The 72,089-nt window shown below is 46.5% G+C and overlaps 1 protein-coding gene and 1 pseudogene across 1 annotated transcript; one reads left to right on the top strand and one right to left on the bottom strand.

Moving 5' to 3' along the window:
- Positions 1 to 34,977: 34,977 nt before the first annotated feature.
- LOC117851946 (tyrosine N-monooxygenase) lies at positions 34,978 to 36,807 on the bottom strand. Its single transcript, XM_034733856.2, has one exon. The coding sequence runs from the start codon at positions 36,670 to 36,672 to the stop codon at positions 35,035 to 35,037; it is 1,638 nt and encodes a 545-aa protein (XP_034589747.1). The 5' UTR covers positions 36,673 to 36,807; the 3' UTR covers positions 34,978 to 35,034.
- A 2,150-nt stretch (positions 36,808 to 38,957) lies between these two features.
- Positions 38,958 to 62,553, top strand: LOC140222664 (uncharacterized; annotated as a pseudogene).
- The last annotated feature ends 9,536 nt before the right edge of the window (positions 62,554 to 72,089 follow it).

Here is a 72,089-nt window from a genome sequence, read left to right as displayed (position 1 = left end):
GATCAGGATTCGGCTGCCGATGTTAACATGGTATTCATCTTGCCAATGGAATTCATGGCTCCCGCTGACCGTGATAACACGACAGAGGCAGAGGAGCGGATGGCGCAATTAGCTTTGGAGCCAATGACCACCACTTTTGAAAAACCCGAGGATGAAAAATGTCAGCATCTCAAAGCTCTGTTCCTCAAGGGGAAAGTCGACGGAAGACCAGTCACCAAGCTGTTGGTAGATTGAGTCGCAGCTGTGAACATCATGCCATATGCCATGTTCCAAAAACGTGGCAAAGGTGAAGAAGATCTGATGAAGATAGACATGATGCTCAAGGACTTCGAAGGCAACATATCTCCAGCCCGGGGAGGCACTATGCGTCGACCTCACCATTGGCAGTAAGACCCTTCCCACCACCTTCTTTGTCATTAACGGTAAAGGGTCCTACAATATGCTGCTCGGACGAGACTGGTGTTGGGGTCTCTCCTTGGGAGAAGTTGAACCACAACACGGAACGAACAACAACCTTCCTTAGCTTCGGACTGAGAGAGGGAGAACCGGGTGAGACAAGCTACCGAATAAGCAAATGGCCAAAAATCCTTCCTCACACCCCTTGGGTTCCTTTTATAGGGTGGAGGAGGAAGAGGCTGTTTACATTTATTCCATTGGTGGGGCTTAATACTACAACGGGGTCCCTAGACTGTTACAACGAGGTCCTTGGACACCACAAATGAGTCCCTAATCCTTACAATCAGGCCCTTAGCCCCATTTTTGGACCTCTTCTACGCACAATGGGGGTCTTTAGCCTTAATCCACCTAAGGCGCATCCCCAACAGTAGCCCCTCAACTATTCGGTCTTGGCCGGCACAACAAGACCTAGTAGTTGCTCCTGGTAGAAGAGGCCCAATTACAACTCAGACTCTAGCTACAAGGAATGCCCTTTGCGGACAACCTGTGTGCGCCTCGCTAAAAACTCCACCCCAAAAACCCAATGGGAAAAAAGGGCATAGAGAAAAAAGAGTGCGTACACTCTCGGGTCCCATTTGCCAACTCCGGATACTACGCGTCCATGCGCCTGGAATGATGAGCTTTGATCTGCATAGGGCTTTTCGCCTAAGCCTCGATCATCAGTACTTGTTTCAAAAGCCGATGTAGTCGAAGTAGTCACCACCGACGGTGATTGCAACACCTTCAGACTTTCTCTCGTGGGCTCCATAAGTAATTGTTGTTGATGGCAGTTGCAGCAGCTTCGAAGCTTCTCTCGCAGGCACCCGGCAACTGGGATGGACTGGTCTTCCAGTACACCCCCAGCCCCTCTTGGCTGTTGTTCGCGAGAGAAACTCCGCATGTAGAGGAAGTGGTCAATGAAGTAGCGGTGGCCGAGGTTGGGTTGTAGGTGTAGTCGGTGATGACCTCGATGCTAACGGTGAAGTCGATGTAGCAGGGCCGAAGCCAAGGGTGACCCAAGGTTGAGCCCCTCGAGCTGATGTAGCGGTGAGGTGCGAAGTCACGGATGTTGTTGAGGTTGAGCCCCTCGGGCGATGTAGCAGAAAACGCGAAGTCGGGGATGATGGGCCGTCGCTGTTGGTAGCTTTAAGTTGCCGCTGTGCTGGGAACTTTCTCAACCTCGCGACGAGTGCTTGAAAAGATTAGCCTTGCCATCCTTAGGCTTAAACCTTCGAGGTACCTGTCCAACACGTGTGGTAAGATATCTAGGGATATAGAAAAATATATACATAATAAGGTAGCACGTCTGAGGTTTATCATGACCAACGACGTAGCGCATTAATGGTAAGTCTTCAAAGCTGTTGTTAGCTAAAGGATATGAATTCATGTCCCAAGTTATAGAGATTAATGGTCCTGTGACGTCTTTCGGTGCTTGATTAATAACTCTCGCTTGTTGGTGGTAGCCCTGCCCTGGTGCATGCACGCGGGAGGGCCGCTTGTTCTGCGGGAGCTAGAATGCATTAACTTGTGAGGTTCCGAGCACAGCTTAACTGGCGAGGTTCCGTAGCTTCGGCTATGGGGCATGATAGGAACCAGCGAGGTTCCGGGCATTCCAGTGAAGGGCCGCGCTAGCTTCCGAAAGTGCCGAGGGTAACTTGGCTTAAAGGATAAGAAAATAACTGCTTCTTTTGACGATTGAAAGCTGCGCAGCTTCGTGCTGCAAGGAACAGCTTCGGTCTCAGAGGCCTAGCTGTGCGTGCGAGGTCTTGTGCATGCATGCGAAGATAGTGCATGCGTGCATGCTGCCCGCTCATGCACATTTAGTACATGCATGCGGTGACTAGTTGGCTAGTTGCATGCAGGCTTTACGTAAACGCGCGGGACCGAAGTTTGACTAGCAGCCATGTACTCGTAGGTAACTAGCTAGCTTTGCCACTTATGATCGCTAGGACATACCCGGGGATTTTTGGCATTTTTGAAGTTTGAAGTTCGTGAAGAAGAGAGGGAAACATTTTTACAAATATGTTGCTCCTGCGATCTTGGCCGAGGCTGGGCTCCGTCGCGCGAAGAGGTGGGTTGACTTTGTACCTTTTCAAAAATGTCACCCCCCTCCTGCCGCTTCGCACGACAAGATGTCTAGTCCGAAGATTGCTTCGCGCTAGATGCCATATCGGGTCGTCGTGTCTGACTCCTTTTGTAAACAAGAAAAATGGATGCAAAAAATGTGCATTCGTGTGCGTATAGCGCGCTTTGGTCTGTAGTATAGTATATATTATGATTGTTAGACTCGCCCGGAGCTGCTATCTTTCTTCCGCGTGAGAATGTGAGGCTATGCAACTTGTTGTTGCACTAGATCTTTGACGGAGTCACACTTTTCTCCTCCGCATAAAAAGCGCAAGGCTTCGCAACTTGTTGTTGCACTGAATCATGGAAAATCATATTCTCCTTTGCGTACTGACGCAAGGTTACGCAACTTGTTGTTGCACTTGATCATGGAAAATCATACTCTCCTCCGCGTACTGACGCGAGGTTGCGCAACTTGTTGTTGCACTTGATCTTGAAAAATCATACTCTCCTCCGCGTACTGACGCGAGGTTACGCAACTTGTTGTTGCACTTAATCATGGAAAATCATACTCTCCTCCGCGTACTGACGCGAGGTTACGCAACTTGTTGTTGATGCGATTCATGCATAAAAGTACTGCATCCATGCATTGTGATGATTCGATGCATGCTTTGATGTATATGAATGAAATATTTGTATGTGCGAGGGTATAAGTCATAGGTATACATGGGTTATCTTAAACGGGACGAACTACTTACAATAGTGAGAATCTGCATGTTAGGGAAAGGAAATATCAATATATGAGTTGTAACCTGCATGACTAAGGTCCGTGAGATAGTTATAATACAAGTAAGCAGATAAGTCCACAAAAGTTTGCTTGTGTTCAAGCTTTTGTGGGCTTACTTCAAGCGTCAAGCTCTAGTCGATATCGCAACTTGCTTCGACTATCAATTTGAACTTAGTCTCAAGGGGGACAAGATTTTGCATTGAAAATGAGCTCCGAAGCCGCCGCCGAAGCGTTCATTTTGAGCATGTGTTATCATTTTTCACGTACCAGCTTCGATCACTTGACTGAAAAAATCGCCACCAAGAGGTGGACAAAACCGTCAACAGGATTGACCAGCTTAGATCTCTAGCTTCGCTTTGCTCGTTGCATGGATTCTTGCCGCAAGGGTAAAGCTTTTGCTGCGAAGGTAGAGCTTGCTGTGATGTAGAGCCTTCTGTGAGGTAAGGTTCTTGAAGACCTGCTTGTTGCGAGGTTAGCTGTAGAGCTTGCTGCGAGGGTAACCCTCTTGTTGCATTTCTGCGAGGTTAACGCGAGACGGCGAGGATTGAGCTTGCCGGGGATTCCATACTCCAGACTCCAGAGCTTCGGCGACTCCATACTCCAGACTCCGGAGCTTCGGGGACTCCATACTCCAGAGTCCAGAGCTTCGGGGATTCCATACTCCAGAGCTTCGGGGACGGAAGATGGTGAGACCCGTTGCTTCAGTGCTTGCATGCATGTGCTTGAAGCTCTTGGCTTCGGCTGCCTTCACGTGCATGTGCTTGCAACTCTTGGCTTCGGCTGCCTTCACGTGCATGTGCTTGCATGCGTGCCTGGCCTCGCAGCTTGTCGGTAGCTTCGATGCCTGCCCAGGCATCTTCCGGTTGCGTGCGCTTGTAAGCTAGATTATTAGCTGTTTTCCTAAATAATAGCTTTGCTCGGCCGGCAGCTGCGAGGTTAGCTTGACTGGCGAGGGTAAGTTAATTTTGATGCTTCGATGACTGAAAGAGCACTCTAGAGGAGTGTCGCGCTTGCATGCGAGGGTTCCGGAGCTTGGAGTCTGGTAACCTTGCAGTGCTGCCGTAATGGCTTCGCTCGGCTAGCAACTTCGATAGAGTTAGCAACTTCGGTCGATGGCTTAGAACTCGAGGTTAACAACTTCGGGAAAGCTGACAGTGTCAGGCACTTCACGGGAGCTTACAACTTCGGGCACTTCGGGCACTTCGGGAGAGGTTACAGCTTCGATCGCTCGGGCACTTCGGGAGAGCGTGCTGGGTCGGGAGAGCTTGCTGGGTAGTAGCTTCGCTATCGACTTGAGTTGCTCAGCACCTTCGATGTTACTCTGAGAAGGCACGCGATGCTCTTGAAGTCGAATTGCCCAAGTCAAACAGGAGGCGCTGCTTTTCTTTGTGTGCTTGGCCCGCGAGGTTAATTGGCTTTCGTTGGTAGCAGCTTCGCTGATTGCTTGGTGGCTCTGCCGATTTTGTTTGTTTATTATTATTTTTTTTTGTCCCCCTCACGGAGTTGGTGTTTGATTTGGTAGCTCCGATTTTTTTCCTGTCCGCGAGGTTAACCGAGTTGTTTGCCTTCGAGGTTAGCTGAGTTTTCGAGCATGACTTGATTTGTGATTTTGCGGTGCTAACTGTGCCGGCAAGGGGCGGAGGTGGAGTGAATGGAAGAATTTAGCCGCTGGCTTTAGTCGCATGGCCGTGCACAGGTGATACAAAAATGACATGTAGCTTCGGCTGTAGCTTCGGTCGTGCCGACAAGGGTGACATGATGATGACGACGATATCTACAACTTCGCCTGGATCGGAGTCTATGTTGTTGCCGTTGGGCTTGCGCGGTCAGGTGCATTCGTGCGTGATAGACGATGACATGACATGCTGCGGAGCCTGTCCGGCATGTGGTCGTGCATTTGCTAGAGCCTCGTAACTCCGCATAAAAAGACTCTCTAATCTTCGGATGCTGACTGAGGCGATTTAGGGCACCACTCTTGTATTATCAGTAGGCTGCTTATATTAGTGCTCCTAATGAGGACACGAAACTCCTCTGGCACAGCTGTCTGATACTATACTTTGGCGACCTCTCCAAAATAATTGCTTCGTAGTTTATGACATGGATAGCTGCACTTTTATATGAATTCCTGGCAAACCAATGTTTCATTGCATAGAAGTTCTGAGCATCAGCTAGGATGTGAAAAGCAAAGATGCTTGTCTCCTTACAACCGCTCTCAGTTGAGTTGATCACTACAGAAGCCCCAAGAACATTCCTATACAGTATAACATAGTGCAGATATTTTGGACTATTGATCTTGCCAGAAGGAGAATCATCCCAATCCAGCGAAGACGATTTGAAGTATTCTAACGTCAGCCTCATAGAAAGGCAATGATGACTTTTCGGCAATGTCTGAGGACCAAGATTGTAGGGGAATGCTGTCTGCTTCATATGAAAATGAGCTTCATCGTGACTCGTATCAAGTATCTGGCGAAGCTTCTTGTCAACATTTTTACAATCCACTGTGCAAGATTAGGGTCTCGCTATTGTTCGTTCCACCTGCTTCATCGTGTTGTTGATAAAGGGTAGTAGATCAGTAGTATCAAATGTTGATACACCAAGAACCCTCTCATGGTCTTGTATGTTCTGCTTCAATTCCTGAGTGAGAGCTTCCTGTCCTTGAAGATTTGCAATGCTTGGGTAGTATGAGCGTGCTCAAGGATTGCTGCGCGAGGCTCCCGGCAACTTCGGGTGCTGCCGCTGCGCGAGGTTCCACCGTATATATGGTGCACTTGCCGAGTACTTGACTGTTGCTGGCATGGACCGAGGGTAGCCAGCGCTTGTTGCTGCGAGGGGAGGTTCTTCACAACCTGCTCGCTGCGAGGTTAACCATAGATCTTGTTGCGAGGGTACAGCTTGCTGCTGGCGACGAGGGTGACGAAGTTGCCGATGACCTGAAGCTTCCAGTGATGCTGCAAGAATAGATATTAGCTTAGAGAGGTTCCGTAGCTTCGATTCCGTGGCGGTCGTCGCTCGTAGCTTCGATTATGCACTTGACTGAAAAATTGCCGCGCTCGGCAAACTCGTTGCTAGGAGACGGACAAAATCGTCGACGGTGCTGACCAGCCTAGATTTTTAGTTTCGCTCTGGTGGTTGCATGAACTCACGCCAGGTTTGCTTGCTTCACCAACCATTATTCTAGCTGAAAAAATGTCATGCAGTTTGCGAAGTGACAAGTCTTCCTGAATTGTCTCATCTCCCTTCCGTGCTAGGTCTCGCTTCCTTTTCGATCTCATATGAAGACATGAAAAAAATCTTTCACTGCCATGGCTCTTCAAGCAGTGGCGATGCATTCTCAGTCTACAAAACCTATCAGAAGTCCACTGTCCTGAAGATTAGCGTGTTACAGAGACTACAGGAAAGTGATCCGCACCATGAGAATCTATAATTTTCTCTCAGCTTGTACCCTTGTGATTTTTGCAGCTCCCGCAGAAATCTCGGATATTTTTTAGTGTTAGCAAGCCTATTACAGATGAATTACTCTCAGTTGCCATAACAAAGGGCTGCTTCTCTACAACCATAAGATCTAGTGCCTCAACTAACGGCGACGAAGGGAGTTTTCACGTTCACATAATTCTTAAGATGGGTCAGCTTCGGGGATGCACATGCATGGTTGCAGTACGGTGCGTTTGTCGCATGCCCATTGCATGCACCTGTGGTCTGCTGTTGCATGCGAGGGTAGGGCCGGTGCGGTGTTTGCAGATGGTCTGGTGACATGCGGTTGCATGCGGTGATGCATGTGGCCTCGGGAGTGGAAGTTTTTTTTATTTTTAACCCTTTTTTTTCTTTATTTTTAAAAATAACCTCAGCGGTGTTTTATTTGCGCCACATAACCCTTTTGGCCGCGCCAGACCGCCTGGCGCAGCAGGAACATGCTGCCGCGCCACATGCACTGGCGCGGCAGCCCCCTGCCACGCTGGCGCGGTGAGTCGCGGCGCCAGGTGGGCGCTGACGTGGGCGTGCGTTCGCCGCGCCAGCCCGCCTGGCGCGGCAGGGCCAACACTAACCCCACGCGCCGGCTCCCTTCCTCCTCCCTCCCTCCTTTCTTCCTCCTCCAGACACACCACACAGCAGCACCTTGCAGTGCCGGCCCCCGCCACCCCACCCCCAAATCCACCAAAAATCCGGCGTTTTTGGTGGGGGAAAGTAGTGGGAATCGATCCCTGCTTCGTGTGGAAGGTATTCCCCTACTTATTCTCGTGTTTTACCGTTGCATTTGGTAGATCGGAGGATGTTTAGGTGACTTAGGGTTAGGTTAGTGATTTGAAATTTCAATAAAATGCAATGGTGTTTTGTGTTAGATGATACGTAGTTCATACGCAATTGAGTCTCTGCCCGCGATATTGACGTGTAGAACTTGTTGAATGCTTCGATTTAGGTATATATTCATCCAATTGTGTGGTTTACATGACATGTATTTTTTTTATATGTTCAATTAATTAGTCTCATTTTTGTTTCAGTGTTTGTATTTTGTAGATCGAGTGTTTACATTTTATCAAAATGATGTATATAGCTAGTATGGATTACGTGTGTAAAGTTTATTTGTGTATTAAATTTGTTGCACTTGATTTACAGGTGAGATGGCGTCGTTTGGTTGTGAATACAAACGGTGTAGGTGGTATGTGCGTTATGTGGGCGAGTCCAATGTTGCTGGTCCCGTACCTCCTGCTCTTCCGGTACCACTTTGTAGATGTGGCGCGCAAGCAGAGGTGAAACAATCAAGGCATCCAAAGACAGCCGGAAGAGCCTTCTATGTATGCAAATGGACTTTTGATCCATTGCCTGCCGCACCTTGCGATTTCTTTCAGTGGATCGATGGACCCGACAAATATGATCCTAGGATCCGCCTATTCCCATATCATAGCACAGAGCTTAAACCATACCATCAGTTTAGGCGTTGGGTTCCTCCTCCACCAAACCCACCTAGGATGACCGATGAGGAGAAGCAGGAGGCTGCTTGTAGGCGTGTGAGGGATCCTCCCATGTGCAAGTGTGGTGTTCCTGCTAAGCTTATGCGTCCTAACTTAGGGGATCCACCTAAGTTTACTCCATTCTTTCGATGCTCCCTAAAGACTCATGTAAGTATATTACGAGAATATTAGTATGTCGTTTAGCTAGCAGTTATAATTTTGCAGTATATTGTTCATACTTTAACTTGATGTTATTGCTTGGAAGTTGGAGCAGCGTTTTGTAGTTACTTTACATATGAGTAATTCACGTCATGGGTTTTTTGCAGGATGGGTGGCCGTTGTGTGATTTCAATGAGTATATATACGGCCCAATGGCAATGTGGCCAACAGAGGAGGAAGTGCGGGAGTTTGAAAGTGAAAATGCACCGTGGCCATGTGTGTCCTCTCCTAGTGATAGATGCAAGTGTGGTATATTGGCAACAGAAGGTGTGGTGCCTTCTGAATTTGGATATGGTTCGTTCTGTGGAAATGCACATGGCGATTACTGGGTTAGTAACTACTCGTCTCTTATGTTTTATGAAGGTTGTAACTTGATTCAAATTTGTAAGAATATTTAATTGTTGTTGCAGGAGGGAAGGACATGTGATTGGGAAGATTTTTGTGGTCGATATGATTTGTTATTAAAGTTGGGAAATACATCGGAACCATGGAAGTTAAGGAAACAACAAGAAATTAAAGAAAAGATTAGGAAGAAGTATGATGTGCCTATTCCTGACGACGACTTGCTTTGGGGAAAAATATATCAAGATATGGTGCATGAGACTGGAGTGAAACCTAAAGGACTTTATGCAAGGGAAACTAGTATTAAGTATTGGAGGCAAAATAGATCCAAGTATCCACGACCTCTAACTGAAAATGAGAAGAGAGAAAATAGGAGGAAGTTGCAGGAGGAGAGGGAGTTGGAGAAACAAAGGTTGATGGAGGAAAGAGATCGTTTAGGTTATGTGGTTGATCCGAATGTGAAATACCCTGAGGGTTCATGGGAACAATATTTGCAGCAAGTTAGGGCAAGAAAAAGAAGGCTTGAAATGGAAGAGTTACAACAAAAAGCGGAAGAGGCACAGATGGAGACGATGAAGGCTCTTGTTGCTGATTTACCTGTTGGTAAGGTTAATATCGATAAGAAAGGCAAGGGAGTTGTTGTTGCCGGAGATGATGATGATGATGATGATGACGACGAGTTACTATATGAAGGTGACTCAGACTAGATGAACGTGTTGATGTAGCTGGATCATGTTTCTCTGTAGCTGTGAAAACTATGTAGAACATTATGTATATGTTTATTCTGGGAACTACAATTAGTTGTCAAAAACTATTTTCATTTCCGAGAGAACTATGTTCAAACGCATCAAAGTTTGCCGTGACATGACTGGCTTCTTGTGGTTTTGGCGTGCTGTTTTCCTAACCTCCTGTCCACGGATCACCGTAGTCAATCTCCATGCATCTTCCCGACCCGGAAGTAATAAGGTAGACCTGAATGGAAACAAAGGCAAACCGACGAAACATCCCGACTAGACGACGACGTCGTGAACTATGCGAGAGAGGCCAGGCCGTGCACAGGCCGTGCACAGACCAGCGTCCAATTTCCACGCGTTTCCTTGGGTCGCTTGCAGGAAACCGGATGGTAGATTCCTTGGTTCCTTTTTAATTACTTTTGCTTAAAGATGTAAGGAATTTCTAAGGTTTTATTTAATTTCTTGGGCATTTAAATCTTTTCTAAAATGAATCATAGGAGTTAATCAGGCGCATTGATTTTGGTCGTTTGAATTCAAATTAGTATTTGAATTGATGTTTGAATCCTTTTCAACCAATAGGAAAATCCTTAGGTTTCGAGGGGGGGTTTGGCCTTGCCGCGCCACGCCGCCTGGCGCGGCAGGAGGCAGCTGCCGCGCCAATTGCAATAGACTTTCAGTAGGTTTCGCCCGGGGGGTGGTCGGTCTTGCCGCGCCAGGCGGCCTGGCGCGGCCGGGCTGAGCTGCCGCGCCAAATGCAACCTACTTTCAGTAGGTTTCGCCCGCCGGGGGCGGTGGCCGGTCTTGCCGCGCCAGGCGGCCTGGCGCGGCAGGGGTGAGCTGCCGCGCCAATTGCAACCTACTTTCAGTAGGTTTTGCCGGGGGCGGTGACCGGTCTTGCCGCGCCAGGCGGCCTGGCGCGGCAGGGGTGAGCTGCCGCGCCAAATGCAACCTACTTTCAGTAGGTTTCGCCGGGGGGCGGTGGCCGGTCTTGCCGCGCCAAGCAGCCTGGCGCGGCAGGGGTGAGCTGCCGCGCCAAATGCAACCCACTTTCAGTAGGTTTCGCCGGGGGGGTGGTGGCGGCAGGGGTGCGCTGCCGCGCCAGTTTTAGTAAACTTTCAGTAGGTTTCGGCCCAGGGGGGTGGGGCGTCAGGAGCGCGCTGCACAATCCGAAACGTATTTTTGTGCTGAACATTTACGAAAAAATACACGAACTACAAGTACATCATGGAGCAAACATATAACATTGTACGGACATAAAAAAACGTAACAACCAACTTAGTCTTTTACAAACGTGACATGAATAAACCTAACAACCAACTTATGGAATAATTGGGCACATGCTAGGTTCAGTGGCGTGACCGCCGCTCATCCGGAGGGCTAAAAGGATCTCTTGGGCAACGCTCCCTCCTTGGATGCGTGGGCAGCACATTGGCGCTGCCAACGTCGGTGTGGTCCTGGGAACGACGACGCCGGCGTGGCAACCGGGTATGAGTTGCAGGTTCCTATTGAATAATTGGGCACAAATCATAAAATTTGTATGACACTTCGGGAGCGAACATTAAAATGTATAATTGAATTTGGAGGAACTTCTGAATATACCTGGCTGGACTCTCCCTGCGTCTGAGTCACAGGTGGAGCATCGTGAGAAATCTCGAGTTCCTCACCATACGTAGGGTCATCATCCTCAGACTGCTCACCTTCCGAGTCCTCGCTTTCCTGAGGGGATGCGGGTTCCTTACCTCGCAATCTCCTGCTAGGACCTGCCGCAGTGGACGGTGTTGCAGCCCTGGGGGTACTCACCAATGTAGTCCGACGTGATCCTGAAGAAGTACCCTGGACATTGCCCCCGTCGTACGCATCTGAGGATGTCATGCAGTTCATCCTCTGCGCCATTCGCCTGCAACTTTTACGAACCCTCTGCCATATATTCACGACTATGTTATTGATGGTTACAAAGATAGTACGAGTATAAGTGAAAATGTGTTTGGGCTTCTACCTCTGCAAAAGCACAAAGCAGACTATCACCTTCCCCAACAGCGTGCTCCATAATCACGCCCGCCTCGTTAGAGAGCCTTGCAAGCTGCTGTCCCTGCACGCAGGAGTTTTCATTCCATAAGTGATCAATGTGACGATAATATAATTACAAACCGAAAGCTTACCATGTAGTCGTGGAGAGGTGCACGCTCAGGCTGTGTCCCATGGCGTGTCATGGTGTCGTACGCGTCAGCTATGTCAGCGTCATCATCAGACGGTGCATCCTCAATGGGCACATTAGTCCAAGATGGTTTCACTTTGGTTCTCGTCGAAGTACAGTACCATCTTATGTACTCATTGTTGGGTCGCCAGTACGGTCCACCTTCAGGATCGCATCCTTCCTTGTTCTGCCACAGGTGGATGTACCGGTCATGCTTCACCCTCCAATCATTTTCCTTGTACCGCTTTCTGCGGTCGATACTGCATCAGAAATTAGTGAAGTATTAGTATAACACATTAATTGCGTTAATTGAATACCCTCCAATAGTTATTTATTCCTGCGTACCTGTGCAGCTGCTGCGAAGTCGATAATTCCAAAGGAGGGCACGGTTGCATCCTCCCAAACTGCCGCATCACCCTATGCGGCATATGAAACTCTACCACGTAGTACAGTATCATTGGGGTCGTGCACCTCCACAGCTCGCTGTCTCTGTAGCACGTCGGTGAAAAGACGATATCGCTAAGCTGCTGACAGTCATACGGTTTCCATTCCACCTTCAAAAATTTTCACGCAATACTTATTTCATCTACCATTATACGCAAGTTAGCCTAAAAAACTATTATGGTTACCAAATTACCTGGTGCTGCGTGAGAACATCAAACTCGTTCGTGTAGGCCCTGTAGCGCCTATCCGGATTGCCACGAACGGGCCGCACATGCTTCCACACGTGATAGAACGTGGGAAGAGCATCGTCTTGATGCCATGGCTGAAATTGCAAGTAAGTCCAATTGGTCACATGATACAATAGTTTTTCGAACATTAACGTAGAAAAAGGAATTAGCCGTTGTGACTTACATCGACACGGAGGCGGGAAGGTCGACCCACGGGCATTCGCTCCCAAATCCATATCTGGAGCATATAAGTGCACCCTCCAACATTGGAATCTCTCGCTGTGCGCCGGCAAGCCTCACATAACTGTCTGTACAGCCAAGCAAGAGCCGCTGAGCCCCAACTGTAAGTGGCTATGTTTTCCCAAACTTGACCTAGAATGGGGAGAACCATCCACGATACTGTGTTCCCAGCTGCATCTGGAAGGAGGAATGTACTGACAAAATGCCATAGCCACACTCGAGCAAAGCGCTGCACGACCTCGTCATTTGCTCCCGGAGGACACACCTCGAAGTGCTCCCTCAACCATGCCGAGCTAACACCGGACGTCTTCTTCGAGCTATCTCCGCCCTCTGGCTCTGGCGGCCTAATCCCAATATGCATCTCGACCATATCACGCCAATTCTCATTCTGGATAATACCTGTCACTGGCTGCCCATGCAGTGGAAGGCCGAGTATCATAGCCGGATCCTGCATTGTGATGGTCATTTCTCCGAAGGGCATGTGGAACGTATGAGTCTCCGGACGCCACCTGTCGACCATAGCGGTCAACAGTGGTCCGTCCATTGGAGGGAGACCCCCCACGACCTGAACAGCGATATCCAAGAAACCTGCTCTCTGCAGGTACTGGGCGTACCGCTCATCCCACCTAAGTGGTGAGTGCACCCTAGCCCTGAGTGGTGTCAAATTCTGCAAAACATTATAAGATTATTACCAAAATGAGAAGTCAATCCAATTGTGAATAACGGGCTTCTAAAGTGGTAAGTAACACAAATATGATACAAATGACATTTGCACTATGAAATTGTTTACACTCTACACAAGCGAATAGTAACGATAGGCACATCCTTAATTTATAAGAACATTTCATACGAAAATCTTGCAATTCTCATCCTAAGGTATGCATTCATCAGCAAAAATTAGCAACCATTGTTATACCTCATTCAGGTCCGCGAGGTGGTGGGCACGGTGGTGCAAGTCGTAAGCAGCCTCAAGAAGAGGGTACCCCGGGGCTGCCATCCTAAAGAAACAACATAAATGATCGTTAGTAAAAAGCTTCATTACATGATAAGTACGGAAAATATGATAATGTACTAGTATAAAAAAGATAAAATAATAGCCACACATAATACAAGCAACGCGCATACCCAATTGTTCGAAGTACGCGGCCTATTACTGCTCGGTCTAGATTTAGTGCCTTTTGATTTTCTACTGCGGCATGTGCAATTCCTGATGATCTTGTGGCACTTGGAGCAACGATTTTTTGACTTGTCAATATCAAAATCACCAGTATCATAATTTGCAGAAAGCCTCCCTTCCGACACGTCCATCTCGCCTGTGAAACGCTTCTTCTGCCGCCTTCCTACTTTATTTCTCATTAAACTGGGGTTAGGCACGTACCCTACCCCTTCATATGCCGGCCATTGTGACGGATCTAGGTAAGGTTGAAAGCTTGATTCCCAAATTTTGATGGTGTGCTCCCTAGAGTACAACGGTGACATGTACATGGGGCTTTCAAAGTTAAGACCTCTTGCCTTGCAAGCTGTAATGAAGTGTGAACATGGAAGGTGCAACAATTGAGGAACATTGCAGGTGCACGAAACTTCGTGCAGATCCACTCTATAGTGTCGGCCTCCATGACTCTCACCCCCAATGTTAGTCGTATCGTAACTTCTTATAGAATACACCATCCTTTCTGGCCCGTACGGTTCTGCTAAGTGGTGCACGGATCTAAGCTCAGCCTCTGATAAATAATTATCTGCAACTTGCCCAATTCTATAGCCTTGATCTAACATTTCACGTGTCTTTCCCCATCGGTTCACAAAGTAGGCGTTGCATTTTTCGAATGTGTATTCAATAATTCCAGCGACGGGCCTACTTCGGATGCCTTTGAAAACTCCGTTGAGTGATTACAAGAAGTTCGTGGTCATAATACCCCACCGCATCCCTCCCTCATCAAAAGCCTGCGCCCATTTATCCTTGTCCCCCATTTCACCCTTCAACCATTCTTTTGCGTCGTCGTTCAAGTCCTTCACTAAATCTTCTAACTTCTCACGAAATTCTCTCTCTGTATGAACCTTGCATAATAATTTCAATTTTCCAATCACACGATTGCTCTTCTGCCAACGCGACATGTTGGCAGCAAAGTGCCTCATGCACCACCTATGCACAAGTGGTGGAAAACCATCAATGTGGTCCTTCGCACAATTTAGAAGCCCATGATGCCTATCTGATATGATACACACTATCCGTGAAGGTCCAAGAACATGTACCCGAACAAGTTTCATAAACCATGACCAACTCTCATTATTCTCACTCTCGACCAAGGCAAAAGCAAGAGGCACAATCTGTTGTTCTGGATCTACAGCAACTGCCATCATTAATGTACCCTTGTACTTGCCAGTCAAGAATGTACCGTCCACCAGTATCACAGGATGGCAATGTTGAAATGCCTCACTACATTGAGGGAAGCACCAAAATACCCTTTGCAGTATATGCTTCAACACTCCATTGTCAGGAAGCATCATGCCACATGAGTCGATCCACCATTTAACTCCGCGATTGTAGTAGGTTATAGCTGAGAGTACCCTAGGAACCATGCCGTACGACTCCTTCCAGTCGCCCCAAAGCAGGGCAACAGCGTGTTGCTTCGCCCGCCAAGCCTTCGAATACTTCACACGGTACCCACTAAAGATGAAGATGGACTCCACGAGTGATGGCACCGATGTCTCGCTGTCTTTACAGATAATGCCTAGGATACGCTGTCCAAGGTACTTTGCTGTGCACTGTACATGCTCTCGCTTCGGCTGTGACGACCGACAAGTATGCGGTTGCACAACATTTGAAATTCTCCATTGTCTGGTGCTTGATATTAGCCGAGACCATACACGCCAATGGCATCCTTGCTTGCACATCACATTGTATCTTAAGTTCTTGTCAGAGTGAACTACGCTAAAAGGTCTATGTAACCTCACCGCGTAGTCAGCCAAGAAAAACTTCAGCTCCTCAAGACTATTGAACTTCATCCCCTTCTTAATCACTGGACTCTCACCAATGGACGTCCCTTCAGCATTGGGAACGGATGGCAGTTCGACATCACGTTCTTTTAACATCCGCAACTCACACTGGGTGTAAGAAAAACAATCATCCATACGACGAATGCCTTCTACATCATGTACGGTTGCGGTGTCAAATTGCAGTCCATCCTCTTCATTTTCTACCCCGACGTTCTCATATTCATGCCCACCACTCTCAAATAGTGATTCCTCCTCTACCTCCTCACCTACTACCCCATCTTCCTCCAATTCACAATCTTCGGAACCCATAGAGACATTATCAACATCTATATTTGCTTCATCCCTCTCAAAAATGTTATTGGGAAAATCATCATTGGCAATAGCCAAGTCAAAATCACGTTCTGTTTCACCTAACACGTGATGCAACATTTCTGACTCCTGGGTACCATTATGGTTCACTACCGTCACTTCCTCCCTCATGACAACATTTGGGCCAGGCATACGAACAATTTCGACTATAACCTCCAAACATGCAACATTAGCTTCGTGCACAACATCCTTATAGTGCTTCCAATTCGCATCGGATGCTAACTTCATGAGAACATAATGAGCTCTAGCTTTCCCACAATCAAAACGACCTCTCAAACTGATCTCATCCACTCTACATCCATACTTCATCATTACACGGTCAACTAAATCACTAAAACTTGGAGGACCATCAAATATTTCAATTGACTCATTCATATTCTCTAACTCCCCATTTTGTTTCACAACACCACCATGAAAAAATCGAACTAAACGATCCATCTACAAAATACAAACATTTCACCATGTCATATACACTACACATTGCACATATTCGACATATCAACTACACACATTACATATATTGGACAAATTGAAAACAAAAAATACACATATACATTGCACTATACGATTCAATGAATATATCCTTAAATCAATAAGTTCTACACGTCAATATCGCGGGCAGAGACTCAATTGCGTATGAACTACGTATCATCTAACACAAAACACCATTGCATTTCATTGAAATTTCAAATCACTAACCTAACCCTAAGTCACCTAAACATCCTCCGATCTACCAAATGCAACGGTAAAACACGAGAATAAGTAGGGGAATACCTTCCACACGAAGCAAGGATCGATTCCCACTACTTTCCCCCACCGAAAACGCCGGATTTTGGGTGGATTTGGGGGTGGGGCGGCGGGGGGCGGCGCTGGAGCTTCGGGCTCGGGCGTTTCTGGAGGAGGAAGAAAGGAGGGAGGGAGGAGGAAGGGAGCCGGCGCGTGGAGTTAGTGTTGGCCCTGCCGCGCCAGGCGGGCTGGCGCGGCGAACGCACGTCCACGTCAGCGCCCACCTGGCGCCGCGACTCGCCGCGCCAGCGTGGCAGGGGGCCGCCGCGCCAGTGCATGTGGCGCGGCAGCATGTTCCTGCCGCGCCAGGCGGTCTGGCGCGGCCAAAAGGGTTAGGTGGCGCAAATAAAACACCGCTGAGGTTATTTTTAAAAATAAAGAAAAAAAAGGGTTAAAAATAAAAAAAAATTCTCGGGAGTGGAGTTGATGGGAACTGGACGAGCACTTGACCTCAGGCTGGCCGAACTGCATGGTCCTTCTCGCGAGGCTGCAGTAGTTGACAAATAGCTTCGCTCAGCGCTAGCTGGTTCGGCTGTTATTGTTTGCTCTGGTTAGCTTCGGTCGGTTGTTTGGGAGAGGTCGCCGGCTTCAGGCATTTTGGGAGATCGGGGCAGCTTCGGGCAAAATACTGGACTGTCAGCTTAGCTTCGCTTGGACTGCTTATAATCTTTGGCCTTGTTTAGTTGCCAAAGTTTGGAGGTGCCAAATTACTGCTACAGCACTGTAGCACACTGTAGCATTTCGTTTGTATTTGTGAATTATTGTCCAAACATTGACTAATTAGGCTCAAAAGATTCGTCTCACAAAGTACAACAAAACTGTGCAATTAGTTTTTAATTTCGTCTACATTTAGTACTCCATGCATGTACCGCAAGTTTGATGTGATGGGGAATCTTCTTTTTGCATAGTGCTAAAGTTGGAAGTTGGGGGTGAACTAAACAAGGGCTTTGTCTCTCATGGTGATCGTGAATTTTACTTTGTGCCGAAACACGGTGGGCGCCAAATGTTGGGGTCTCTCCTCGGGAAAAGCTGAACCACAACACGGAATGAACAACAACCTTCCTTATAATTAGCTTCGAATTAGGAGAGGGAGAACCGGGTGAGACAAGCTACCGAATAAGCAAATGGCCAAAAGTTCTTCCTCACACCCCTTGGGTTCTTTTTATAGGGTGGAGGAGGAAGAGGCTGTTTACATTTATTCCATTGATTGGGCTTAATACTACAACGGGGTCCCTAGACTGTTACAACAAGGTCCTTGGACATCTTAAACGAGTCCCTAATCCTTACAATCAGACCCTTAGCCCCATTTCCGGGCCTCTTCTACGCACAATGGGGTCTCTAGCCTTAGTCCACCTAAGGTGCTGTAACAACTCTGCCTTAATTAGGTGTAATTAAACATAAACAAGTCATTAGTCACTAAGCAAAAGAGGTGAAATGTCCTTTTTGACCCTAAGAAGCTCTTTTTGGAGTTAAATATAAAACTTGAGATTTTATGTGCAATCTTAAATTTTTGCCCAAATAAGAGTTGTAAAACTTTTAATTTCAAACAACTTTTGTTAAAGACACTTTGGCTAATTCGGAGTGGGAGAAGGTCAAAAACAAGAATCAAAATAGGAGTGTTATAGAACCCTACAAACAACCTAAGTCCTGGAATTCAAGTTTTTCTTCGACCTTGCAACCTGTTATCTCACAAATGCATACCTAACCCCAAGTCAGACCTTTAATAAAAGTTGTAGTCCCTTGATTGTGTTCCACCTTTGTTACACTGACCCAGGTCTAAATCATAACCGAACCTGCTCTAAAGTCGAGTCAAAGACAGCCAAACTCCTGAAATTTCACCAACTCGGTTGAAATGCCTAAGTCCGAAAACTCTGGTTTTTGGCAAATCTTGGCTCCAGTTTTCTCCAAATCCTTTCAAAATGTGAGCAAACACTTTTAATAAAGTTGAACTACGATCGTAGTACTACAAGTTTGTTTAAGGGTCTTTTGAACGTTTAGTTTGAAAATCGTGAGTGGAGGGTCCCCAAAGTCGGTCGGGTTTTCTGTCTAAAGTTGCCTCGACGCCAGCGCATCCGGGCATGTTCGCCCGCGCGCCGCCTGCCGCGTGGCTGCCGTCCACCGGCGAGCTCGCCGTCGCCCTACCCGCGCCCACGACAAGACGGGGCAAGCGCTGTGCTAGCCAATCGCCGCCGAGGCTATCCCCCTCCCCTTGCGCGCCAGCCCGCTCCGCCCAACCGGCGCCCGCGCCTTCCTACCCCTCACATACCACGCCACTGCCGGGCACCGGCCGTGCCGCCGCCCCCAATCCGACGCTTGACGCGACCAAACGCACGCCCGGCCTCGCCAATCCTCCTACCCGGCAAAACCGCGCTTGCCTGACGCTATCTCCTTTGCCCAATGCTCGGAGGATCCTGTCCCCAGAACTCCGCTTCTCTGGCCAATGGAGGCGCCGACCAATTGCCGCCACGACAAAGCACTTCCTTCTCCCTCGATCTTATCCTCTCATCCGCTCGAGCTCGTTTCCTTCCTCTGAACACTTCCGCGCCTCTACAAAAAGGTATCGAAGCCTCTTACCGGAGTTCCCTTCGCCACCACCACCTTTGCCGCACTACCTACTCTATTTTTCTCCACCGCACTCACCGCCGCAATTGGAGCTGCCACTCCGGCCAGCCCCGCGCAGCGACTCCTTTACCGTCAGCTTCGCCTTGGTCGCCTAGAGCTTGCCGACCTGCTCAAGGAGCCTCTGAGGCCCTGTCTCGCCGGATCACCGCCGCCAGTTTCCGTGATGCCGACCCGAGCTGCCGTTGTTCCTCGTTCTGTCCCGGCTTGTTTCTTCTCGACCCCGAGACCTCATCAATAGGACCGGAGGTGAGCTACTGACCCCTTCCGAGCTCTTCCCGGCCCTGAATCGTCCGTGAAAGCGACCGGAGCTTGTCTACCTTGCCCGAGTACTGTCCGCCTCGCCCGAGTGCTGTTCACCTTGCCCAAGGGCTCGGTTGTGTCTTTTCTTTTGACCGAGGGTATTGTTTAGTATAATTTGCTAATCTAGATTGGTTAATGAACATAGAACTTGAGCTAAAATATTGAAGGTAAGGACCGACTATAGGTGCTTTTGGCAAAATAAACCCAAAGCCAAAGAGGCCTTACATGTTTAGAAGTTGGTGAAAGTTTTTATCACCGGACGGGTCAGTTTTGCTGAGTATTAGTTGCTCAGCCTTGTTGTGGCTTAACTTTTCAGGTGATGTCAATAGTTTGGCTGCTGGCACCACTTGGCCTACCCAGCTCCCTCTGGGCTGGTCAGTCGAGTGGGATCCCTCCTCGGACGGTGAGGGCAGGGATTATTGATGTCATGATCAGCTTCGTCATGATATCATGTATCGACGTTTAGCTTCAGCTTGTTTTACTTCATCTGGTTGAACCTTACAAACTTGTTTGAATTTAGAAAACTCTGATGTATTAAATGTTGAACTATGTTAATGAGATGGGAATGTTGTAACCTCTATGCTACTCACCTTCGTGTGAGCAATGCTTCTCGATCCTGTGTAAGTGGTTTATCGGATGAAATTCGACGGTCGACCAAGTTGACTTGCTTAAAGTACATGATCGCGAGTCAGGCAACTTAAGTGCATTTTAGTCAAGTTAATTTGGGTGGTTCCGCCACAGGTGCACCCCCAACAACTGGATCCATGCAAATTGTTGCATCTCGTCTACAATGCACCAGTGCCTCGTCCAGTGGATCGGCAACACAATTAAAGTAGTCACCGCCGATTCCTCTTACAGCATTACTGCAGCTGATACGCAACAGTGGAGCTACGAGCATGTCATATGTATATCTAGCAAGACCTAAGACACTGACTTCTTGAAGGTGTCCGATTTTGGTCTACAGCCCATCCAAGCAGTCGGCTCAGAAGAATCATCTTAACGGACGAGTTCATCCAAGAAGATGGGAAGCTTGGGCACGGGTTTACGTCGACTGATTTGTTAGATATGGTAGATCTTGGAGATGGTAGTAAGCCAAGGCTGACGTATATTAGTGCTAAGTTAGATCCTAAGTATAAGCGTGAGTTAGTGGGTTTGTTAAGAGAGTTTAAAGATTGCTTTGCTTGGGAGTATCATGAAATGCCTAGTCTAGACCGATCGATTGTCGAACATCGGTTGCCCATAAAACTAGGATATTGGCCATATCAGCAACCCGCACGACGTTGTAATCTGAAAATTTTACCTGATTTAAAGGCCGAAATCACAAGATTAATTGAAGTAGGGTTCATTCAGCAATGTCGATATGCCGATTGGATTTCTAATATTGTTCATGTGTATAAGAAAAATGGAAAACTACGTGTTTGCATTGATTTCAAGAATCTTAACCAAGCTACGCCGATGGGTGGATATCTGATGCCGACGGCCGATGTGTTGATAGATGCTGCTGCGGGACACAAGGTTATCAGCTTCATGGATGGTAACACCAGATATAATCAGGTATTAATGGCTGAAGAAGATATCTCCAAAACGGCTTTCAGGTGTCCTGGGCATCTTGGTTTGTTTGAATGGGTAGTCATGACTTTCAGTTTGAAAAACTCTGGAGCTACATATCAGAGGGCCATGAATTATATATTTCATAAGCTTATCAGTGTCCTGGTGGAGATTTACATTGATGATGTTGTTGTCATGTCAAAGGGATATCAACAACATTTAGCCGATTTATGCAAGGTGCTGGAGTGCACAAGGAAACATGGGTTGAAAATGAATCTGAACAAGTGCGCTTTTGCTGTTTCGGCTTGTCAGTTCCTGGGTTTCATGGTCCATGAGCGCGGTATCGAGATCAACCAAAAGATTATTACCGCCATCAACAAAGTTGTAGCCCCAAAAGACAAGACTGAGTTGCAATGTTTAATCGGCAAGATCAACTTCATCCGGAGATTCATATCAAACCTGTTCGGATGAATTCAAGCTTTCAGCCCATTGTTAAAGTTGAAGGCCAACCAGGAATTTGTTTGGGGTGAGGAACAACAAAAAGCGTTAGAGGACATCAAACAATATTTAGTGTCCCCACCCGTATTGGTTCCTTCTCAAGCTGATAAACCTTTCAGATTGTATCTATCGGCCGATGAACGAGCTATCGGCTTGGTGCTAGTCTAGGAGTTTGAAGGAAAAGAAAGGGTGATTTATTACGTCAGTAGAAGACTCTTGTACGCTGAAACCAGGTATTCTCCGATGGAAAGGTTGTACCTTTGCCTATATTTCTCTTGCACTAAACTTAGGCACCACTTATTATCGGTGGAATGTGTGGTCGTGTGTAAAGATGATGTCGTCAACTACATATTGTCACTGCCGACCTTGAAATAAAGGATTGGAAAATGGATTCTGGCCCTCTCAGAATTCGATCTGAGGTACAAATTGGCCAAGGCCATCAAGGGTCAAGTAATGGCCGACTTCGTCGCCGAACATTGTGGACAAGAAATTACTTTCGTTGAGCCGGCTCCGTGGACTCTGTACTTTGATGGGTCTTCGTGTAGGTTTGGATCAAGAATCGGCGTAAATGTCATATCACCTCGGGGGCAAGTTATGAGTTCTCTCCGCCGATTGAGGCTTCCGCTACTAATAATCAAGCAGAGTATCGAGCTGTCTTAAAGGGCATCCAATTGTTAAGGGAGATCAAGGCTAACGCAGTGGAAATATTTTGGGATTCCATGCTTATCGTGGATCAGTTGACTGGAAAGTGTGAGTGCAAGGATGATATTATGAGGATTTATTATGAGCAATGCCACCAGTTGGTCAAAGAGTTCAAAACCATAACTATTGACGCCGGATTTTGACACGTGTTTGGAATCGGCGTCAAAGGAGAAGAAAGGCGGCTGATGCGGCGGGCTAAAAGCTACAGTTGGGAATCGGTCGATTAAAGCTACAGTGTTTCACTGACTGGCGGGAGGAGTCGATGGAGGCTGGCCGATTGGGAGCCAGAACGGCTTGGCCAATATGGGCCTAAGGTGGGCCAGGATGAAGATTAGCTGAAGAAGGGAGATTGGCCTGCGGGAAGATAGTAACCAACTCCGATACGAGTTGTGTAAATATTTGTTATCATTTAAAATTAGAGATAGATCCTAGTCGGTTAGGAAATTGGTTGTAACAAGGTATAAATAGCTGCCTTGTAGGGCTTGAAAACAATAACACATCAATCAATACAACAAATTTACTTTTTCCTCGTACTTTATTTTCAAGTCGGTGACTTTGCCAAACCCTTTTCTTTTCACGAGTACGTACGGATTGGCAGGGCTGCATCGACACGATCTTCGGCCGATTTGTAAGTTTTGCTTATCGAGTAATATCTAAGCTTTAACTTCGGGCGCATCGCTGTTGTTTTGTTTAGATTTATTCACTAGTTATCGATATTAACTAGAATTATAGATTTTATCTATTGTTTTAGTTTTATCACGAGTTATCCAGCTTGAGATACGAACTGTTGGCTTTTTTTGTTGTTATTATTGTTATTCATCATATAGTCAATTAGATCTATTTCAAGTGTTGCTCTGTAGCATTGTTTAGATTGCTCTAGTAGTTTCTTTACAATTTCTACGTGGTCATCAGCTGCACTATAGCTGGTTACCTACATAGTAAATCGGCCGATTCGCTGATACACTTTTCAAGACAGATCAGAACTTTAGCCGATCGAGACCCCTGGGATTTGACACTCTTCTTTCCTTATCAATCAACAGGTCAGATTGACTAGAACGCTGCGCGAACCGCACCAGGGTAAAAACCCGAACAGGAGTCAAGCAGATTCTCCCGGGTCGTGTGTCCGACGCTTAGAGTCATCAGCCAATTTTCAGCGCCAACACACTTTTGGCACGCCCGGTGGGACCGAAACAAGATCCAATATGTCCAAGACTGTTGAGATCTCTAAAGATAACGTCATCGAAGTCACTGAAGCAAATCTAAAGGACGACCAAAAGGAGGAGGTGGCAAGGACTTTAGAAGAATACAGGAAGACATGTCTACAATCCTTTAGTCATACCAGAAGCGAGGAGACCATCAAAATAGCTTCTCTTCCAACTCCCTGCCATATCACCATCGCTGAAGACTCAGGAAAGATGTCTGAGATGATCCAGCAGTCTGTTTATCAGGCTATGATCGACCAGTCCAAGGTGATGACCAACACTGTGTACAACGCCGTCGTCAGTTCCTTGGTCAGCGGCGCAGCTCAAGGGTATCAGGAACCAGCTTATGCCCGTCCCATCATGGCACCAATCAGAGGCTTCTCAACGGTGCCAAATGCGTCTCACTCGGCTCCTCAGTCGATGCAGATGCAAAGTGGAGGATACAACACTTCAATGCCCCTGGGATATAACGGTGCAACACTCTATCAACTGCAAGTGCCATTTTATCCTGCACCAATCCCCCCTGCACAATCGCCGTTCTCAAATTCGGCGCTGTGGGGGACAGCAGCAACGCCTGCCGATCTGGACCCGTCAACTAGATACGGGAAATCTCCAGTGCAAGTATTATTCCAATCGGCCCCTCGGCCGACAGCCCCACAGTACCAACAGACTACTTCAGAAATCGGCAGGGGGGTAGTTGCTCCAAAGCCACTCAGAATGGAGGTGCAAATAATATTGTACGATTAGGTGGCAAACGCACAATGTCAGGTTGACCCTATACGACAGCAGTCATCGGCTCCTCAACCGACAGCCCAGCCGCAAGATCTGCAGCACGCGCCAGCCTATCACCCAATTGTGGTACCGCAAGTCCAGCAGCTTGTGCTGATTCCGCAGACAGTTATGCATCCGCAACAACAGCATCAGCAACAAGTGGACTGGACCGCAAGGATAGCTAACATAATTCAAGATCAGTTCGGGTTAAAACCAAAGGTACAGACTTACACGTACAAGATGTCGTACCCACCTGCCTATGACCTACTGTCGTTCCCTCATCGGTACAAAGTCCCCGACTTCACCAAGTTCTCGGGCCTGGATGACATGTCGACAGTGGAACACGTTAATCGATTCATCATCCAGTGTGGCGAAGCTGCTACGCAAGACGCTCTGAGGGTGCGCCTGTTCTCGTTGTCCCTGTCCGGATCAGCCTTCCAGTGGTTCGCTATACTACTGCCCAACTCCATTGTTACCTGGGCCAATTTGGAAAAACAATTCCATAAGTACTTCTATGTGGGGGTCCACGAGATGAAGCTCTCAGATCTAACCAGCCTCAAGCAAAGAAGTGATGAGTCAGTGGCCAGCTACATACAGAGGTTCAAGGAGGTCAGGAATAAATGTTACACTCTGGTTTTGACCGATACCCAGTTGGCCGATATCACTTTCCAAGGACTCCTGCCGCACATCAAAGTGAAATACGCTTCCCAGGAGTTTGAGAGCCTAAGCCAAATCGTTCGCCGGCTGTTCGGCCAAGAAGTACGCCCCTTTGACCAACGAAGAAATTTTCAGAAAAAGGTGGCGTACGTGGAGGGATCTAAATCAGAAGAGGAATCAGAAATTGGCTTAGCAGAGTGGGTAAAAGGGAAAAGGCCAATATCGTGCCCATTCGGTAAAAAGGAACCAGAGACATTTGGCTTCGACACATCAAAGGCTGACAAAATCTTTGACTTGCTGCTTCAGGAGGGACAGATCAAGCTCTCACCTTACCACACGATTCCGTCGGACGAGCAGTTCAAAAAGATGAAATATTGCAAGTGGCAGAATGCCACATCTCATGACACCAATGAGTGTAAAATCTTCCGTCAATAGATTCAGTCAGCTATCGAACAAGGGAGATGGAAATTCGAGGTCCCGGTGAAGCCAGCGAAGCCGATGAAGATCGATCAGCACCCTTTCCTTGCTAACATGGTCGACGTGGGAAGGAACACGCTCCAAACCAAAGTACTGACATCAGAATCGGCCAGAAAGAGTGGCGCGGTGGACCCCAGAAACCAGTCCTCGGCCGAGGATGTCAAGGGAAAAGGCCAAATGGAAACCGAAGGCGAGAGCTCAGAAAGACCACGCCGGCCTGCCACGTCCCGGGATTTGCTCAGCAAATACCAGAGGCAGCGGGAGGACACGAGACGCCGCGAGGAGATGATGCGCCGATACGAGGATCACTGGAGATGCCCGTTATTCATCCACTATTGGGATAATAGCCTCAGATTACCGTCGGCGGATAACTGCCCTGAGTGCAATGGTCAGTATCGTAGTAGCCGCCCGTTCAAGAGATCACGCTTCAGGGATTGAGAACTAGAACCGTTCAGCAGAAATAGGCACGAGCAAGGAGATTGGCACGTTTCAGTGCGTGATCGGCTGGGGGGGCAGAGTAGACTAGTGTAATCGGCTGGGGGGCAGAACTAATGCACATGATCGGCTGGGGGAGATGGCCGATGCAAGGGCCTCAAATGAAAACCCTCTGGGATGAGAGCCAGACTGGGAGCATGCAAAACCGCCAAGCAAGCTAGTAAACCCCAGATGATGCCCAGATGGTTTGACTAAGTCCCAAAAAAGGAGGGTCCAGCGTTTACGCCAATGGGAATAGCAAGAAGAGGAACAAAGGCAAGCGGTGGACAAGAGAGGAAACAGATCTCGAGTTTGGCGCCCTAGAAGAAAAACTGACGAAGAAAACAACGATCACGATTCGTCAGCTGACGTTAACATGGTGTTCATCTTGCCGATGGAGTTCATGGCTCCCACTGACCGAGACAATGCGACAGAGGTAGATGAACAGATGGCACAGTTGGCTTTGGAGCCAATGACCGCCACTTTCGAGGAACCCGAAGACGAGAAACGCCAGCATCTAAAAGCTCTATTCCTCAAAGGACACATCAACGGGCGACCGGTCGCCAAGCTATTGGTGGATGAAGGCGCTGCTGTGAACATCATGCCATATGCTATGTTCCGCAAGATGGGTAAAGGAGAAGAAGATCTAACCAAGATGGACATGATGCTCAAAGACATCGAAGGCAACATATCTTCAGCCCGAGAAGCACTCTGCGTTGACCTCACCATCGGCAGTAAGACCCTACCCACCACTTTCTTTGTTATTGATGGCAAAGGGTCCTATAACATGTTGCTCGGGCGAGATTGGATCCACGCAAACTGCTGCATCCTGTCTACAATGCACCAATGCCTCGTCCAGTGGTTCAACGATAACATCAAAGTAGTCACCGCTGATTCCGCCTACAGTGTTGCCGCAGCCGACGTGCAATAGTGGAGCTACGAACACGTCAGATGCATATCTGGCAGAACTTGGGACACTGATTTCCTGAAGGTGTCCGATTTCGGTCTACAGACGATCCAAGCAGTCGGCTCTGAAGAATGAAATTAAATGGATCAGTTCGTCCGAGAAGATGGGAAGCTCGGGCACGGGTTTACGTCGACCGATTCATTGGAGATGGTGGACCTCGGAGATGGCAACAAGCCAAGGCCGACATATATTAGTAGTAGGCTCGACCCCGAGTATAAGCATGAGTTAACGAGTTTGTTAAGGGAATTTAAAGATTGCTTTGCTTGGGAGTATCAGTAATAACCTGGTTTAATTAACTGTATTTTAATCTTAAAACCAGTCGCTAATGCTTAAAGAAGAACTTGGGCAACATTAAGGCAAGTGAAAGTACCCTTTTGCCCCTCACAAGGTTGAAACGCTGCCCAAACCGTAACTCAATTTTTTGCTTAAGAACAAAAAAAAAATCTGTCCAACTAAGAGTTGTAGAACTCAACTTCCTTAACAACTTTTCTTTAAGGAGAAATTTTGAAATCCACCTTGAAAGCCTTCGAAATCAAGGTCAAAGTCAGTCAGTTTGGTCAACCTAGCCTCTTTTAGCAATTCCGGCTAAGTCTGGAAATCAGCCCGACTTGGCGCCTTAGGGCGGATTTATCTCTTAAAACTTGAACAGAATGTCAAAAAATCACTTTAGAAGAGTTTGAGAACTAAGTTTCTATAACAACTTTGTTAATTGGACCTTGGTCCAATTCATCTCCGAAGCCTTTCAAATCTGCAGCTCAAGTCAGCCCATAGCCCTGAAAACCAATCAAAACTGCCATTTTTGCCTAAGTCCGGGAAACCGGCGTTCCTCCAAACTTTGGGGTTTCAAATCTCCAAATCCACCACGATTTTGAACTCGGCTAGATTACAAAAGTTGGATGTTGGTTTGTGTACTACACAACTTTGGTAAAGGGAGTCAACGCGGTGCGGTTTGAAAATCGGAAGATTCGAGCACTTGAAGTCTGGCCCGGCGAAATGATCCGCGGATCCCTCGGCAAGAGCGCGCCCGCGCATGCGCGCCGCGCGCCCAGAGCACTGCCGCCACGTGGCTTGGCCTCACCAGCAAGCGCCGCCTCGCCTAGTAGCCAGCCGCAACAGGATGGATTGACGCGCCCGTTCCCCCATTCGCGAGCAGGGACGCCCTGCAGCACCTCCACCCCGTCCCATCTCGCCCGAGACCTCACCGGCCGCGCCAGGCGCGGTGCCCGTAGCTCCACCGCTGCCCCGGCCACTCCGCGGTCGAAGCTGGCCGCTGCCGCGTCGGTGCTGCCTCGCCTCCTGCGCGCATCCGTCCTGCCCGGATCTCCGGCCGCGCGCCCCAACGCCTCCCGGCCCTCCTGTTAAGACTGCCAGTCGCGCGCCCCCGCGCCCGCCTGCCCAGCATCGCTGCCTCTGCCAGCAAGCCATTCCTCCTCTCTGATCCGAATCCCTAGCGCCCAATCCCGCTCCAACCTCTTCCCTCTCCACGAACGCCACACCGCTGAAGCTCAGTGGCGCATGCCTTCGCCCAATAAGCAGCGTGACGCGACCACACGCGTGCGCAGACCTAGCAGATCCACATGCCCAGCAAACTCGCTTTGCCCCCAGCCCCAAATCCTTGCTGCCCAACCAGGGCAAGATTGCGTCCGAGCTCGCCAATGGAGGCGCCGACCAATCACCGCCGCGACAAAGCACTTCCCTCTCCCTCGATCTTATCCTCTCGCCCGCTCAAGCTCGTTTCCTTCCTCCAAACACTTCCATGCATCTATAAACCACCGCCATTGCCGCACTACCTGCTCTGTTTTTTTTCTCCACCACACTTACCGCCGCACTTGGAGCTGCCACTCCGGTCAGCCCCGCGCAGCGACTCCTTCACTGTCAGCTTCGCCTTGGTCGCCTAGAGCTCGCCAACCCGTTCGAAGAGCTCGCCAACCTGCTCAAGGAGCCTCTAAGGCCCCTGTCTCGCCGGATCGCCACCGCCAGTTTCCACGATGCCGACTCGAGCCGCCGTTGTTCCTCGTTCTGCCTCGGCTTGTTTCTTCCCAACCCGAGACCTCATCAGTAGGACCGGAGGTGAGCTGCCGACCCCTTTCCAGCTCTTCCCAACCCTGAATCGTCCGCGAAAGCGACCGGACCTTGTCCGCCTCGCCCGAGTGTTGTCCACCTCGCCCAAGGGCTCGGTTGTGTCTTTTCTTTTGACCGATGGGATCTGTGTTAAATTCCGAGGACTTCTCTTTGTTAAATCTGAGGATCCCGGTACAGTTATTCCATAAGTCTAAGGGTCAGATCGTAAGTTTTCCCCAATCTGACTCTTTTAACTCGAATTAAATTGACAGAGACTTGGAAATTACCTCTTAAATCGAGAAAAAATCAGAAAAATGTGAAATCACTTTGGTTGGAATCCTCATTCTGAGTAGAATCCAATAAAGTAGGTTTCACTCCTTTTCCTATAGTTTTGCTACAGTTTTAGGTTTAAATCCTTGCAAATACTGTTGAAATCACCGTCTAAGTGTCTTATCCTTGCATTGCATCACGTGTAGAACTGAGCGTTGCCGACAGCACCTACGAGCTGCATCAAGTGCTTGACGAGAACCCTGCTGGAGAGCTACTCCAAGCCGAGGCAGAGCCTGTTGCTGAACCTGCCGAAGGCCCTCAAGCTAACTTAGCGTGTGAAGGCAAGCCCCGGAGCATAACCCGATTTTCTAAACTTGTGCATGCCTTCTGTTGTTAATGTTTGTGCATTTACGTTTACAGGAGTTGTTTGGGAACTCTAGTAGCATGATCCTAGGTTCCTTTGTTCTGAATACTAGTATGACAGGATCTTGAGTAGCTGCTTTGCTTAAATAGGACTCGGTAAAAGTCGAGTGATTCCCTGTCACTCGCGAGTTATAGGAGTTGCTTGCTTTCTTTTTGCAACAACTATAAGGACGAGGGATGGGGCAGGGCTCTGTGAACTATTTTGGTGGTCGGTGGATTGCCCCGTCTATCTACATGAAATTGGATTAAGGTCGAGATGTGATAGTGTTTGTGATCAAGTGTTTGAAAGTACTAATCTCATACCTAGTATAGGATGGGGAAGCCTAGTACCTGATTGAACCAGGACGTGAGCAGTTCGTTCCACTATCTCTGGAATGAAGTTCCCTTGCGGCCGCATGTGGTGACAAGTGCGGTTATGGAACGGCAGAGGCTGGGTCTATGGAGCCTTGTAGCAAGGGAAGTGGGCCCGACATGGGTCTTGGAATTGATGGGGACGGCCGACACGTGAAGCGACCCTTCGTGGTGCGCAGATGTCGTGAGATTAGGTTCGCCATGCATGGTTATGAAATTCGAATCGATTCATCTGCCTCTCACAGATTGGGACTACTTGATCGCTATGCTACACTGAGTAAGAATGGAATATGATGATGATTTAATATTGTTACTTGTTATTAATTGCTTGGAAAGCTATGCTTGTTTAATATAGATGCTAACTTAGAATGCTGAACAACAATAGAACTTGTGGCTAAAATATTGAAAGTAAGGACCTACACTAGTCGCTTTTGTCAAAAAAAACCCCAAAGCCAAAGAGCTTGCATGTCTAGTGTTGGTGGATTAGAACCACCCGTCGGTTAAGTCTTGTTGAGCGTAGTCGCTCAGCCTTGTTGCGGCACATCTTTTCAGGTATTGTTGATGCCCCCGAGTTTGCTGCAAGTGGCACTTGGCCTCCGAGCTTCCTCCTGGGTGGACGGTCGAGTGGGATCCCTCCTCGAACAACGAGGACCGGGATCAGTGATGTCATGATCGGCTTCGTCATGATGTCCAGCATCGGCGTTAGTTTTCGTTTGTTTATTTCCACTGCTTAAGAACTCTGCAAACTATGTCTGAATTTCGAAACCGATGCTGTAATAAACTAATGCACTTGGTTAATTTGGATGATCTATTGTATTCTCTGGAACCACTCACCTTCGTGTGAGTTGTGCTTTCTCGGTCCTGTGAAGTGGTTTATCGGAGGAAATCCGACGGACTGCCGAGTTAACTTGATTAGAAAACATGATCGTGTGTCAGGCGACTAAAATGTGCTTTAGCTAAGTTAATTTGAGCGGTTTCGCCATAGTATCATGAGATGCCTGGTCTAGACCGGTCCATTGTCAAACACCGGTTGCCTATAAAACCAGGGTATCGGCCATATCAGCAGCCTGCACGGTGTTGTAATCCTAAAATTTTACCTGACATAAAGGCTGAGATTACAAGATTGATTGAAGCAAGGTTTATTCGGCAGTGTCGCTATGCCGAGTGGATTGCCAATATTGTGCCCGTATACAAGAAAAATGGAAAGCTACGCATGTGCATTGACTTCAGGAATCTTAATCAAGCTACGCCGATGGATGGATATCCAATGCCGACGGCTGATGTTTTAATAGACGCTGCTGTAGGACACAAACTCATCAGCTTTATGGATGGTAATGCTGGGTATAATCAAATATTAATGGCCAAAGAAGATATTTCAAAGACAGCCTTTGGATGTCTAGGCCATCTTGGCTTGTTCGAGTGGGTGGTGATGACTTTCGATTTGAAAAATGCTAGAGCTACATATCAACGGGCTATGAACTATATATTCCATAAGCTTATCAGTGTCCTAGTGGAAATCTACATTGATGATGTCGTGGTCAAGTCAAAAGGGCATCAAGAGCATCTAGCTGATTTGCGAAAAGTGTTGGAATGCACAAGGAAGCACGGGTTGAAAATGAATCCTAACAAGTGTGCCTTTGGCGTTTCGGCTGGCTAATTTCTGGGCTTCATGGTCCACGAGCGCGGCATCGAGATCAATCAGAAGATTATAGCCGCCATCACCAAGGTTGTGGCCCCACAAGATAAGATTGAGCTACAGTCCTTAATCGGCAAGGTTAACTTCATCTGGCGATTCATATCTAACTTGTCTGGGCGTATTCAGGCTTTCACCCCCTTGTTGAAACTAAAGCTCGACCAAGAATTTGTCTAGGGTAAAGAATAGCAGAAAGCATTAGACAACATCAAACAGTACTTGGTCTCACCCCCAGTATTGGTCCCTCCGCAGGCTGATAAGCCATTCAGACTGTACTTATCGGCCGATGAGCGAGCCATTGGATCGGCACTGGTCTAGGAGTTTGAGGGGAAAGAAATAGTAATCTATTACGTCAGCAGAAGATTTCTGGACGCAGAAACTAGATACCCTCCAGTGGAACAGCTGTGCTTTGCTTATATTTTCCTTGTACCAAGCTCAGGCACTACCTGTTATTGGCAGAATGCGTAGTCGTATGCAAGGATGACATCATCAAATATATGTTATCGCTGCCGATCCTAAAAGGAAGAATTGGAAAATGGATCCTGGCCCTCTCGGAATTCGACCTGAGGTACGAATCGACTAAGGCTATCAAAGGTCAGGTAATGGCCGATTTTGTAGTACAGCATTGTGGGCCGGAAATTGCCGTTGTTGAGCTAGCTCCGTGGACACTATACTTCGATGGGTCTTCGTGTGGAGTCGTGTCAGGAATCGACATCATCCTCATATCTCCTCGGGGGGCAAGTTATGATTTCTCTCTGCCGAGTGAGGCATCTGCCACTAATAATCAAGCGGAATATCGGGCCATTCTAAAAGGCATCCAATTGTTAAGAGAGGTCAAAGCCAACGCAGTGGAAATTTTTGGGGATTCCATGCTTACTGTGGACCAATTGACTGGGAAATCTGAATGCAAGGATGACATCTTGAGGATCTATTATGAAGACTGCCTCCAGCTACTGAAGGAGTTCAAGTCTGCGGTTATTGACCATATTCCCAGGGATTACAATGAAGAAGCTAATAGGCTTGCCTAGCATGCTTCCGGATATCGACCGATTCAAGGTGCTATGGCCCTGGAGCTTGCGGCCGATGATTGGAGGAAGGAGATCGCCGATTATTTAAAAATCCATCCAAGAAAGTCGATCGACGAATACGTCTTCAGGCTACGAAGTACGTACTGCTTGAAGACGATCTGTTTTACTGGATGATTGATGGAGTATTGCTCAAGTGCCTTGAAGTAGAAGAAGCAAAGATTCTGATGGGAGAGATTCACAAAGGTATATGTGGGGCCCATCAATCGGCCTACAAGATGAAGTGGATGATTAGAAACAATGGTTATTACTGGCCGACGATACTCGAAGATTGCTTTAAGTATTATAAGGGATATCAGGATTGTCAGAGATTCGGCGATGTGCAACGAGCACCAGCTTCGGCTATGAACCCAAAAATTAAGCCGTGGCCATTTAGAGGTTTCGGGGGTCGACCTCATCGGACAGATTTATCCTTCATTGAGCAAGGGGCACAAATTTATATTAGTAGCTACTGATTATTTCACCAAATGGGTGGAGGCAGTCCGTCTGAAAACCGTGAGCCCTAAATACACTGGTGGTATATGAACTTTCGGTAGCGAATGCCATCCAGGTGAACTTTTGGTAGCGAATGCCATCCAGGTCCATAACTCTGAAAATTCATATTGGAGTCATTAAATTTACTAATCAGTTCACGTGAGGTCCAAATCACGGTTGCTTAGGTTAAACGTCAACGTGTCTATTGATGTAAAGCTGGGTGGGACCTCTCATCATCTCATTTTCTTCCTACATGGTGTTGGTGATGTGCCCAAGAGGCAATCATAACAATTTGGATTAAAGGCCCACAAGATAATTGATACATGATGGATTAGGGTAACTAATGGGCCTTCAAAACCTATTAGTGTGCTCTATAAATATGAGGGGTGGGATTAGGGGCACGCTATCTGCGCCATGCCGCAACCCTAGCCGTTACTTCCTCTCGGCCTGACCCCGAGACCCCTGCCGTGCGTGCGGTGCTAGCACACCGCACACACCGCAAACACGGCATTGCTTCCCCGTATGTGTGGACTCCGTAGAGGCACCACTGCTGTTGCTGCTGTGTTGATCGGCTACGACGACACGAGGCGGCTGCTGGGGTGAGGACGAGGAGGAGGCAATCATGATCGACTATTTCCTCTACACCGACACGCATCTACGTTGGACCGGCTGCTCCAACTACTTTTCCGCTGCGCTACACGTCTAGTGGTAATGATTCATGACTCCTTTACTCGCAAGTCTTCAGGATGATGCGGTAGATGTAATTGTTATATGGTAGAGTAGCCTACCCATTTTGCTACACATGGCTCTCTCATGCAGCAGCAGCCATCGATATGATGCGGCCGCGGCCGTGTGCAGGTAACAGTGACGGCCTAGCGTGGAGGTGGACGGCGGCGGCCACAGCCATGCGCGGGTGCATCGGCCCGGTGCAAGGGTGGACGGCTAGCCATGGGCCAACACCTCGGGTGCAGTGGACGGCGCCGGCCCCGCGCGAGGGTGGACAGCGGTAGCATGTCTATGTCAACACACAATCAGCATGTCACTGTACAGTTTAACGCGAGTTATGAAAATTTGGATCTCACCTAAACCGATTAGCATGCTGATTTTAGGTGTTCGGGACCTGAATGGTACTCCTGCTACGTATTTCACTCAAACTGAAAATAACCCGTAGCCAAACACGACTAAAACCATGGTTCAAAAGTAAGATGCTCGTCGGTCCCTAGCTATCAACTAAAGTATCAACAATTCTAGTACATCTCGTAGTCAATGAATTGAATAATTATGGTGCACCTATTTTTACTGTTGCAAAAGTTTATTTCAATGTTGCGGATATTATTCCATAATGTTCCGGTGCACTATTGGAGCATCAGGTGCTAGGCGTTTCCAACGGATATTATAGTATAGACGTGTAAAACCATGGTTCTAAAAAATATGGTGTTTCAGTTTTAGTTAGCAATATTATGGTTTTTAAAAACCACAGAAATTGTGGCATCTAGACACTCTTAGCTTTCTAAAACCAACGTATTTTACAAAATCGTATTGTTCATCTAATAATCTCAAAAAATACTTTATATCTAAGTCTAAACATGGACTAACCCTATCGTTGATTTGGCTTTATCCGTAACAAAAAATTTATGATGCGTAATTTTCCACATGTTCAACCGCAACTAGGGACGAATTACAGAGAGATAGCCGAGTAGAGGTTCGCCGGCAGCCGTGGCTCGGCGTTCAGCACCAGCGGCTTGGCCATGAACATGTCGTGCCTTGACTCGCTGAGGTCGATGGCCGCCATCCCGGCCGGCTTGCTCCAGGCGAACCCCTGCAAGAGCCTGCCAAAGAGCATGACACTCATGGCGGTGCCGAGTGAAGCGGCAATGCAGCCGCGGCGACCGGTGCTGAAAGAGATGAACCGCAGGTCGTTCTCGGCGAGCGTGACATCTGCCTCGGGATTGGCGTCGAGGTGTCGGTCAGGGTCGAAGCGGAGCGGATCGTCCCAGACGGCAGGATTGCGGCCGAGGCCGATGCGACTGAGGATGACGTGGCTGTCCTTGGGGACGTGGTAGCCGGCGACGGTGGCGTCGGCGAGCGCGACATGGGGGACGTTGAACGGCGCCACGGGGTGCAGGCGGAACGCTTCGCGGATGCAGGCCTTGAGGTAGTTGAGCCGCGGGATGTCGGACTCCTGCACCAGTCGGTCCCGGCCGACGACGGCGTCGAGCTCCGCCACCGCCTTCCTCATCGTCTCCGGAGCGTTCACCATCTCGGCCATCGCCCACTCCACCGCGTTCGACGGGTTGTCCATGGCCGCGAACGTGATGTCCTGCAACTGAGCTCTGACCTCATCGACGGTGAGCACGGATCGTTTGCCCTCGGCATCCTTGAGCGTGATGAGCACGTCGAGGAGGTCCTCGAGCTCCTGCCTCTCGCCGCTCTTCCACTGCCGCCACCGCTCGTTGATCAACGTGTCGTGCAGCCTGCTCACCGTCTCCTGGGCCTCCCTGACCATCTTCTCGTGGCCGTCGAGGTCGAGGCCCAGCAGCCAGGGGAGGTAGTCGGAGACGGAGAAGGAGTAGAGGAGCCCTAGGGAGGTGAACACCGCATCCACGTGCTGCACCTCCAGCGGGCCTGGGCCGCCGTCGGGCCGCGGCTCGCCGAAATAGCGCCTATTGAAGACGAGGCGGCGGACGACGTTCCCACAATAGTGGCGCGCGACGTGCCTGACGTCGACGGCGCCGCCGCCGGACCCCGCTCCGCCGGCGAGGTTGTAGACGAAGAGGGTGAGGTTATCGGCCTCGGCGGCGCGCTTGTCGTGGAGCCACCTGTGGCGGGAAGGACAAACGACCTCGGAGGCTAGCACGCGGCGCATCTTCCTCCACTGGTCGCCGTAGGGGGACATCACGGCGTCCATGTAGCCTCTGCTGAATGTCTTGGAGGCCAAGGTCAGCGGCCGGCTGGAGAAGTTGGCGTCCTGCTTCTTGAGCACCTCGCGTGCGATCATGGGGCAGGTGATCGGGATCACGTGGACGCCGCCTAGCTTGACGCAGGCGATGTCGGTGCCCATTTTGATCATAATGAGGTGGATCCACCTGAACGCCGGTTTGTCGCTGAGCAGCATCTCCGGCAGGTTGCCGACGACGGGCCATGGCGTCGGCCCTGGCGGGAGCGGCGCGGTGCACGTGCTCTTCCGCCGCGGCATGAGGGTTTGGACGAGGTACACGAGCATCACCATGAGCAGTAACACTTGGAGGACAGTGGAGGAGGAGGGCAAGGGAGCTTCAAGCGCCGGCGAGGCCGCTGCCGCTAGCTCCATTGCCATGTTTCAATTTTGCAGGATGGGAGCGATGGAGAACTGATCGGTGAGCTCTTTGTGGCATGGCCAAGCTGCGATGCTACTCGAATGGCCTAGACCGAGATGGGCTATTGATGGTGTTCGAACGCTCGATGGGCTGTGGCCTAAAAAGCACCAGCATTCTGTAGCCGCGCATACGATCTCATGCACGTGAAACACATGTAGAAAGGAGTAAAGTAGAAAGCACAGCGACACTGTTGACACGGTAGTGTGTGGTGGAATGGCAGAGTGTGCTGTGGATCTGATCAGACTCGGCATCAAACTCGGCAGTCATGACATCCACTACTGGAAACACTAGGTTTGCCGAGTGCTAGGGTGTTTGCCGAGTGCAATCCTTCGGACGCTCGGCAAACAATCTCTTTGCCGAGTGTTGCAAGAGAAACACTCGGCATAATAATGGCACTCAGCAAACAAACTCTTTGTCGAGTGCAGCGAAACAAACACTCGGCAAACCAGAACAAAACACTCGGCAAAGAATATGCACTCGGCAAAAGACCGCCACGTCGACATCCGTCAGGGGGTGTGCCGGCCGTTAGCACTTTGCCGAGTGTCCATGAGTGGCACTCGGCAAAGAAATAAGTTTGCCAAGTGTTTCCTCTTGACACTCGGCAATTGCCGAGTGTTTTCCCTTGGCACTCGGCAAATAGGTAAGTTTGCCGAGTGTGTTTCCTGGCACTCGGCAAACAAATAAGTTTTTTTCCTCCTTTCTCCTCTCCACATACAACATGTGGTACTCCATGTACAAATTTGGTATATTTCTGCATCTGTTTGCTATATTTAATTAATTTATTGCATTTCAAGGAATTTTTTGGTATAAGTCAAATTTGAATTGCAAATGATTCAAATAAGAGAATAAAATGAGTAGAAAAATGATATTCATGTTATTGAGTCCAGTGTGAGGCCTTATCCAGGAAATGAAAAGAAATTTCGAACATCTTGTTCAGGAAACACGACCACGAACGTGAGGCCGAATGGTTTTTAAATTCTAAGAAGAACAAAAAATAATGAGATTTGTCATGATGTGATGATATCATACGTGGAGGCTGTGGTAAAAAATTGAGAAAATTTCGCATAATTTGTCACGTACGATATTTACAAACCGAAGCATCTCCGAAGAAAAATCGTAGCGTTGAGATGTATTCGGTAAGAATTGGAGTCAAAGTGACGGTCGAATTGGGGTTTGACTCCAAACAATGTTGTATAGGCAATAGAGAACATAGATTGTACCATGTGAAATTTTGGTAATTTTTTGGAACCGTTTGATAATTTTAATATATTAAGTGCAATTATAGATTTCTAATTCATATAAATTGAATTTGAGCTATAACTGCATAAAATAATGGAATAATGTTAGTAGAAATATCAAATATACATTGTTGAGTGAATTTGAGAAGGTATTTTCCAAGTACATCGGAACAAATTTAGAAAAACACGTTATGGAAAAGAAGGAAAAGAAGGAAAATTAAAAAAGAATGACTTTTGCCGAGTGTCCCGATCTGGCACTTGGCATACCCGACTTTCCTGAGTGCTAGATCTGGGGTACTCGGCATACCCAGCTTTGCTGAGTGCTAGATCTAGGATACTCAGCAAACGTGCTTCATAACTAGTAACACCGCTCCCTCACTCGCACACACGCAGGCACCCAAACTCACACGCACACACGCCACGCCGCTGGCCTCCCGCGCCCCGCCACCGTCCTCCCGCCGCCGCGCCCGCACCCGAGCTGCCGGCCTCCTGACGCCGGCCCCGCACCCACGCTCGAGCCGCCGGCCCCTGCCCCTAGCGCCGAGCACTCGGCGCCTGCCCTCCCACCCCCGCAGCGTGACCCCCGGCAGCCGGCCTCCCGGCCCCTAGCACGTGGCTCCCGACACCCCACTCCCAGCGCCCGGCGCTCTCGCTGCGCGGCCTCCTGGCATCGCCCTCAGCCCGGGACACCCTATGCCGCCCCCTGCCCCCTGCGTGACAGGTTGGAGTAGGAGTCAATTTTGCTGAATTACATGGTGCTTCTGCTTTGCTTAATTACCTTGAGTACTTCATCCACCTATGAGAGTAGTAGTCAATAACAAATTAATAGTAGAAGCAATCTCTTGTACACAAAATGCACATGAACAATCTCGGATAGGAGTAGAGCATGGAAACTAACACCATCTACACATCCTCGGGTGGGATTAGGACCTATCTTCACCTATTAGACGGTATACGAACCTGTAGATGCAATTGATTTTTTATATTACTTGCTAATATGTTATAGGATGGATGACCGTGAGTGGATGTATACAGGCTGCTCTAGTAAGGGTTCGTTGACCGATGAATGGATTGAGAAGACCGATGCTTTCTTGGAACTAGCATTTGCAAGGGTTAAAGTAGCACGTGCCACTTGGTGTCCCTGCAGCATTTGTGCAAACTCGCGTTGACAAATAAAGGTGGTCGTGGGTAAACATCTTAGCAAGAATGAATTTACGGCCTACTATACCCGGTGGATCTACCATGGTGAATCCGATCGTGTGAGAGACGAGGTCGTGAGACAACGCATCGAGGATTATGATGTTGATGCCAAGGTAGGAGACATGTTAAATGACTATCATAAAGCACACTTCGATGAAGGACGTAGGGAGGACGAGCCAGAGGAAACCGCAAAGGCGTATTACGATATGTTGTCTGTTGCACAGCAACCCCTTCACGGGCATACCAAGATTTTTCAACTGGATGCCATTGCACGCCTAATGGCCGTAAAGTCCCAATTTAGCTGGAGTCAAGAAGCCTTCGATGTTATGCTGACAGTTTTTGGTAGCCTGCTCCCGGATGGTCACATTTTGCCAAAGAGCCTGTATGAGGCACATAAAGTCCTTCGTGCACTTAAGATGCCATATGAGCAAATACATGCTTGTTCGAAGGGATGCATCTTATTTAGGAAAGAACATGTGGAATCAAAGTACTGTGTGAAGTGTAAATCCTCTAGATTCCTGGAGGTAGACTCTAGTGATGGTCAGAAGAGGCAAGTCGCAATCCCCATGAAGATCCTACGGTACCTTCCATTCATATCGAGGATCCAACGGCTTTATATGACTAAGGAATTTGTGAAACAGATGACATGGCACAAATATGGACATCGATACAATCCTGAGAAGCTGGTACATCCATCCGATGGTGAAGCATGGACAAGGTTTGACATGATTCATCGTGAGAAAGCTCTAGAGGCTCGTAATGTATGTGGTGTGCTGGCAACAGATGGGTTCAATCCTTATGGAATGGTGGCTTCCCCATACACTTGTTGGCCCATGTTCATTATCCCCCTCAATCCCCCCCTGGACTCCTATTTCAACGACAGAACATATTCTTGTCGTTGATAATTCCTGAACACCCAGGGAATAATATGAGTGTGTACATGGAGCCTCTGATTGATGATTTGGCCCATGCTTGGGAGGAAGGGGTATGGACATATGACCGAGCTACAAAGACAAACTTCAAAATGCATGTTTGGTACCAGTACTCCCTGCATGACTTGCCGGCTTATGGGATATTGTGCGGTTGGTGTGTTCACAAGAAGTTCCCATGCCCAATATGCAAGACATCTCTGATGTTCATTTGGTTGACAAAGGGTGGCAAGTTTTCTTCATTCAACAAACATCGACAATTCCTCCCTCTTGACCATCCATTCAGACAAGACATCAAGAACTTTACGAAAGATGTCGTAGTTGAAGACCCTACACCCCAGATGATGATTGGTGCCACAGTTCATGCTCAGTTAGACGCTCTCAAGGTCAATGAACAAGGAGATGGTTTTTTGGGATATGGTGAGCAACATGCCTGGACTCAGAAGTCATGCTTGTGGAACCTCCCCTATTTTGATGGCCTTCTTCTTCCACATAACATTGATGTAATGCACATTGAAAAGAATGTCGCCGAGGTAATTTTTGGTACAATCATGGACATTCCTCATAAGACAAAGGATAATGTTAAGGCTAGAGTGGATCAAGCAAGGTTATGCAATAGACCAAAGCTAGACATGGCGCTTCCCAAATGCGGCAAGTCATGGAGAAACCCTAAGGCTGATTTCGTCCTAACGAGGGCCCAAAGGAGGGAAGTACTAGAATGGTTCCAAATGTTAATGTTCCCTGATGGGTATCCAACGAATCTAAAGAGGGGAGTGAACTTAACTACTTTGTGAATCAACAGGCTCAAGAGTCATGACTACCACATATAGCTTGAGCGGCTACTACCAATGATGGTCCAAGGCTATGTACCTGAGCATGTCTGGATAGGGCTTGTGGAGTTGAGCAATTTCTTCCGTCAGCTTTGTGCTAAGGAGTTATCCCGTACCGTGGTTGCAAACATGGAAAGAATGGCGCATGTGTTGCTCTGTAAGTTGGAGAAGATCTTTCCACTCAGCTTCTTCAATCCGTTGCAGCATTTGATTTTGCACCTCCCGTATGAGGCACGAATGGGGGGCCTATGCAGGGTTGTTGGTGCTATTCAATTGAGAGATGTCAAAAGGTTCTTCAAACTAAATGTAAAAATAAATGCAAAATTGAAGCATCCATAGCAGAGGCATACATTCTGGAGGAGGTGTCAAACTTCACAACAAAATACTATGCTGACAACCTTCCTATGCTGACAACCATGGCCCAGAGTACGATCTGAGCACCCAGGACCTTGATGGAGAAGTCGTCATGAGAGCGGGAGGAGGTAAGAAGCATGGCCGGTACTGGATTGGCGACAGCACAATCGACACAGCCAGTACTCCCACTCTCTCCCAAATTCGAGGAAGGAGCACGAGTTCCAAGCTGGCTATACGCCCATGGCCGGACACTACACGACTCCAGATGGTGGCACTCCAGGTTATTTCTGTTTTATTCATCATTCATTGATTTTTACATACTTTTGCATTACATTGTAACATTGGGATGAAATATTGTAGGCCCAGGTGGAAGAAGAAAGGAGGCTACGGGAGTTGCTAGAGGCGAGGATGGAGGCAGAGCGGCAGAGGATGAAGCAGATGTTTGAGTATATGCAGGGTGTTTGTGAGAGGATGGGTCAACCTCCGCCACCAATCCCATTCCCTCCTCCTCAACCTCCTTCAACTACTCCTATGAGTCACTTCACAACCTTATAATCACCGTTTCTAGTTTATGCAGAATCAATCTTACAAAGATGCCAAGATGCCTAGAAACTAGAAATAAACTAGAAACTAGAATGATTTATAGTTTACAAACTAGAAATAAACTAGAATCTAGAAACTAGAATGATTTATCTCTTCTCCTTTGTGGAGAATCAATCAGCAGCATCGAATGAGCCTCATGACTCAGCGTGGTCACAATGGATACCGTGGCCTCCTCAATGACTACTTGTGATTTTATTTCCATTAGGATTTGTGGATTACTTGTGACTACTCACTGACTACTTGTGACTACTCAGTGGACACCCTTGCACTCAGTGAATTTTATTTGCATTTGTGGTTGTGAATGAACCTACTTGTGATTCTGAAGTTTATTTGCATTTATGTGTTGTTGATACATCTATATGAACTATATGTGATGCTTATTGTGAACTATGTGTGATGCCTTAATGTTTATTTGAGTGGGGTACGTTATACGTGACCGAACCATAAAAAATGGCAATATATGGTCGCTTTGCCAAGTGTTACACTTGGAAAAAGGCCTCTTTGCCAAGTGCTAGAAGAAATACACTCGGCAAAGAGGACACGTGGCAAAATTCTGTGCATTCTAGGCAGATTTTGGCCTCTTTGCCGAGTGTCACAGTAACACTTGGCAAAGATGCCAAAATCTGGTCCAGGACACAAGGCTTTGCCGGGTGTCAGGATTGACACTCGGCAAATCTTGCCTCTTTGCCGAGTGTTTATGCCCGATGACACTCGGGAAAGAGGCAGGCTTTGCCGAGCGTTTTGGCAACTGGCACTCGGCAAAGAAGCAGACTTTGCCGAGTGCTTTGGCAGCTGGCACTCGGCAAAGAGGCAAGACTTTGCCGAGTGTTTTTGCCGTTAGACACTCGTCAAAGCTGTCGTCACCGTCTTCTCCCCGTCGCTTACCTTTTTTTTGCCGAGAGTCGGTTTAGCACTCGGCAAAGTGTTTGCCGAGTGCCCGACAAAAAACACTCGGCAAAGAAACGTTTGCCGAGTAAATCGATGCCGAGTGTTGTTCGCCGAGTGTAACACTCGGTAAAGCCTTTGCCGAGTATTTTTGGAGCTTCGCCGAGTGCCCTGGGCACTCAGCAAATCTACTGTTTCCCGTAGTGATCAGCGACATTGTTGACACGGTAGTCATGACATCGCTTCCTAGTGCTCACGGCATCAAACTCGGCTGGTACCGTTGGCCTGGACTTGTGACCTGGCTATGTTTGAAAGTTTGAATTATCCAAATTCGTATCCGCTAAAAATACCAATATAAATATTCATATTCATATTTAAATATAATATAGATGTTAAATGAATGTATCGGATCCGATTTTAAGTATTTGTTCTATTCGGTTTCGGATTCGTATTCGAGGAAATGTGAAACTTCCTACATTATCTGTATCCAAACTTGTTTCTATGACTAACTACTAATGATAAATGATGTTATTGTTAATAATACTAAGAAAGTAACGATGTACTCCATTCAAAATATTAAAAATTATCTATATGACAAATGACTAATCATGTTAATCAAATATACTAGTGATATATAATGATAAAGTTTAATTAATTCTAATATGACTAATTATATTAATTTTTAATACATTATTTTACCTACTTCATATATAAATTATATTTATACTGCTTACTTATTTTCTTATTAAAAGTTTAATATATTTTTGGTAATATTTATTTATGTTTATTGTGTATATTTAATTATTCAAATATTTATTAATAAATATGTTATTTTTCGTAAGCTATATATTGTTCACTGTACTCATAAGTTACTCTCTACTTGTGTCATGATTTTGATCTACATAAAATCATTGTCGGTGATTCATACTGCAAACAAGTATATATGCATTGCGTGTCCCTGGCAATCAATGGATAGCTCTCAAATTCGAGGGATTATACTGGTTTGGATGGAAGCCCAAGGCCAGGTTGAGAGCAGTGGTTCATGTTCCTCAAGCTCGAGAACTCGGAGATTACAATGGGGTGCTTGCAAGGGAGGGGAGAACAAGAGACCAGTGTGTGTGTGGGCGCGTGTGTGTGCGTGCATGTGCCTGTGTGTGCACGTGCACGCATGCATGTGTATGTGTGGAGAGAGAGAGAGAAAGAGGGTCGGTTTCCCCTTATTTATCAGCCTATTCGCTTCAGCTTATCAGCTGGCTTATCAGCCACCGAACAGTATTTTTGTCTCACAACAAATCAGCCGTTTCAGCTTTTTAGCCGGCTTATAAGTCCAGCCGAACAGGCCCTATGTTAGGGACCAGTTTTACAGAAAGAAATGAAGGGAGGGGTCCTCACATCCTAGCAGGTCGGTGCGGGCCCTACTATAAGAAATCTTCCGGTGTATGACGAACCAAAAAGTGTCATGCACGCTTTTTTGCATCATAAACCGTGATTTATGACGCTTGAGTTATGAAATCCTTCATCATTAGTCAAGCATCATAAACCGCGACTAGTGACATTCCTCATTTCGTTGCGTCATTAAGATTATGACGCCTACAAATCGTCAAACAGAAACGTCATAAGTTGGATCCCATTGTTTTGCCACGGTGGATAGAATCTAATGTGGCATCCGATGTGGTATGACAATTGTGACAAATTATTTCTTCAAAAAATGAATTTAGCCCATTTGTTGTTGGGTCGAGCCTAAAATTGTTCCCACATGCCAATGTTGTTCAGATAGCCCAAAATTGATTCTGGTAGGCCCATATGTTATTGGGTCAAGCCCAACTTTGTTCTCACAAACCAATGTTGTTCAGATAGCCAAAAATTGATTTCGGTAGGCCCATTTGTTGTTGGGTCGAGCCCAAAAGTTGTGCAAATTGTTTGCGGTCCTTTTAGTCCCAATTTATGAATGATATTGACTTTTGGTCCAATTATATGTGGGCTAAGCCCACTTAAGGCAAACATAAATTTAACCAATCGATCCTGACAAATAATTGAGTTCATTTCAATTCTGATCCAGTTGGCAAAATAATAAACAGAATACACATATTTATCTCTCCTCCAGCCTCCCTCCTCTCGCGCCACCCTTCATCGGACTAGATCCACTAATGAGGAGCGGCGGTGGGGCGAGTAATTGCTGCCGCAGCCGTCGGGGCACGACGGGTCAACGCGGTGGAGTAGTGGAGGCGCATAGGGAGGAGCAGATCTAGCGATAGGAGCGGTGGCGCATGGGGAGGAGCAGATCCAGGGGGAGCGGCGGCGAGAGCGGTGCATGGCGGGCTTGGCGGTGGCAACGGTGAGACCCCCCTCTCTCTAGAATCCAAGGGTGGATCCAGTCGGTGCGGCCAGATCCAGGGTGAAAGGATCGAGATGTCACCTAGAGGGGGGTGAATAGACGAGTTGACAAATTTGTAAAATTTCAACCCACTTAGCAGCACCGCCCAGGCCAAACCGATCATATTGGTTCACCAGACCGGTCAGACTAGTCCAGGCAGGGTGCCACACCAAGTGCTACTCAAGTCCCTCCTTGACTTCTAACACCAACCAAACTTGGAGAGTGGTTTCTGTAGATGATTTCCAACAGGGCAAAGTAGTCCCTGCACACAATACAATCACACCCAAGTAGATCGAAGTAGAAGCACAAGTAAATTGCTAGAAATTAACAAGTAAAGCAAACCAAATGAAGATACGAGTATTTGTTTATCCGAAGTTCAGATTCACCGCAATGAATCCTACATCTCCATTGAGGAGCCTATTGGAATACGAGTCTATTTCAACTCCCTTCCAACAAGCCAGGTCTCTTTCAACCACTTTTCTTGCCTCCACTAGATGATCTTTTTCCTTGTGGAGGCAAGATCGCAGCCCTCACAAATTTACCGCTACTTACCACACCTTTGGAGCTAGATGGCAATGCCTAGCCGTCTAGAAGGCACACCTCTAAGAGTAACAAATGCTTCAAAGGCTTTCTCGATGCGAACCACAAGTAATCAAGTTATGGATTGCTCTTTTTAGCTCACTAATGATCACACAAGATCACACTCTCAACTCAACTCAAAGATTTCTCAAGAATCACTCAAGGCTCACAAAGAGAGGTTACGAAGAGCTTTCCTTGTCACTAGATGATGTCCAATGTGTGTGTAACCAGTAGCCCACCAAGAAGGGGGCCAAGGGGTATATATAACCCCACAAACCACAGACTAGCCATTGGAGCTGATCAAACCAGTCAGACCGGTTGCTAGATCGGTCAAACTGTTTTAGTTTGAAAAACTAGCCGTTGCCCTTAGACCGGTCAGGCCGGTCTGCCAAATCGGTCAGATTGGTTTGGCCGAGTTAACCGTTAGTTCTCTGAACCCCTAGACCGGTTAGACCAGTCTGCTAAACTGGTCAGACCGGTTTGGATGAGTTAGCCCCAAAACTCTCAAACACTCACTCTCGGTCCACCCACTGGTTGAATCGACCATTGTTAGCTGAGCTGGGACAGTTAGCTCACTCGAGGGTTTTCTTAAGGCCAATCTCACATAGGTCAACTAAGAGCACTTTTGGTGTTGTCAATTAGCTAATGTTGCATCCCTCTTGATAGTATGGCATACCTATACTCAAGAATAAATATAAATATTATATCATCCACTTGAGCTTGTAAGTCTTCCTCCATGCCATACTTTGATCAATAGTCATTTTAGGGCTCTCAACATAGCTATCATCTTGAGCACATACATCTTGAGTTAGTGACTTAAGATTTTCTCTTGTTCATGATAAGATATACTTGAAACCTTAAGTCACTCCATTTTATCAATCACAAATAGAATAGATGCATTGTATTGCTTCCCTCGGTAAGGCTTAGATATGATACTACGAAACCCCCCAAATACTAGCCACCTCACCTTAGCAAAACGCACATAGTCCAAGCTGCTTGACCAAAGCTTGCTTGGTCCCTCGCTCTAGTATCTCGCTTGATTTCTTTACCTATTCTTGCCACTTTGAGTTTAGCTTTGCTTTTGACATCAATAATGAAATCCCATTTGAAATCCTCTTCAAATGCTTGTTCTTGATTGATAAAGAATATCTCATGAATTGCAAACTTCCAATAGCAAGACCAATATGTAACACATAAGCTCATGTCCTTTTATCATATGCACATTAAGTCTTGCAATATCCATTTGTGAATATCACTATTCTTTTCTTAATGATCCCTTTACTTGTCAATCAAGCTATCACATGATTTGGAGACTTATAGATCAACCATAAGATATATCCCCAAGTTTTATTTCACCCTTGCTTGTCATTGATCATATAATTCCATCACGGGATCACATACTTACTTGCTTTTCCTTATTGTGAGCCATATAATACTTATTCAACTTATGAGATAATATCACATCATAAATATGATAATAAAACCCTGCTCACAATCTTAAGCAAACAAGTTAGTCCTTTAATCATTTTATCATTCAATTCACCAAAATCCACTTAGGAACCTAGATGCACTTTCACAGCGTGGGGATTTTTTTAATTTTTTTTAACTCGCATCACTGTTAGTTCTTGGTTCGGTGGTGATGGAGGTTCCCATCACCGCCTCCTTCTATACGAAGGATCCGAAACCGGTGGTGATGATGGGTTTGGAGTCAGCGATGATGAAGGGCCGTGGAGTAGTGCTAGGTACGTCGTGGCTGCGATGTGTTAATTTGTCGTGCAAACAGTGCAAAGAAGCTAAAGATAATCAACCTAGCCTAGGCACACAAGGGCCACATACCATGAAGTCATGAACAACACATCAGAAGAGACTAGCACACAACATAACAGAAATCAACTTTTGAATCCTCATTTTGGTTCATATATCACCGTAACATATAGACCACCCATGTTCACCCATTTTCAAAGGGAAAAGTGCTCGTGCATATTTACTCCCTCCTACACCTGAGTTTTGCTGGCCGATGATTGAATGGCACCATAACATCATCTTAAGCTCCGGTGAGAACTCCGACCGGTTAGAGTTAGGATTTGTGTTGGGAGTGGGGATTGGGAGTTACCTATGACCTACGGGTCTAGAGGGACCTAGGACGGCTCGCCAACCGGCGGTGGAGGCAGGAGAGGAGGCGACGAGGGCACCGCCAGAGTCGGGTGACGGGAGCTCCCCGGTGGGCGGTGGTTGTGGTGGGGACACTGCATCCTGATGAGTTAGCATGGATCATGGTGGTGGGTGGCGGCGTTGCGCCGCTGGAGGGGGGGGAGCTCGGTCAGAATTGATGAAGATGATGCCATCGAGGGTATCAAGCCGCGGGACATGGGGGTGCCGAGCGGTGAATGGATAAGGTAGATGTTGTGGCGAGGCGATGAGGGGATGGGGGACTTAATCGATAGCGTTTAGTTTTTGATCCAACGGATCCAAAATTCGAGTGACAGAGCACACGCGGTAGACACGTTTCACAAAAAGGAGTCCTTTGGAGTCGCCTTTTCCTATAAATTTTTTTTATTAGTTTCGACACAATCATTTTGTTCGGACCCACGATATACTGGTACAAGAGCACACGTTAACGTTTCGGTGCTGTCGGTGTTACAGACGATCTCTTTCATTCACTTGGAACGAAAGGAACAGACAAAGAAAAAAAAATCATGAGGTCGAATGGCTGTGGATCGAGTACGGTCATCCATATCCATGCGTGTCAATAACTGTTGAAAGAGAGATCCGCCGGTGGGCACCCAACACTCAGCCACTTGTATGGCGCTCATGCAGTTTTTGTCACCCTCCGGCCGGCCAGACGGTTCGGTCTTTTTTTAATTGAGAGCCATCCTCGGCTCGGATAGGCCGTGGACGGAGATGGCTGGCCGCACGCGATGGTCGTCTACCGGAGCAGATTCTCTGACATACCGTACGACATCCATGGTGACGCTGAATCACTGACACTTGGACCCTCCAGTTATGGGCCACATCTGATGGATACTTGTTTCGTTTGGCCACATCTGATGGATACTTGTTTCGTTTGGCCACATCTGATGTGGATGCTTGTTTCGTTGGGCCACATCTGATGCTTGCACTGTATGAGCAGCCACAAGGGACGGAGACCTGATAACAAAATGGCAATACAAATCGAACGGGCGTTCTGCAAAATTAATCTCTCGCGTGATCAAGCTTCCGATCGGGCAACTCCATATGAATTGCAGAATGTCTCCCTAAACACTGATATCTATGAATTGGCTTCTCCAAAACTGCTGGTCAATGGTTTCATTAGTAGTAGTACTTCTCTACTCTAGCACAGGTTATTCCGCCCATACAAAAACATGTGGTTGCTCACCGTCCACAAGCTCAATTAGAGGGTCTTATAATACTTATTATCTATTACAATGGTTACAAATACCAGTTGCTACTTCCAAGTACTATTTTATTAAATATTTGCTAGCCGTTGATCCGAGAAAGATAATAAAAAAGAATTAAATTAAATTGGGTATGGGCCCACTATTTTGGGTACTTGGTCCTACCTGTTTGGTACTTAGTACTTTTGTTTAGGTACTTCTTATCTCTCCAACGTACGATTCATCTCGACGAACAGCTTCTCATTTTTTTCGACCATTCTAAAAATCCTCATTATCTACTACACCCCTGAACAAGCTACTCCTCCCACGTACAAACACATGTCATCGCTTGCCCATAAGCTCAATTAGAGAGTCTCGCAAGTCAACAATGATGCTGAGTGATCGCTCATTTAACATAATTCAAGGATAATTACCTATAAAAGGTACACTAAGTCTAAACTAATCCGCACCGATCTTTTTTTACTATGCAAAAGAGCTTCATATCATTGCATGAACAGAGAAGATAATTAGGAGTACAAATAGAGATGGCAATGGGTGCCCGAAACTCAACCCGATGGATTTTTGCTTTTTTAGGGTATTGGTATGGGTTAACTTTTAAACCCATGGGTCTCTTAATGAGTAATATGCTGGACCATCGGGTTTGCAGGCATGGATCTGATCCGAACCCGTAAACCTATGGGTTTTATAAACCTAGTCCATCCTACCAAAGTAGCCCATCTCAGCCTATAATACCCCATTGTTTCTTGACCGGCCTGGCCTATTTATTGCTACATAAAAGGTCACATGGTGCCCCTCCAAACCGTAACTAGGTAATTCTCACCCGACCCCACCCTCCGATTCCCCAGCAGCCCTGGTGGCGCATCTACGTCTTGCGCAAGCATTGAGCGCCCCCGTGCGTAGGGATTGTAGGCGCGCTAGGCGCTGGGTGCCTCAGCCTCCCTCCTCCTTCTCTGATCCTCCTGCGTCCTCATGCCCTCCCATTCATGGGTATGGGTTTAGGATGGCAAAATCCAGCGGCCCCCGTTGCTATCCCTAAGTAAAAGGCTCTCTGTGGTCAAATGACCACAAAGGATGATAAAAAACATGACCAACCTAAACACTTATGACCAGTAATCGGTAGACACATCTAGTTATGCAAGCCAAGCCTCTACCCCTAGCTAGGATCGGTTATCCTTCCTCTCTAACTAGTTCCAGTACCTACTCCATATTTAGTGAGATATACCATTAAAAATAGAGTAAATTGCACCTAACATATAACAGCTTGTTAGGTGGGTGCAAATTGGTCCAACAACTTGTAAAATGCTCAATCTAGTACAATAATTTTGCGAGTGGGTGGAGATTGGTCCAAGAACTTGTTAAATGCTCAGATTAGTGCAATAACTTGATAAATTGGTGCATTCGTGGTCCAAATATTATAATGAGCAATATATTTGCTAATGTTGGGTAAGGGTATATTCGTGTCCGAATAAATTACTAAATATTATTTGACTATTGATATTCGCGTCGCAATGATAATATATTTGGCCACAACTATTTAGGAAATTAATGTTATATCTTTATATAAATTATTTTTTATACAATGATTCAATTTTTATTAGAAATATTTAATTGTATATTCAATAGTGATAAGTTTGCACTCATTGTTTTTTATATGTTTTATTATATGCAATGTTCATCTATAAAAGCCAATATGTTAATACATACCAAGAATACCTTTTAGGAATTTGGTTTAAATATTTTTCAAAAATCATGTACTTATTGTTGGTGTTTAGACCCGGCAACCTACTGAGGGGTACCCGAGGTAGTGTTTTATGCGTGGGGAGCGTCAAGATCAGGAACTCAAAAGTGAACTCAAACACACGATTTAGATAGGTTCAAGCCGCTTATGTCGCGTAATACCCTACGTCCTGTGTGTTGGTTGTGTTGTATTGATTAAACTTGTTTGGAGGGGGTCCCTATCTCGCCTTATATTGCCGAGGGTAGGGTTACAGATCGGTTGTTTACAAGAATACTAGTCGGATTTGACTAGAGAGTCCTACTCTAATTGATACGAGTAGTTTCCTAATCCTCGACTAGTTCTTGTCCTCCACGCAAACCATGCCGTCCTGCACCGTAGTCTCCATGTCTGACACGTCTCGGTGTACAGCCCTATATCTAGGACTGTCCAAACCTTCCGGTGGACCCTTAGATGCATGGCCGACAAGCTCCTGAATACTTTTTAGTCAAATGCAGCAGTCCCGAGTACTTATATAGACATCTCCGACTATTTTGTGGTGCTCTTTTGAGTACTCCATCGGATTGAGTCTTCGAATGCACTTGAGTACTACCATGCGGCTAGAATGTGCTCAAGCCTCATTTAACTTGGTCTTGAAACTCCAATCTTGAATCTTTATATGGAAGTGCGATGAAAATCACACTCCATATGGAGTAGCCCTCGAGCCTTAGGTTGAATCCAAGAATCGGGCTGAGGGTCAATCTTGTAATTTCACATCTCTTTTAACAGAAGAAGATGACGATGAGGCCATGACGAAATGGTCGCGCTGGTGAGAAGAAGAAGAGAAGTAAAATGGGAGCCGAGTCGATACTATCGGGAGTAGGCACCGAGGTCGATATTTATGGAAAAAATACATGGAAATCTGGTGAGGTCACGTCCCATCGGTAATAAGGAAGGCAGTAAATAGAGAGGGCGTCGCGAAGGGTCGGTCAAAGAAGATAGTAAATGTTCGTACAAAACGGTTAGTGTTTTACAGATTACCCAAAAGGGTATCGATAGCCGTGATGGCCCGGCGCCGGATCTGATCGGCAGAGTCAAGAATCCGTTGGTCTTCTTCCGCTGATCCAGGGACCTCCGATGCGCTGCGGTGGAGTCTCAGAGCCTCATGAGCAAAGCGCTGCCTCTCCCGTGTCAAATCGGCAATAGCAGAGGGTAACTCTTGAAGTTTGTTCTCTTCGGCGCTGATTGCCTTGGTCACTTGCTCCATCTCTTTGGCAAGTTCTGCCCTCCGACGTTTGAGGCGGTCTATTTCACTAATGATCGCCGGACGTGAGTCCTCTAGGACATGGATACGCCGATGCGCTTCTTGAGCCTGACGCTTGAAAGCGTCTTCATCTTCACGAGTCTTGGCCAGTTTCGTGCGATCGGCCATGTGACGAAGGGCCCTAAAGACCGGGATCCTCATGGACTCGATGAAGGCCGCCGGTGCCAAGGCCTCTTCCGCTTCCTCTGGTACTCGCCCGCTGACGTCACTGAAGAGCTGCCGAATTGGCGAAGCATCTTCTACCAATCGGCCGATGTCCCCTTGTAGGAGGGATCGGATGTTGGTAAGTTAGCTCGGACGTCGTCAGGAACGGAGCTTAGAGCAACTTGGCGGGATGCGACTTCCTCGTCATCAGAGAGAGCAACCGCGAAGGAGAAGAGGCTGTTGTCAGGGGAGTCTTGTTCCTAAGAAAATAAGGAAAAGGGGTGAACCGGCGAGGGATCAGAGCAAATCGGCTGGTTGAAAGCTGGTTTAGGAACTTACCATTTTAAAGCGAATTTCTTCATGCTGCGCTTGTAAAGCCGTCGTGACTTGCTCAGTGGCCTGTGCCATGGGTTCATCTGATGAAGAGGACTCCACGACAATCGGCGCGGTGCTCGGACCAGCTCCCTGAGAAGGAATCGGTTGTCGAGAAGCGCTCGGTGTGCCGATGGTCTGCGTCGAAGAATCGGTTAAATACATTACGCAAGTACCTGAAGGAAGTCCGTAAGATAAGTACCGTACCTCAATGGATGAGGGCATGGGCGCATTGGTGTCCGGTCGAGTTGTCGCCGATTGTGGTATTTCCATAGAAGTACTCTGAGAAGCACAAAGTTAAGAAGAGCTAATATCAAAATGACAATCGGAGATGGTAAAGCTCGAACTTACTTGTATGGCTTCCAACAATAACGATGCGGCAGCCACTCCGGCTTGTGTGATGGCTTGAGTATCGGCACTTTGTGTGGCCTGGGAAGGTGGTGCAGTCAAAGTTTCTGCCGATACGAGCACAGGAGGATCCGCCGATTCCGTACGAGCCCGGACTCGGCGACTGGTTTTCTTGACGACCTTCTTATGAACCTGCTTCGATCGGCCAGCGATCATGTCAACTGACGGAGCGTCGTAGCCGATAAGAGGATAGGTGGTGTACGGATAGCTCTCTATTAGCCGACCGCTGCGGCTGTGCGTTGGAGGGGTCCGGTTCTCGGCCTAAAGAAACAATGAAATCATTAGTGCTCAATCATGTTGGGAAGAATAAAAAATCGGCGATCAGAAATACCTCGGCGTTTGGATCGATGTTGGTCGGATCTAGAAGGTTGCAGTATGCCGATGCTGAGTTGCAGAATAGAAATTGCTTCCATTCGGCCCACCAAAGTTTGAACGGATGGACGGCAAATGGAAATAATAGCCAGTCATTCAAATTAATCGTACTGGAGTCCGGAATTCGGTCTCGCAGCCGACAGTAATCCAGGCCAGTTGTGAGCACATCTCTGAATTTGATTCGGCCAGCAAAATACACTTGTATCGGCAATTGACCCATGCCGAATTGACGTGCGGCAGTAGACGGGTTGTAGAATTCGTATGTAGGGGCATCCTTCCCTGAAAAGAAGTTGGCCGGTAGGAGTCCTGGTTTGATCAGTCCTTCATAAAGATCTTCATCAAACCGGCCAGAAGTTGAATCAAAGCAGGAGGGGAGCTCAAAGACTGGGTTGTCTCGCTGGTATGGAAACCAGATAGTTGCGTCTTCATTAAATCCATTATAAAAGCACCGAAAGTATTCGGCTACCTTTGTAGCAGAATACGCACAACCTGGAAAAGCTGACGCTGCTTCACCAAAGGACATGCATCGGCGACGCTCGGTAGGGTCCTCCGCCGATTCGATATTGGGAAACATCATATGGTCCACTGGCTGCCGGGTGATTCTGCTCATGTAAAGGTTCAACCATAGATTGACAAACCACCAAGGCCCTCCTGGGTTGCCGATTGGTTCTCCCTTGGAAAGTTTTGTGCCGATTTGATGGAGCATGTGGTACACGGCACCCAGAAGATGTTTCCCGAGAGGAATATGGCTTCCTCTGGACAGTGCTTCAGCTAAGGATTGGGTGTTGGTTGTTGGGCCGGCGGCTCTTCCACAAAAGAGGTGTTTTTCTAGCCACATCATCAGGAAAGCTATGTGTTCCCTGTTCTCAACAGTACCGGTCTTCTTGTTACTGTTGATGAAGCCCTTCCAGCCGCCGATTCCCCTTGTGTCCAGCCGATGCGACGTTGTGGTCAAAAGGTGGAAGGGTGTGTCAGGGGAAGATATGTCCAGGCCGGTCAAGAGGACCACATCGGCCAGGGTGGGGGTCATAGGACCGTGTCCAAATAAGAACGCATTAAGTGCGTCAGACCAAAAATAGGAAGCCGCTATCACTAACGGCTCATTTCTCTCCATTTGAGACAAGGAGAGGTTGATGCATTGGCCGATTTTGAGTTCTTCCCACGAGACGCTCTTTGACGCGGCCACTCGTTGGTACCATTCCCTCCAACCTGGGGTTTCATTCGGCCAAGATCTGAAAGTGCTCACCCATTGATCTAAGTTCATATCGGATCGTTTGAAGGGTATCCGGTCGGTTTCTAAATTTATAAGATCTACCGGATCTGGGTCTCCCATAGGACCGAGGCAGACAAGGCCAGGACTTCCCGTAAGATGAATAGTAATTCTATGCCTTACCGCCTAAAAAAGGAAAATGAGTATGGGAATGTAAGAAGTAGATCTAAGATAAATACGTTGCCGATGGGGGAAGGATTCGGTATTTACCTCCGGGATAAAGTTCTGAGTAATCGGTGTGGTCGCCGATGCGGATGTGGATGACGGGGCCGCGATGGGGATCACCATTGGGATTTCTGATGGAGCTTTTTCATCTGTGGATGAAGTGACGGTCGTCGCCACCACCACCGGGGGCGCTATCTCTGGAGCATTGCGTGCGGGAGAGCTGCCGGAAGGAGTCGCCATTGAAGGGAAGGGGGAAGAAGTAACAGGAGCTGGAACTAGAAGACTTCGATGGCAAGGGAGAGTGTTGAAAGAAGAAGGATGCGCGCGCGTTGGGAAAAGAGACGTGAGCTTGAAGATGAGCTGCGGTGAAGCGCTATTTATAAGATGCCCGAAGAGGAGGTAAAGATGGAATTTTCACCGCGCCGGCGCTTCGAGTTTTTCGGGGTAGTGGCTGTCGTGGGCGCCCGTTTCAAAAATTGCAATGATCAGCCGGGAGACCACGAAACGGAAGGATATTTTCACTGCGGCCGTTTCGGAGGGGAGGTTATAAAGAATTTCGAAGTAAAAGACTGTGTTTTACTCCGAAACTGGGGGGCATGTGTTGACGCCGGATTTCGTCACCAGTAGAATCAGCGCCAAGCAGAAAAGAAATCGGAGAAGTACAGTTGGGAATCGGTCAAATGGTGCTATAGTGCGGAATCGGCTGGCGACTTTTGTCTCGCTTCAGTATAAATGCACCAGAATCCCAATCGGTAATCTTTTGCCGATGAGAAATCGGCCGATTAGGAGGATGGACTAATTGGGCCTGTATGGGCTTGGAAAGGGATGGAAGGATAAGGTGGAGGTCAGCCCACGAAGTGTGGGGTAACCAATCTAGCACGAATTGTGCTTGTAGATATTTGTTTTCTGTTTGAATTAGAGATAGAATTCTAGTCGGTTAAGAAGTTATCTGTACGAGGCTATAAATAGCTACCTTTGTAAATCTGTAATCATCAACCAATCAATACAACAACCTACTTTTTCCTCGTACTTACTTTCAAGCGACTTCGCTACTGTTTTTTCTCTTTTCCACGAGTTCGTACGGATTGGCAGGGCTGCATCATCTTGATCTCCGGCCGATTCTGTAAGTTCCGTTTACCGAGTAATATCTAAGCTTTAACTCCGGGCGTATCGCTGTTGTTTCGTTTAGATTTATTCACTAGTTATCGATATTTGCTAGATTCATAGGTTTCTACCTGTTTTTCTAGTTTTTATCACCAGTTATCCAGCTAGGAATCGGTAGTATCGGCTTTCTTTATTTTCTATTGTTAGATTCATCCGTTGCCGATTAGATCTGTTCCTAGTGTTGTTATCACAAGCTTTGTACCGATTACTCTAGCAATTTCCTGTCTACAAGGCTATAGGGATCGGGCTGTCTTATAGCCGATTTCATTATCACAGTAAATCGGCCAATTCGCCGATAAACTCTCTCGATCGGAAACTTAGCCGATCGTAGTTTCTGAACCTGACACGTGTTCTTCCTTGCCAATCAACAGGTCAGATTGGCTGGCACGCCGCGCGAACCGCACCAGGGCATTCACCCGAACAGGAGCTAAGCAGATTCTCCCGGGTCGTGTGTCGGTCGCTGGGATTCGGTTGACCGATTTCTAGCGCCAACACCTGGCACTACAGACTTCTTATTACAAGCTGCGACTAGACAGATTTGTCTAGATAAGAACTCGGGTAGTATAGGTAACTCCCAAGTTTGCTGACGGCTTCTTTTGTTAAGACCATCGATGGACAGACTTGTCCAAGGAGCTAACTAGCTCAGGAATTTTGTGTGTAGGCTTGCTTGTTGCAGGTTGCTTCTACAAGAATGAGTTGAATAACTCAAAAAGATATATGTGCAAACTTGTTTTTACAAGCCACGAGTTGGGCGATAGTACCCTGGAGGAGCTGAATAGCTCGGTGAACTTTGCTTTTGCAAACCACAATCAGGCAGAGACTAGTCATTTTATGACAAGAAATAACTCTGCTTTATTAAATTGTAATTTGTACAACTAAGGCCAAAGGCTAATTTACACGAGTACGTAAACTACGGGTAAAATCGACACAAGTGTTCGATGTTCCATGAGTTGTTGACTTCTTCACCAGTGAGAGTTTGGAGCCTATATGAACCTCCTAGTGACCTTGGAGACGATGAAAGGATCCTCCCATGGTGAATTTAGCTTGCGCAGCCCCTTGGTGTCTTGAATACGCTTGAGGACCATATCACCTGTGTTGAACAAACATTCTTTGACGTTGCGATCATGATAGCGGTGAATTCCTTCAAGTTGCCTTGCAGACTAGATGAGTGTTGCACAGCGAGCATCCTCAAGGCTGTCTAAACCTAGACGCCTTGTTTCTTCTGCCGCATCCTCCTCATACTGCTCGACTACTGAAAATTTTCACATGACGTCAGCGGGGACGATGGCTTCTGATCCATAGACTAGGAAGTTACCCTGTAGGCTTGCATGGTTGTGTGCGAAGCCCCCAGAGGATATTGGGTAGCTCCTTGAGCCACTTGCCTCCTTTAGCATTGCCAATGTTGTGTAGTCTATTCTTGAGAGCTTCCAGTAACATCCCATTGGCACGCTCAACCTGACCGTTGGCTCGCGGATGAGCGACAGAGACGTACCTGACGTCGATCCCGCTATTCTCGTAGTACTCCAAGAACTCGTGGTTGTTGAAATTGGAACCCAAGTCTGTGATCATGTGGCTGGGGAAGCCGTAGCGATGGACAATTTCATCGAGGAAGTCGAGTACCCTATCTGCCTTGGGGCAAGTTACCGGCTTCACCTTCATCCACTTTGTGAACTTGTCGATTGCTACGAGTACTCGGTTGAACCCTACAAGTGCCATAGGCAGCGGGCCAATCATGTCTAGCCCCCAACATGCGAAGGGCCAAGAGGGCGGTATGGTGATCAACTTGTAGGCAGGGATGTGTTGTTGCTTGGCGAAGAATTGACAACCTTGGCATCGGATGACAAATTCTTCAGCGTCAGCGAGAGCTGTAGGACAATAGAATCCTACTCTAAAAGCCTTGCCCACGATCATTCTTGATGACGCATGGTTGCCACAGATGCCCTTGTGGATTTCCTCAAGTATGTCCTTGCCATCTTACCGTGAGACACATTTCATGAGTACTTCTGATGATGCGCCTCGTCTGTAGAGCTTGTCCCCGACTAGAACATAGTTCTTGCTGTGCCGCGAGGCTTGCTCTACTTTTGTCATGTCTGGAGGTAACTTGTGCTCCTTGATGTAGTCAATGAAGGGGATTCTCCAATCTACGTCAATCATCATAACCTCCCGGTCTAGTGCATTATGACCTCGATCGGTCATTTTTAACGATGCCGGCTTCACTATGGATGGCTTGTGTAATTCATGGACGAAAACCCCAGCTGGAACTTGAGCACGAGTAGATCCAAGCTTGGATAAGATGTTTGCGGCTACGTTGTTATCATGAGCCACGTGATGGAACTCCAAACCAGAGAACTTGTTCTCCAACTTGCGTACTTCAAGGCAGTACACATCCATGTTGTCCTTGTGGCGATCCCACTCATCATTGACTTGATTAATAACTACCAGTGAGTCACCATAGATCAACAACTGCTTGATTCCTAGCAAAACTGCCAGGTGGAGCCTATGCAAAAGCGCATCTTATTCAGTTTCATTGTTGGATACCTCCCAGAATATTCGTATAACATATTTGAGCTGTTCACCTTTGGAAGAGATTAAGAGTACCCCTGCACTGGTGCCCTCAAGCTTGAGTGATCCATCAAAGTACATGACCCAGTGCTCTGGGCGTTCTACCGGTGTTGGCACTTGATTTTCCCGCCACTTTACCATGGAATCGACTAGCGTTTGTGACTTGATGGCAGTTCTTGACTTGAATTCCAGGGATAAGGCTCCGAGTTCTACTACCTACTTGGAGATTCCTCCAGTCGCATCTCAATTGTGGAGGATTTCTCCAAAGGGGAAGTCTGTGATGATGGAGATATTATGTTTCTGGAAGTACTGTTGAGCTGGTGGGTACTTGGTTTTGAAATCTGACAACACCTCACTTACGAAGTAGACGGGTCTCTATACTTTGTATACATGGCCTAGTTTGGTCTTTCGACCACGATTGCCGTGCTGACGACATTAGTAGTCGCGGCAATGTAGAGCAGCAAGTCTTCATTGGAAGTAGGCACCGTGAGGACCGGTGGTTTTGATAAAAAGTCCTTAAACTATTGAAGGGCTTGATCCGCCTCCTCGGTCCATTGGAATTTGTCTTGCCGCTTGAGTAGTTTGAAGAAGGGTAGTCCCCGTTCTTCAAGTCTTGAGATGAATCTATTGAGGGCCGCCATGCATCCAGCATATTTATTAGGATCAGACCGGACAATGAACTGGTCGAGCTCTTGGTTCACGGTTTGATTGGTTCAACCGGTTGAACCGCCGGTTCAACACGGTTCAAATATGGTAACTTATCAACCAAAATCACAAACAAAGCTGCAGCCTGATGGTTGCTATCCACGCTGCCAAAGGCAAGGGTGGGGGATTCGAACCCCAACCACGCCATTTTCCTCCCATTTTCTTCCCTGTGCGCTCATTTTTCCCTTGCTAGCTCCTTGCACTTGGTTTTCTCCGGTCTGTACTGGTTTCTTGTCCAGTTTTATATCGGTTTCTTGCTAAAAACTGCCGGTTCAACTGCTTTTTCCCAGTTTGATTGCTTATCCAATCTTTTAGGTGGACCGGATTGGCCGAGGCTCTGGTTCGGTCTTTTACCGGTCGGACCGTCGGTCCAGTCCGGTCCTAATAACTGTGGCATCCAGTCAGCTTCTGGACATCCTTGATGCATAATGGGGCGTGCAAATTGGTGATGGCAGCGATCTTCTCGAGGTTAGCCTCAATTCCTCGGTGGCTGATGATAAACCCGAGTACTTTTTCGGAGGGTATACCAAATGCGCACTTTTTTGGGTTTAGCTTCCACCAGAATTCTCGCAATCTTGGGAAAGTTTCTTCGAGATCCGCAATCAAGTTGTCAAGATTTCCGGTCTTTATGACCACATCATCCACATACGCCTCTACGTTACGGTGTATTTGTTTTTGAAGCACTCCTGGAAGGACATCATTGGTATGTGGCGCTTGTGTTCTTCAACCCGAAGGGCATCATGGTATAGCAGAAAGCTCCGTACGGGGTGATGAACGCAGTCTTGATCTAGTCTTCTTTCTTGAGAGCTATCTGGTGATACCCCAAGTAGAAATCAAGAAAACAGAGTAGAGCACAACTGGCCATCGAGTCGATGACTTAATCAATCCTTGGGAGCCCGAAGGGATCCTTTGGATAGTGCCTGTTGAGGTCCATGTAGTTGACACACATCCTCCACTCATTGTTATTTTTCTTTCACACCAAGACGGGAGTGGCCACTCTAGATGATAGACTTCTTTTATAAAGCTAGCCATGAGTAGTTTGGCCAACTCTTTTTTGAGTGCATCTCTTCTGTCTTGGGTGAAGCAACGTAGTCGTTGTCGTTTTGGCATGGCTTTGGGATCCATATTTAGTGAGTGCTCGATCAACTCCCTGAGCACCCCCAGTATGTCTTATGGCTTCCACGTGAAGATGTCTCAGTTGGCCCGGAGGAAGTTGACGAGCGCGTCTTCCTATTCGGAGTCCAGCCCTAAGCCAATCAGGGCTATCTTGGAGCTATCGCCAATCTCAAGGTCAATGGCTTTGATATTGACTTCACTGTCGGCTTGACCTTGGTTGCCCCCGACTTCTTCTCTGGAATTTTGAGTTCTGCCGAGGACAATTTTTTGGAACCAGCAAAGACTTGCATCATCGAATTCAGCACTTCAGTAGTCGCTGCTAGCTCCACAGCTTCTATGTCGCAATTGTAGGATCTTTTCAAGTCTCCGCGTAGGGATAGTACTCCCTTGGGTCCCAGCATTTTTAGTACTAGGTACATGCAATGCGAGATGACCATGAACTTGGCCAAGGCCGGTCTTTCGAGGATAGCATGATATGAGGTTTTGAAATCAGCTACCTCCAACCGGATGTACTCTGTCTGGTCATGTTCTTTGGTCCTGAAGGTAACTGGCAAAACCACCTGACCAAGGGGTACAGCCGCGTTGCTTGGGACAATCCCGTAGAATGGAGAGTTCGTCGGGGTGAGCATATCCATAACTCGAGGCCCATTTTCCTTAGAGTCTTGGTGAAGAGTACGTTAAGATCACTGCCTCCGTCAATGAGTACTTTTGTGAGTTGAGAGCCGGCGACTACTAGGTCCAGGACAAGAGGATAGCGTCCTGGATCTAAGAAACTAGTCCACTGATCCTTCCTTGAGAAGGTGATTGGCACCTCAGACCACTTGAGGAATCTAGGCGTTGCTGGCTCGATGGACATGATCTCTCTGAGGGCTAGTTTTTGTGACCACCTCATAGAAGTACCCCATGTGCCGCTGAAGATGACGTTGATGGTGTTGGACGGGTTCTGGAATTTGCCGTTATCGTCGTCGTCATCGTCTTCTTTGGCCTGGCCCTTGTCCTTTGCTCGAGACGGCTCCGGCAGATCTTTCATGACTCTGCGAATGCTATAGTAATCCATCGTAGAGTGCTTAGAGTGTGGGTTCCACGGGCACTGCTTTTTTAGGAGCTCCTTTAATGGAGTCCTTTCCTGATTCCCGCCGCCTTTCTTGGAAGATTGGGACATCACCACGACAGTATTGTCTAGCTTCCTCTTGAGATTTTGACTACCCGAGTAGTTACCTCGATTGTCATTGTTGGGTCGATCATTGCAGTTATTTTCGTTGCATTAGCCATTATTCTGATTGTTATTATCCTAGCCTGTATTACAACTAGACTCGATCGTTCGATCTCCTTGTCTTCTTCATCCGCCTAGGCTTCTATCATGATCTTGAGAGACTTGATATCTTCTAAGCATCTCCTGCCAAAATCTTGGAACATCCAGCGGTCATAAAGACCATTCTGGAAGCAATCTATGGCATCCCGCTCCGTGATGTCTATGATAGTGGCCTTCTTATCAAAAAATTAGCGTAGATAACTACGCAGGGTCTCCCCTTGTTGCTGTTTGACTTGAGACAAGTCGATCCTGTTGCTAGGATGTTGTATTGCCCCTACAAAGATGTTTGTGAACTTCATCTTTAGTTGACTCCACATGTCAATGGAGTTCCCTTCTAGGGACTCGAGCCATGTGAGTGGCCCTGCCTCCATGCAGATGGGGAAGTAGATAACCTTGATGTCGTCATTTCCTCCCACCGCCTAGACTGACAATGAATAGCACTGCAGCCATTGGACTGGGTCCTGCTTGCCATCATACTTGGTGATACCCGGAGGTTTGAATTTGTCAGGTAGAACCGTCTTTCGTACTCATTTTGAGAAGGAGGGAAACCCATCAGAGTCTTCTCCTGAGTACTTGACTTCTTGTTTGCACTCACGGCAGCGCCCTTCAATGATTGTACGTGTGTTGCGATTGTTATTGAGCTTTTGATGCAGGTCGTGTGCTGGAGCTTCAGGCTCTTGATGGGGCCCACAGTGGCCACAGCCCCCTGAGGGTCCCGTCCGACTACTCTCTGCCCTGTGTTGACTTGGTCTGGGTTCTCAATTCTGGGAACCTTGTTTCTGGTGACCTCATTGCGACTAGGCCTGGCACTCTCATTGAGACTTAGATGCATGCCGCTACTTCCATGATAGGATGAGGTGCATCGAACTGAGTGTATCAAGCTTTGTTGATCGAGTTGCTCGTATGCATGCTCCGCCAATAGAGCTAGTTGCTTGGTCTGTGGCATTGCTCGAGTAATCAAGTCAATGGATGAGATGGTGGCGAGAGGAGTGTGATGCTGGCGCATTTGAACTACTTCAAATGTGTGGTCCAAGTTCATGATGGGTAGATCAAATGTAAGGTAGCGGTGACGATCTGCTCTTGCAGCGTTCCTTGCTCACCGTTGATTCTTTTGAGATTCGGTCTCTTCCCCTTCTACATTGGCGGTGAGCTCATCCTACGAGATATCATCTGGGTGACGTTCGTGATGCGGATTTCTATCCCGCTAATCTTCATCCTCACCTCCTTATGAAGTAACGATGGCGAGGAGTTCACGCTCCGGAGAATAACTACCCGAACTTGATGTGATGACCTCTGTGGAGCCATCTTCTTCATAGATAGGCGACAGAGGAGTACCCTCCTAGTATGAGAGAATGTCAAGGTAGGTGACAAGGCGTGACTCATCATTCTTAGCGAGAGCAGGTGGCTTCTGTTGGGCCAATAGACGAATCTGCCTTCGGAGTAGATGTGATAACCCTGCTATGGACCAGATAAAGGAGCCTCCTCATCCGGATCCGAGTAGTAATCGAGGTCCTCGATCAAATCCGAGTTGGATTGCGATTTGGACAGGGTGGCTTGGTAGATAGCACCCAAGTTTCGGAGTCCGAACAGGAATTGACTTGTGTTGTTGACCGATTCACACAATGGCTTGAGCGTTAACTCGTGGGTACTAGTCCGACTGGTGGAAGAAGTCGAGTTGTACTCAAATTCGTCCCCTGAGCCTCGAAAGAGGTCGAAAATTTCGTTGAATTTTTCAATGAAATCCTCCAAAGCTTGGCGATGAAGATTGCTATCGTAGAGCTTCTCCTCTGGGGCTGACATGATGTGGCGGTGGAAATTTCCATCACCGTCTGCGATGCAAACCTAGTAGCTAAAAATGAACATCGCGCCCACTTCGAACGCGACGGTGGGCTTGATGACGACTTAAGCCATCGAGTTCGCTAGTGGATTCTCAATGAGAGCCCCTACCTGGCACGCCAGATGTCAGTGTTTAGACCCGGCAACCTACCGAGGGGGTACCCCGAGGTAGTGTTTTATGCGTGGGGCTCACTGAGATTAGGAACTCAAAAGTAAACTCGAACACACGATTTAGATAGGTTTGGGCCGCTTATGTTGCGTAATACTCTACGTCCTGTGTGTTGGTTGTGTTATATTCATTAACCTTGTTTGGAGGAGGTCTATGTCTCACCTTATATTGTCGGGGGCAGGGTTACAGGTTGGTTATTTACAAGAATACTAGTCAGATTCGACTAGAAAGTCCTACTCAGTAGTTTCCTAATCCTCGACTAGTTCTTGTCCTCCATGTAGACCATGCCATCCTGCACCGTAGTCTCTATGTCTGACACGTCTCGATGTATAGCCTTGTATCTAGGACTGTCCAAACTTTCCGGTGGGCCCATAGATGTATGGCTGACACTTATGTAGAAAGAAAAAATGAGCTAAAATAACAGAAACAAAAACACTTCTATATGGTTGTTGAGTACATGAGTAGAAGCGTAGAAAAAACCTAAGGTCCTAGGGCCTCTCTTATGGACCTCAGTCGTTCGGCATGCTAATGGTGTGATCCTAAAAGTCTATTAAATTCTAACTAACGAACAAATAGGTCATTACATAGTTGCAAAGCAACAACCTGTTCATGACTCTTTAGAGGAGGTAGATATTGGTGATGGCACAGTACCTAGACCACCATTTGTAAACAAAGATTTGGAAACTAGTTACAAAGATGAATTAATTGAATTATTAAAGGATTATGTCGATTGTTTTGCATGGAATTATGATGTCATGCCTGGTTTAATCCACAAGTTAGTTAAACATTGGTTGCCAATCAAACCTGACTTTAGGCCTCATAAATAACCTGCTAGGCGCTTCAATTCTATTATGTATGACCGAATTAAAGAAGAGATTAATCTGTTGTTAGAAGCTAAATTTATTAGGCCTTGTTGATATGCTGATTGGATTTCCAATATTGTGCCTATTGAAAAGAAAGATTCGGGTAAACTCAGAGTTTGTATTGGTTTTGGAGATCTTAATAGCGCTACTCCTAAAGATGGATATCCTATGCCTATAGCTGTTAATGCTCATTATTGACACACTTTTAGTACTAATTAACCAGTGTTTTCATGCTTATTCTTATACTAACCCACCACTTGGCACCTGAAATAGCCCCATTATTGCATATGTGTTGTATTTGGGAGCATATTGTATTTTGGTAGGAAATACGACATAATCAAGGGGGTTTGTATGAAGAGCTTAATGGATATTTGGACATGGGTCATCAAGGGAAGCCAGCACGAGGAAGGAGAGGACCAAAAGGGGCAGGAAGGGCCCAGGCCCCCTCTTGGCCGATCGGCCTGGCCCATTCCAGGGCCCGATCGACCACCCATTTCTTCAGCGTGAAGTCTAGATGATCTCTAGGGTTTTTTCACCAACATTAACCTAGAGTCGCCACCTATGAGAGACTATAAATACCCCCTCATGAACCTCAAGGAAGAAGAGTTAGGGAGAGAGAAGAAAACATCACGTAAACACCATCCACCGCCACCACAAGGAGGAAAAATGGAGAGAAGATTGCATCTACAAGAAGCCACGCAAAGCGCAGCACCGGAGGAGGGAGAAACCTCCCAAGACGATTGGCTTAGAGGTGCCCAAGCATATTGGCTTGGGGCTTTCCTGCCCTTGTTCGTCATCGTTTTCGGTCCAGTTGATCTACAGGGCGATCTTGACCCAGAATTCTAACAACATGTGTAAGATCATGGGGTAAAGTCTATGTTTGTCCTCGGGGTTGTATGGAGACCTTGATTTGTAATCGCTGAACATCTTGTTTAAGATCTATTTGTTATCTATCACATCTTGGTGATGCTCTTTCATGTAATGACTGGCTAGCGCTACTTTGGGTTGCTTATTTGCTTACCTAGAACGATCATCATGCCGTGTTCTTATCGTTCAATAATTGAGTACCCTCGTGTAGTGACAACGTGCGAGAGGGAAAGTGTTGGGCATGGTTCACATCCACTCACGATAACACTTAGATCTAGTTCTTTCATGCATGGTGATTACATCTACAAGTGATCCTAGATCCCTAGGACAAGTGTTTTATCTATCTTGTTTATATCCATACTCTCTATCTGCTTTAATCTAGACCACTAGTTCTTTTGTTAGTTCAATCCTATCTTATACAAAGAACCTTCGGTTACATAGATTAGTTCTTAGTTAAGCGTGCAAATCCACTTGTTCCACAGATTGATAAACCTTGGGGGATTACTCTAAGGGAAGAGCTACAACTGATCCGTACGCTTGAGGTTCACAAATTGGCGTGCTAACTACCGTCAACAATAGCCGATATGCTTATTAATGTTGCATCTAGACATAAAAATATTAGTTTTCTTGATGGTAATGCTGGAAATAACCAAATCTTTGTGGCTGAAGAGGATACATCCAAAACAGCGTTTGTATGTCCAAGATTTGTTGGTTTATTTGAGTCGGTGGTCATGACTTTTGGTTTAAAGAATGCTGGTGCTTCTTATTAAAGGGCTATGAATTTAAATTTTCATGACTTGCTTGGTGTAATGTTAGAAGTCTATATCGATGATATTGTTGTCAAATTGTCTTGTTTAAGACCTCATTTAGCTGATTTAAACTTTGTTTTTGAAAGAATGCATCGATATGGCTTGAGGATGAATCCACTAAAATGTGCTTTTGTGTATCAGCTGGAAAGTTCTTAGGCTTTATTGTTCATGAGAATGGTGTAGAAATAGATCCTAAGAAAATTAAGTCTATTAAAAAGGTGCAAACTCCTGCTTGTAAGAAAGAGTTACAGAAATATTTGGGCAAGGTGAATTACTTGAGGAGATTTATTTGTAATTTGTCCGGAAAGGTGAATGACTTTACTCCTATTCTTCGGTTGAAAGATGAAGCTGTATTTACTTGGGGGAAAACAGCGAGAAGCTTTTGAGAAGATCAAGCATTTTTTTGTCTTCACTGCTCGTTCTCCAAGCGCGTAGGAGGGGTGTTCCTTTCAAGTTATATGTGGTGGCTAAAGATGGTGTTATTGGTGCCGTTTTAGCTCAAGAAACCGATGACAAGGAGCATATTTGTTACTATGTGAGTAGAAGACTATTGGATGCCAAAACAAGGTATACGTTTATTGAAAAGTTATGATTATCATTATATTATGCTTGTACCAAGTTGAGTTATTACTTGTTATCGAATATTTGCATAGTAGCATGTCAAACTAGCATAATTAAGTATATGTTGCATAGAGCGATTTTAAGTGGTAGGATCGGTAAGTGGGCTTATGCTCTTATTGAGATCTTGTGAACCTTTGAAATCCATGAAAGGTCAAGTTGTAGTGGATTTTATTGTTGAGCATAGGATTGATGATAAACGTGATTTAGACGTCAGTTATGTTACTTTTACTCCATGGAAATTACATTTTGATGGATTAGTTTGCAAAATCGGTTGCAGTATTGGCATTATTCTTATATCACCAAATGGTGCTATTTTTGAAGCTCTTAACCTGTTGGAATATAAATGTACTAATCAAACCGAATATGAGGCTCTCCTGTTTGGGTTAGAAATTTTGCATGACATGGGAGTAAAACATGTAGAGACTTATGGTGATTCTCTACGAGTGGTACAGCATGTTTCCAAGGTATACCAATGTTTAGATGGTTTTCTAAATGCTTATCTTGATAAATGTAAGGAACCGCCCAAATTATCTTAACTAAATTGGGTTATCATCCATTGATCAACCCGACTTAATCAAAATAATCCTGTTAGTCCCCAGTATGCGCCTCAAGCATCGCCTAGGAACAACTCGCATACCATTTTTACATCATAGCAACCATCACAAAGAAACATATGCGAGCAAATTTTAAAGTTTGGTTTACAAGTCTTGATCATCTTACAAAAATTTCAGAAATTATAATTACAACATATAGCAACTAGAACATGAGAGTTTTCATCAATTCAAAGGGAGGTTCTTATTCAACTTAGATGTAACCTATGTATAGGTTGCTATCCTATCATGTTTTTCATAGACTAAGAATTAAAACGCAGCAGGAACATATAATGTAATAAGGTGCAACAATAATGTCCTTGCCCATAAGACACCACCTACACAAGCTTAGAGTGACATCCACCATCCATCCACTTTGCCGGCTCCGGAGGGATGAATGTGGCCATCACTTACAACAAGGAAACCTACAAAACAACTTAACAGCAACACTGTAAATACATTACGTACTTGCAAGACTTGTCCATAATACTATACATTTGGTGGATGCACGAGGCTTGTCAAATTTTAACATTAGACCATAGAAATGCGAGCATAATTTATCAAGTGAATAACAAAAAGACATGGTGTCTACTTTCTATATCAAGCACCAATACAATTGCATAAGTAGTAAAGTGATCATATAATCATGAGCTCAATCTTCCATAAGCCCTTAATGGAACTCTACATTAAAGTCGAAGTACAAGAGCGTGATCTTTGATCAGGAGCACGACTATTGCAATAGATTATAACCCTGCAGGGGTGTACAACTTTTTCCACACGAGGCGCAAGACCAACGACCATACCCTTGGCCTAGGATAAGTGTTGATTCATACCCCCGACCATTCACATACCCACACCCCGCTATGAACAAATGGCCGGAAATGTATAGATGCACCGAACACGGCCGATCACACCTCATCCCATCCCGCACCGAATCCGGTCAAGGCAAGGTGTGACTTATTCTACTTGGCTTACCATTCCCATATTAAGTATGTGGTTTGTACGAAATAGTGCTCGAGTATCAAAGCGATAACGACCGCGCCTCAACCAACTCAAGCAAGCCTATGCCACTTGGATTCCACTTCCAACATGGCCCTAGCACACTTGCTCAAGTCTCGAATCATCATTCATGTTGCTCATCATTTATGCTTTCTCAACTACTAAAGTATAATTAAGAAAACATCCAAATTCTCACGAGTGGTGGTGACATTGCCACCCCTCGACTTCTACCGAGAACTAAGCATGGCTAAGCAATTATATCGATATTTCTAGCATCCATACTTTCACTAAAGTTGAGCTAATTTCAAGAGTTGACATGACTAGTAGGTTCTAATCAATGCATGTCTAGATAGAGCTAAGCCCATGACAAACCATTAATAAATAATAGCATTTCACATTTAGAAAATAGAGTATGATACATAGGTGCCTGCCTGAGATTGGTGCTCCAAGAACGTGACACTTCGGAACATCATCCTCTACGAAATTAGATGAATGCATGAATTAGAAAAGATGGAATGAATGTATATGCATATGAGATGCAATGACTCATGAGAAGTAAATCTAAGATGATTTCAAGTCATCAAGCAAGCAATCAAAGGTTAGAAGTAGGGCACACAAGCATAATAGAGTAAAGGTGTCAACCAATAACTCATACATGTGCACATAACATTCTAAGACAAGTTGTAGTATAAGAAGGTTATCAAAACAAGTTGTGCTACTTTTAGTTATCATGTGAATTATCACATAATTAAATTGTTACAACATAAAGAATCAACAATGGAAGCTAGTAACACTAGTTAATAACAACCTTAGACAATTCATGAATTAATAGGTAACTAGCACATCATATCTTAACTAAGAGTATTAAAGGTATTCCATAAATTAGAGGTTAGCTAAACCTGTTATACTTGATAAATTAAAGCAAGCATCATCATTCTATGTTGTATCATGAAGGTTTCTAATCACAAAACTATAGTGCATTTATCCTTAGCCAACAAAGGTGGTTATATAGCTCACATGACCACAATTGATTACCTAGGTATTTTACAAGAAAGCTAGTCCTATAACAAGCATATAATTAAAGTTGTATCCTTATACAATCCTCTCATGAGGGCCAACAATTAAAAATAGCATATCATGATCATAGGTATCTAACAAGATTGGATTCATGATTTTAGGAACATCTCCATATAACTGATCATGTATTTAACAAGCTAAGAAAGATTATAATTCAACACTTCATAAACTATTTAAGTGTATGATCAATTCATAATTCATATTAATTTAAAACAGCAATTGATAGTTAAAGGAAGCTATCAAAGTTGGATCCATAATTTTAGAAGCATATATGAAATTATTATGCATTTTACTAATTAACTAGATTCAAAAATATCTAAAATTATATCAATCTGCACACAAATAATGCAAACAAGCACTTCCATTGAATTGTACATACCATAAGTGAACTAGCAAAATTGATGTCATAAGTTTTGGACTAATAGAGAATTAACCATGCAATTAACAAGATAAACACTTATATAATTAAATAAGATAATTAGTCAATTATTATGGATCAAACATATTTTTAACTGGTACTAGATATTGTTATGAAACCATCAAAATTTATTTCACATTAATCCGAGCTATATTTAATTTTATATGAATTATACAAGATGCTACATGTTTATGCATTCAAACAAATAGGGCTGACTAGACTGGGTACCATCTACCATATACCTGCGGACCGTCCGCTCATAGCGGAAGGACCGTCCACCGACCAAGTACGAGATGGTCTCCAGGAACACATGGGTTCTGTGCAAACTTTAGGATTGAACCGCGGACCGTCCAGTGTCAAATGGTGAATCGTCCGCCATGCAAAGACGGGCTGAGTAGCAGAAACGAACCAGTTCTGCGGATTTTTGGGGTACAAGTGGTGGACCGTCCGTAGGTGACGAGCAGACCGTCTGCACCACCATTGTGGCTTGCCAGCAAGTTCGTCGGCGGTGACTCCGGTGTCGGTTTAAGGTGCGGTTTGTTTCTATGGATTCCTGGGAGTGTCTAGAGTTCATCTAGGGAGATGGATTTGACATGCACGGGGTATTTGGAGCTCTAGATCAATAATGGTGATGAAGCCATGGATAGGCTATGGAGTTTTATTGAGGGCAAAAGGAAGTGATGAGGAGCAAGGGGAGCTCACCGGCAATGAGTAGAGCATGAGCAAGGGGCCGCTTGTTGGAGTAGGGTAGCGTCGGTGTAGATCGGTCGAGTTCATCCTTGAGAGCTTGGAGAAGATGAAGGAGAGGAAGAAGATGCTTGGAGTGGCCTTCTCCTTGGTCTCCTACGAGGAAGAGGTGGACAAGGTGGTGGAGAAGCTCGTCGATGACGTCCTCCGGTAGTCCTCTGGCGAACTCCATCAAGAGTGGTGGTGGATTTGGTAGGGGAGAGGAGTTCTCTCCTCCATGGTTTGGTTGGGGAAGAAGCAAGGGAGGGAGACGACTCCTGCTGTGTGTGAGGAAGGCACCAGGGGGAGGGGGAGGTGTAGGGGTGAGGGGGAGGGATCGGTTGCCATCCAGAGCGTGTGGCACCGCATCTCTGCAAGCGCGACATGCACACATGCACACAGGCATCTTGCGGACAGTCCGTGTGGGAGAGGCGGACTGTCCGCGGAACACTGCACAGAAACTTCTCTCTTTCTCCATACTCCAAACTTGATCTTCCAAGCCTCCAAAAATTCCACCGAAAATTATGTTGATACAAGAAATCAAAAGCAACCCATTTTGCTTGAATTGGGAAGAAAAACTATGGTAGATTTGAAATGAAAATTCTTACCGGAATGTTATTTTTGGATTTTCGGCTGAGCTGTTTGGCTTCAAGATGGATTCCTAAAATTCAGGAAAAATCATCTAAATTCAGATTTGAGGAAGAAGTACCAAGTTATAACTGAACATATGTCCTACTGGAAAAAGAAAATTTCTTCACAAGGCATGCATTTCCACTCTATTCAATAATTCAAGTAAAAATGCAAATGCGTTCAAACAAGAACAAATTTTTTTTATACTAGCAAACAATGATGCTCATGATGCAATGCTCAACAAGTTAATTACAATTAGGTCATTACAATAAATGCCTAGGAATCATATCTTGCTTTGATGAATTTACTATCTATCATGTACCAAGAGATAAGAATCCGAGGGGTAATGCTCTGACGCAGTGTCTGGCAATGATGCTCAAAAAAGAAATTTTTGTGAAAGAAAGTCGACGTTTAGCGAGGCTAAGGGTTATGTCCTGGAGGAACCGGTCAGACTGCTTCCTCCAGACCAGTCTGACAGGTGTGCGACTAGTCTGACCGTCCTAGAGACTGGTCTGACTAGTTTACCTATTGGAGATCTTACTTCAGCCATTGGATGCTTTAAAGCTATTGAGGATGAAGTAAATGATTGGAAAAAATATTTTATTGATTATTTGCATAATCCTAGTAGCACAGTTGATAGAAAAGTCCGATGATGGGCATTCAAATTCACTTTCGTTGATGGTGAATTATATCATCAGACCACCAAGGATTTGCTTTTGAAGTGTTTGGATTCTAATCAAGCTAAAGTGGCTATGGG

Source organism: Setaria viridis, chromosome 4 (genome assembly GCF_005286985.2).
Source record: "Setaria viridis chromosome 4, Setaria_viridis_v4.0, whole genome shotgun sequence".
NCBI classification, from domain to species: Eukaryota; Viridiplantae; Streptophyta; class Magnoliopsida; order Poales; family Poaceae; genus Setaria; species Setaria viridis.
Note: the sequence above shows the minus strand (reverse complement) of the source record. Positions and strands in the feature narration are given on the sequence as shown.

Bases quoted from the DNA above. Each gene is read 5' to 3' on its own strand.
- LOC117851946 (XM_034733856.2), bottom strand. From the start codon at position 36,672: ATGGCAATGGAGCTAGCGGCAGCGGCCTCGCCGGCGCTTGAAGCTCCC.